The following is a 72,089-nucleotide window of genomic DNA, read 5'->3' as shown; positions in this document are numbered from 1 at the left end:
GCTGCTTTAGCAGGTCAGATATATTAATGTTGTACATGTAGGGAATGTACTGGTTTTCCGTATTACCTTTCATATACGGAACTTCCTTTTGTGCCTACACCATTAGATCATTTATAACTGGAAGTTTAATAAAAAGGTTGCTGAGTTTCTGTTATATCATCCCCTGCTAGAAAATCACTTAAGTATGTGCTTGAAGCAAAGTGTTGGCTTAAGTGGTTTCTTGAACTGAGTCCTAAATCAGGAAAAACATACATTTGCAAAATATATGTATTTTTATAATCTGAAAGCAAAATGCAATTAAATTGTACATGGAATCAGTCAGAATTATGTCCATAACTAAACTTGGTTCACCAATGGAAAGCAAAAGAATCTGGGAGTGAAGCAGTGTTGTGAAAAATTAACAGACCTTCACATACCATTATTTTTAAGACCTTGGTTTTGCTTTTCAGAGTAGTGTCAGAAGCTCCTTATGCTGCTATTATTACTAGATACTGTTTTTCTCTGTTGTGGACAAATGTTTTTATAAGAAGGATCAAAGAATATCACTCACAATTAGAGCAAGCCTGGTAGCACCATAGCAGTTTTTCATGCCTGGATGCAGGAAGTCTAGATTGAGCATCAGTACAAAGGTCTTGCTGCCCCGCTAGTGGAAATTGGGTGCATCTTAACAATGGTTTGCTTGATGGTTTAAAAAAAAAAGACGGGGGACTAAATAAAACTTTACAACTAGAGCCTGTTTAAAATTAGAATTTCTTGTATTTTGAAATTTTGTTTTCATCCTGATTTTGGGATTAAAAGGTCGATTTCCAAACTGCAAATTTTCAGAACTTTGTTTGGTGAAAGGTTTGGATGTGTCAAAATGTTTAGTTGGCTTGGTTCAATATGAATCTGTTTCTCACTGAACTGCCATGAATTCTATTTTGGTTGCCTCATACCTCTATTATCCTCTATGGGCCAAGGTCCCTGGCTAGACTACATCTCCCATGATGCACTACTGTGTTTAAACCAAAGTGGAGTACATAATATGTCATGGGAGTGTAGTCCAGCCTGGGGTCCTTGTCCATAGAGGAAAATTGGAGCATGAGGCAATGTGGAAGCTCAAAACTGCACACAAATTTTCAGGTTAAATTGATTTGGCATTAATATTTGGACTCAGACTGATGAACAGCAATGTTTTGATTTGGATTAAACTGACATAGACAAAAATATTTTGTTTAGATTTTTCCCAGTGGAAAAGTGAAAAATTTAGGCAAAACTGAAACTTTTCCATAGAAAATTTCAGTTTTTCAGAAACTGTATTTTCCACAAATTCCCATCCAGCTCTATTCCTAACCAGGTAAGTAATGGTAGCCACATTAAAGTCTGCAGCACACCCTTTGTGCTCCTGTACAACTTTGTTATGTGATTCCTAGGTACCACAGAGATGGACACGCTAGATATGCCTAGGTACAGTAGCTAGGTCTTATAGGTGAAGTGCTTGGGGAATATTCTCTAGAACACCCTCGAACTGACTAAGAACATATTCCATATCTTCTGCCCTCTCAGATGGAAGAAATGTGGAACAATTGCAACCAGAAAGACTAGAGAGAGAGAGCGAGAGAGAGCGGAAGGGCAATTACAAGAATGTCTTTAGGTCCAGGACATCCAAATTGATATTAGAAATAAAGAAATTTTTTACCTCTCCAAAGAATGTTCCCATGTTTTTGTAAATTATCTTTTCTTTTCCTTTAAGACCATGCAAACTAAGGACTAAATGCTGATGTTTTGGCTCAGGCAATACTCTGTCTTCATTGGCAGTTTTGCCTGGGCAAGGACTTCAGGATTGCCCAAATGATTTATTTGTATGTCCCATGTTTTCAGTTAACACCCCTCTTGCATTTCCAGTTAACATCACTAAAGCCAGCCTGGCATTACTTGCATCTACAGGCAGTGACTTGTCAGTCAGATTGCATGTCCAGCTGTCTTTACTCTCATGCCCTGTCTCGTATTTCTGCCTTGGCCAGTAAGTGCAAAGATGGTTAAATAGCATGCCAAGAGTACAACCTATCAACCCGAGAGTTCAGGTGGGAATTCCACACTGGCAGTGCACACCAGACAGGCATGACATGGAGGCAGGAGAGGCTAGCACAGTATAAATAATGTCAGCACAAGGCAGCCCTTATCAGGGCCTGCAGTTTCTATTGCAGTATAAATAATATAGACATGGGACAGCCTTTGATCAATGGTGCAGTAAGTCTAGATGCATTGGGCCCTTCTACCCTTTCACTGTTAAGAGGTGGATCTTCTAGGATAAGACTTACACTGGTGCCACATGTTGTCACACATTTCTGGATATATGGAAGACTTCAGTCTTCAGAGCTGTCAATCCAGTGCAGTGGATGAGCATTTAATTCACCAACGTTATTTTAAAAAGCCAGTTTATTTTCAAATAGCATCTCAGACCAGTGCTTTAAAGTAAGGTTGTTCTACAAATGGACAGCAGGGGTAAGTAATCATCCTGCCAGAGGCACTTGTCCCAAAGGTACCTGTTTGTAGGCAGCTTTAAATGTATAATTCATAAACAACCTTCTGACCATTGCATTTGTCTTCACTATGGAATCTAATTGCACATTGAGGTTTTAGTATAATGAATTATTTCACATCCCCATTAAACTGATTACTGAAGTGATTGAGACACGACTGGCCTGAATGACAAAGTAGTAATCAACAAGAGTAAACCATGTCTGACAGACAGATCATTTCTGCAAAATTAGTATCATTTATGAAAATGTGTGGACTGAGAAAAACAGCTTTTGTGTCCTGTAAGTGACACGAGCAGATTGCTTACTTAAATATGCATCTTGGACCATTGACATAATAGTAATGGAATTTATAATGGTTTCAAAGTAATCTCTTTAAAGGGGATACTCATGACTCTATAAATCAGGTATTAGCTTACATTTATGCTGCTGTTTGTTTGCCATTGCCAGTTATTTCACAGTGACACTTCTCCTTCCACCTGGTAATTCATGACAAGTTCCCTCTATCCCATAACCCTGCTGTGAGTGACTTGAGCAAATCAAGTTATGTTTGAACATCTGGGTTTCAGCCCAATATTCTGTCTCCAGGACATAACCTTACTTCAATTCAGCCTTGATCTGCTGAATTAATGATGTTAGGGGTTATTGTTTCTCGGATTACAAGGTGTATTTTATCTAGAGAAGTGCAGCATGAGTATTAGCAGTGATGCCAATGTGTCTCCGCCCCGGAGGAGCCACCTGGGGGAGAGGAGGGAGAATGAGATTAGTGGGTAGCTCCATGCCTGCTCATTACTTGGTCTGTGTAGTGAGACTGTCAGCAAAAGGAGCCTTCTAGGGATATATTGAAGAGCATCCAAGATAACAATCTTTAGGCTGATTTTTTTTTTGTGAAAGCTTTTAATGTATGAAGTATAATTATGACGTGCTCAGTGGTTAGTATATTGTGTTCCACTCAGACTGGTGTTTCAAAAGGGCTAATTTCCAAAAGTTGAGGAAAATTATGAGTGAAATTGATTGAGAAGAAATATATAGATAGAAAAATGTAATTGAAAATGGGAGTTTTTTAAGAAGAGTTTTTTTAGAGAGTCAAAAAGCCATGATTCCACAATCAAGAAAGAGGACAACTTTGGCTAAAAGCCTATCTTGGATCAGCAGTGAAATGAAGGCAGCAATTAGAAACAAAGTACTGTATAACAATTTGGATTGGCGGCAGAGGAGCAGAGGGGAAATAAATAGCAATCAATATAAATTAGAAGTTATAAAGTATAGAAATTAATAAGAGAAGCTACCAATGTCCAGAAAAATCCATGCCTGGCAGGACTAAAGTCAGTAGGAGGTTTTTTTTAAAGTATATTGGGAATAAAAGAAATTCTAGCAACAATATAGGCCCATTACTAGAGGGAGTTTCAAAGCCACACACACAGTGCTACTGCAGGATCTAATATGTAAAAATCCCACCTTAACAAACACTACAGTAATTTCTGTGTGAAATGCACCATCATACTTAAAAGCTGGTAATATGACAACTTGTGATGGATTTTGTATATTCAATTTCTTAATGTAATCTGCAATTTAAATATACTGTAGCATCCCATACATAAATGGTTTTATTCTACACTCAGGTGATAGGTCAAACTAAGAATGGTGCCATTGTAATAGGTAATTGCACAGGTAATAGGCCACTCTGCAACAATGAAGAATATTTGGTCAAAACTGGAACCTTTAGGAATTTAGCTTCCTAACTTTTATTTATTTTGTATTGTCATCGTCTTTCTTTCTTTCTTTCTTTCTTTCTTTCTTTCTTTCTTTCTTAAGAAAGTGGTCTTCCCCCTCGCTCGCCCTCCCCCCCCCTTTTCAATTCTAAGCTATTTGTCCATCTTCTCTTTCTGCAAGGATCCCCCTTGAATATTTTCTGTGCTGGAATACACCACTTCTGTGGGGTTTTTTTAAAAAGCTTTTAGTTCACTTCACAGAATTTACTTCCACATTACATTGCAATGTATAACAGTGTTGGGGGTAAGAGGTCTCTTGCTTACAGCTGGAAGGTTTTGCTTAATAGCAGCAACCTTTATATGCAGATATTCTACATTAATGAGAAATTTTCAGTTTTGCTGCCTCGGTTTACATCTCTCCCTTTTCTGTTGTACTGAGGGCCATGTTTAAATTCTGTCCTTGCAGCCTGGGCAATGTTTCAGCATTAGTAGTCCGTGTGAGTGGGGATGATCCCTGGTGGTCTGCATTAAACAGATGTGTAAATGGCCTTAACAGCTTTCTAGGAGACATAGTGGAATCCCAGAAACATATTTTTCTTGATAAAATCCAGCCAGTTTCTTGATGTATTTTGTAAGTATTTGTTAAATAAAGGTATTTTTTTGCTTTTTGTTTTTGGAAGCGTGGGGGAGGAATCCTCAGCTTATATCTGAAACTCTTGTGAAAATACAACATGACCTTGTTAGAACACAATTCACTACTGCATAGACCACCTTGCATTTTTATTACATACCCTTAGCTAAGTTTTAATAGCAGAGCCCTCTACTGACATCTCTTACCACCAGGACTGGTATACTATGAAGCATAATTAATATTGAAACTAAACTGTTTGCCAAAACAAATTAACAAAATCCACAATATCATGCATTTATTCTTGCTTTACTATTGTGCTTTTCACTTACCAATTTGCAACACTTCATACTAGGCAATATCCAGGGCCAGATTAAGGCATATGACCCCAGCTTCTGGAGTCATGTGACTACCTCTGGAGCTCAGCTTTTATGTTCTTAGTGCCCATGGTTGCAAAGGAAAGTTTGAAAATGTGACCTGAATGTAACCAATGCAGCAGCTTCTGCCTGAGTCTACAGAGAGCCTGAAACAACTGTTCTCAGAGGGGTACGCTCAACTTAATCTCAGGTGGGTCTGAACTCCAAAGCATGCTGCTCTGGGGGTGCCAACCCAGCTGAGGACTCTGGGTGTGTCAGGAGAAGATTGCAGTGTGGGCCCAGCCCACCCCTCTGTGTAGATACCCCAGTAGCCAGTGTGTAAGTACTGGGGGTGCTGTTGCCCCTCTGTGGGGGAGAAGGAATCCATATTGCCACCCCTGTTGCTCTTGAGGGGAGGCAGGGATGGATTTAGGGGCAGGCGTTGCTGGGCTTGGGGGGTGCTGAGCTTGGGGTGCTCTTTTTGTTGTTAGTGACAAAAGGGAAAATAGAATATTTGAAGTAAAAGGTTTTAGGTATTCTGTATGTGGATTCATTTTTCACTAACCTCTTAGAATGTTCTGGACCCTTGTAGAATCTCATAGACCCTTCCAAACTTTCTGAGAACCACATTTTTTTTTGAACCTCCTAAAATGTCAGCCAGGCCTTCGCATGTATATAGTGGGTGGGGCGTTGCCAGTCAGTCAGTGAGATTTAAGAACAAACTGAAGTCAGAGCCCAGCTGTGATATTTGTGAACCTTGTTTTATGGTGTATTTGTGAAAGTGTACTTGTGTTTTAAGACTAGAAGGAGGTGGGGTGCTCAAGATGCTCCTCGCTTGGGGCGCCATTTGGCTTAGGGCCAATCCTGAGGGGAGGGGACCCATGCTGCAACTCCTGGTGAGGAGAAGGGTGCCCATGATGCTGCCCCTACCTTTCTGAGCATGCCAGAGGGAGTCCTTCTGTATCTCCCTCTCTATTGGGGTGAGGGTATCGTGTGGATGTGAAGCTACAGAGTTGTGGTGTATTTTATGGCCCTGGATTGCATTAATCTGTATGTGGGTATCTTAGATAAGCGTGAATTAGTATCTACTGTGCCATAAGATATTGTCTATTTGATCATGATGGATAATCATAAACAATTGTGACGCATATGACTGTTTACCTGATGTTTTGGGGTTCAGCTGGGATATGAGGAAAGAGGTAAGGTTGTTGGAGCACCATATCTCTGCATTTCCATAGCTTAATTTTAAATCTTTTTAAGTTGTTCTTAGTTTTAGCTTTAATTTAAAACTATTTGGATTTTAATTTTTTTTTAAAATGGAGAACCTTAAACATTAAGATTTTTTCCTCCATTAATTAATGATTTATATTTAAACCCTAAGTCCATCTTTAAAGTTTTTTTTATTTGTGTCGCTATTCATCTGACTATAGGGGGTTTGTGTTAGTCAGAATTAGGGCCATCAATCCCTGCATACTGAGATGAGAGTAGAGTTTAGGACTATAAATCTGTTTATACAAATTCACTGCATAATTTGCTTTTGAATTGTACATAATAAAAGTAAAATGTATGGTGATCTGGCTATTTATACCATTGGGCTTTTCTTATAATGATGCTACAATACTTCTTTCCCACTCGAGGAGTATGGTATTCAGTAATAAACAAAAACATTTTTAAAAATTATAAACTACAGACTTGATTTGTCAGTCCACTGTGATAGCTTACGCTGATTTAATTCCATTCACTGGCTATGAAACTGTTATAATGGAGTGGAGAATCATGCAGTTAGTAAAACAACCAGCTTCCCCTGGCAATTCCTATGGATTGAAGGAATAAGTTTCGTTGAGTGATGATACCACCTTGCAGTTCTATGTAGTGCTACACTAATGATTAGAACAGTTTTGTTCATCATCTATCTAATTTCCATTTGAGAGTTCATTTTGGATTCACATGCTTGTAATTGAAATTTGATGTTGTTTGTCATATTAAAATATAGATGATATGCAAAATGACACACTGACTGTATTTGATTTGCAAACTGCTTCTTTAAAATGGATGATCTTGAATATTAATGAAGCAGGCTTTCAAACAAATTGCCTTTCTTCCCCGTCCCCTTTTCTAGGTTGATGCAGAGGGTTTGACAGTATGGAAATTATGAAAATAAACAAGTCCATTTCATCAAGCGCCCCATTAATTATTCATTAACAATTTTGAATGGAAGCAGCTCAGCTATTATACATTTTTGTGTCATTCACTATCTATTCTATACAATGTCCTCTGCTTTGATATCTCTAGGTGGTGGTCATACAGTTCAGATCATAACTGATTCAAAAGGCTGTTCCCCTTTAATTGGACCCTTTTCAAATTATCAGATGCTAAACCACACTCATTATCTCTTCTGTTCTGTTTATATGGCTTCTTTTTGAATGATATATCACATGCTGGTTATTCTTTATTAAAGCACCCTGTAACAGGAGGGCTTACAGCAAAGAAAAGTTATGTGCAAATTACTGGCATGAGGTGGTGCCATATTATGTAAAACAGACTAGAATTGTTTATATCATTCTGGGCTGATTTCTGTTCTCAGGCCTGGTCTACACTTAAAAGTTAGGTCAATATAGCTTTGGCGCTCAGGGGTATGAAAAATCCACACCCCAAGCCCTGTAGCTATGCCATCCTAATGCCCCTAAGTAGAGATGCAGGTAGGTCAATGGAAAAATTCTTCTGTCACTCCTGCTCATGTTGCTCAGAGAGGTAGAGTTCCTGCAAAAGACAGAAACTCCTTCGATCACTGTGGGTTCATCTACGCTATGGGGTTATAGTTATGGTGCTATAGTGCCCGTAGAGTAGGAATGGCCTCAGATACCCATGCTCTAAATCGTAATGAAGTCAATTGAAGCTGTCTTCCTGTATCCAAGGATAGCGTTTGGTCCAATCTGTATAATGTTGTCAAAGATTTGGGTCGGAGATGGTTTTCAAACAAACAAAAAACACCCTTACAATATAGTGTGAAAAACCATGCCATAGCTAGAGTGCCATGAATTGGGGGGCTGGTGGTACCAACCAGTAGCTTGCATTCCACCCTGGAAGATGAGCAGCCCTAGAAAAGCTCTTGAATGGATTGTTTTTCTAAACCCACAAGGTTCAAATGGGTTCAGAATTAGGCAAAATGTCCACATCTTCCTAAGCAGAATCTACCTCCTTCTCTGCTAGTTACCACTGTCATTGAGTAGTAACTCCACCAAAGTCACTAGTTTTACTAGGGAGAGACCAGAATTGTGCCCCAAGTGGCTATAAGATGCGCACATGTGGGTTTCCCATGCTTGTCACATGCTTCTGCCATCATTATCTTGATTTCTGTGTGTCATGCAAATAACAGCTTTGTTCAAAAAAGTTCTGAGGTGTTGTGTGGTCAGATGCCTTTGAAAATCAGTAGTGTCTGATTGTGTAGCTGATGTTGAAATATTATTAGCAAACAAATGTCTAGTCAGTAGCAAGTATATGTGATCTCCATTGTGTATATCAGATATAGTGAGGCTATTTCAGCATTAGTCCTGCAGCTTCAAAGAGAACAGATGCCCAATCACAAGGTTGATAATAAAATCAGAAACATCCCATTCTGTGTAATTTATTCAGGTTAGTGTGCCACTTATCCAATTTGCCATACACTGTGGGATATAAATTTTGTGTATATGTTATTTTCTCTTTTTTTATATCCTGATCATTACACAAAAATACTAAAAAGTTCATTAAAGGAATGCTAAGGATGTGATAGAAATCTGACAGGCTTCTGCCCCATCCTTCGACTCTAACACAGGCCATTGAACTTGGGTTTGGCACTCAATTAGTGATGTAGATTCAATGGGTTGCACTGCAGCAATAATTCACCAAATAAACTGCACTATCTAAATCTGCTTGAGGGAGTCTGAATTTCTCCATTCTTGTGAAAAACTTAGGAAAGGTGGCATGGCGAGACAGAGAGAGAGGATGAAATGATGGCTTTTCCTCTGTATTTTCTGTTGAGCTTGACTTCTTCATTCTAGGGCTCAGCCTGAATACAAAGCTATGCAGTGGGTAGCTGTGCCAGGGGCAGGGAAGGGAAAAGATCCTACCACCCAAGCTCTGGAGCAGCCCCTAATATGCATTCTTATCAGAGGGAGAATGACCTGGATAGATTCCCCTGCTCCAGCCCATACATAGTGGCAAACCATGAGCTATTGCGGAGCCAAATATGGCACTGTCCATGAAACGTGTGGTTAATGTCATGGACTCAACACTGATCTCTTCAGCAGCAGGGAGACCCTCAATTGGTCTCCCTTAAAAGTATATTAAATATTCCTAGGTCACATTCACTGTCCCCAGTAGATGTGCAAAATTGTTGCAAAAATAGCCAATTTTCTATATAAATTTTATATCCTGAAGGGACCTGCCTGCTGTTTTCTGTATGAGGAAAAAAATCATGTCCATAAATGTCAGGGAGCTAGAAGCCAATAAAACATGTTTGTTTTCTAACAAAAACAGACCATTCATTTAAAGGCAGACAATTAAAGGACATGTTCAGAATGCATAATTTAGCAAACATGAAGGAATAAAACTTCAAATATTAAAGAACAAAGCCTGCAGTTAAATTAAATATCCAATTAAGCTATCTGCTTGACTGCAAAATATCTTTGACAGACAATTAGTTCTGGGTAAGTCAAACATTTCAGCTATGCAGTCATATAGGGCAATTAAAGAAACTAATTTATATTTGATCTAATGTGAATTAATTGGAAAGTTTTAGGATTAATATGGTAATCTAAGCCATGCCGGCTTCTCTGTAGTCATCCCAGTGCACTGGTAAAAGGTCAAGTGATTTCCTTGATAACTAGATGATCTTTCCTCCCTTTAGGAAGTCTCTATTGAGGTAACACTGATTCTTGATTAATGTTGAAGACATTGACTGCCAATTTCTTACACCATGAAGCCTTTAATAGCAATGCATGAAAGAAGAGTACAAAAGAATGGAAATCTATCCTGTTATCTTTAGATTCACTTACTAAAATGGAGCATAATCTACTTCCTCAACTCAGACTTTCTCTTTGCTGCCACTCTCCAGGAAGCTGGCCTCATGCTAGACTGTAAGCCCTCCTTCTCTCTGCACCATAGGTCTTTAGGTGTAGGTTTCATGATCCCTCCAGAAGGTCCTTCATTGGTTCCAGGGGGTCATGATTGCCTTCCATTTCCTTAAGGCTAGGTCAGAGGGTGTCTCCTAAAACTCTTCTGTTGTAATATGGTAAAGGTTGAGAATCACAAGTGTAGACAAAAAAATCAGACCTCCATTTAAATTTATCGATTTCTGATCCTAGTCATATGGTGGCGAGTAGGAGCATTGATGGTTAACACTGGTTCTTTGAAACATGAAATCCTTTCATGTCAACTTTTGCTACTTTTTATTTTTATTTTGGGTAAATTTTTCAGTAACCAATGTGATTTAGGCTTCTAAGTCACTTCGTTGCTTTTGAGAATTTAACTCTTCATATATGGTATCTTTTTTACTTAAGAAATTGTATGTGATTTGCATGCCTGTGCACTCAAACTTCCACTGACTCTGAAAGTTTTGGATGTACAAGGAATGCAGGACTTGACCCTTTATTTGCACTTTTTCTCATATATGGTATAGGACATGCTACATTTTTCAGAGCATAAATATCAAGGTATTTTGTCTAATCCCCTTGCTCCATATACTTCTCTCTATTCTGCCTATCTAAGTGTCTCTACCACACTTCATCACCATGATGTCTGAATGGCTGAAGGAGAATCCCTACGAAGTTTAAGAAGCACTTTTTCTGTAGGTAAAAATATATTATGTCGTCATTCATTCACCATCTTAGAAAGCAACTCCCCTGCTACTCCCAAAATATTTGACTTACCTTTAATCTTAAAAATGGTTTAACCAATTAAATCCATTTTAGATGGGGAAACCTGTATGTGTGCTAATAACTTGTATGCCAAGTTTTAACTCAATGCAAATTAGAATGGCTGAGTTATATAAAACCCTTGAAAAGCAGGGTTTATAATGGAAATGGCAAGTGGCCATTAACTAGAGTAATGTTACTAGGCATAATAAATTGTTTTGACTTTATGAAATAGTGACACAAGAAAGCACATTTGCCTTTAGGGCATAATTAGCCCATTATGCCACGCACTGAATTTTGTTTTATTACTCTTTCTCCTAAAATAAATTTTATTACAACCATAAGCATGTTAAGCCATAACAAAGTCTGTCCCATGGGCAAGCATTTGCTGTTTTAATATGTTCTTTGTATGTGTAAGACAAGCCATATATTAAATGGCATGTGAAAGGTCCATAAAACCAACCAGTGATTGAAAAATCACTATAAAAACAGTTCAGAAGTTTGCGCAGGTTTCCATGTTAGATCCTTACTAAACCAGCATATGGTGAATGCACGAAACACAACTGTCAGATTATAGATTTTTAAATAGGGAGCTTCAAGCAAATTCAGTGGGATTGGTTTAGGTTTTTTTTTAGTTTTGCAAAAACATTTCTGCAGAGTTTCACGCGTAGTCTTGCTGAGTTAAATAAGCCATCGAATGTTCTGATTCAATGAGATGCTGTGTGCATTGAGCTCCCATTAGAGTCAATGGAAGCTGAATATACTCAGCATCTCTGGTAAGCGTTCAGCACTTGCCAGAGCCACAATTAGAGAACTACTCTGGTAAGGCAACGATGTCTTCGATGTTAGTATGGAGTCTTTCTGGGGTGTAGGGATAAGTGCTGCAACTACAGTTGCAGAGGGTGCTGCCACACCCTCTGGCTTGAAGTGGTTTCCATTATATACAGGATTTACAGTTTGGTTCAATGGCTCTCAGCACTTCCACTATAAAACTGTTCCAGCAACCCAGATGTAGGTATCAAGTTTGGGAGAGACGGTTAGTAATTGCGTTAAACCCTCATCAGTAGGTCAGTGTGAACAAGCTTTTTCCACAAACCTGAGCCTACTTGGAGTGAGCCACATTGCTAAAAAGTGCTGTAACTTCTCTCCTGGGAAATCTGGGCGCTTACTAAACATTACAGGCACTCAAGCACAGGCAGCTGGTAAGAGCAAAAGTAAATCTGGATTTTTAGTGGATTAACATAATACCATAGCAAAATATAGCATATGGGCACAAAGATCCCTCAGAACACCAGCTTTGCCTAGGGAAACCTCTGGGCATCTGACACTCATGCCCTGTCCTTGGCACTCTACGTGGAGAATTTTGCCCTTTTGCTAATAGTGAGTAAAGTGCTAGTTCATATAGACATCTGGTCGCCAAAGAACTTTCTCAGTTTTTCACTCTTTTATTGGGGCTTTTGCCATTGTTTCTTATTATTTATATTCCAGTACTGCCTAGAGCCCCTATTGAGACCCCAATACAAACATAGAACAGAGTGCTTCTTTTTTGTAGGCTAGTGAGCCTACATCTTCCTTTCTTCACTTTTGAGTCATTGAAAGTACCTTTTCATGGATCTGGGAGCTTTTACAATAGTTTAAAATGTACATAATTAGACTCAGCTGAAAATCACAACCAAATGCTGCCCAGGAACAGCTATCCAAGCTAGAAATATTATTGCAGAACAGGAATATTAACGAAGTTCCTGGTTCAGCCAGCCACTTAAGCAGGTGCCCAACCTTAAGCAGGAGATTAGACCCATTGACGTAAAATAAATCCGAAATCTTACCCTCAGGAACCTCTTGCTGAGAAAGCAGCATACCCAGAGTTAGTTCATGACTGCGAGACCAGAGTGATATCCAATTACTTATCTGCATGGAGGTGTGTGTGGTTTTTTTTTATTTTATTTTTTAAAAACCTGTTATTCCCAAAGTAAGAACTTGTTTTGACTTTATGAAATGGAAAAAATTGTTTTATATGCCAGGTCCCACTCTGCAGCACGTCTCCCTCAAACTTTGCTCTCAGGGAGACCTGCATCTGTGTTAATAAAAGATGGGTGGCAATCTTTGTCTTGTTAATATGCACTTTTACTGTCCCCACATGTGCACCCCATGCCAATTTCATGAGAGGGTGGGGGCAGGGAATTGCATTTTTAAAGAACCAGTTTAATCATAATAGTAACTTGGCCAATGAGGTCAGTAAAGGTTACCAAGCAGGAGCTGAAGGCGTGAAGTGGAAAGCAGAGTTAACAATTCAGAATTATTTATAACCAGCATGACTGAACAAATGATGGGGAAATATTACTCCAGACAAGCATACAAGAAAAGGCAGTTATTTGGAATAAGAATGTGCCAAGATGCTGCTGTCTGTATTTGGCTTGAAGTTAATGAACTCTGGCAAACATATCTTCATAGACTTTTAAAGCCAGAAGGGCCATTGTGACCCTAGTCTGACCTTGTGCATAACACAGGCCATAAGACTTTCCTGCTTCAAGTTCAATAGCTGTGGTTCAACATTTGACTTCACTCTGTCATTCTTGCACATTCACAACTCCCATTGGAAATCAACGTTCCCAGAATGCTCTTTATGCATCGCTCATAATAAGACTTGCAAATGACACAATGCTGCATGAAGCAACATTTTAAAAATATATATCTTACTGCACATTTACAGAGTCTAAATAAAAGCTTTTTCAAATGACAACAGTCAGTTGACTCCTTTGCCCCATTAGGTAATTAGTAAAAATATGCTTATCTCCACTAAGTGCAATGGAGTTATTTTGGATTGGCACTTGAAGAAACCAAGAGTAGAATTTGGCTCAGGATAATTATTTTTCAGATTAGGTCCCACAAGAAACAGTGGAGAGGGAAAAACAAATGGGAAAGAGCATCATAATTAAGCTGGTTCTGCTTTCATTTCCAGCAATGTAATGGCTCTGAACAACATTGTTGCAGAAAGGAGTGGCTGATAGCAGAGTTTGCCTCACTACTTGTCAGTTTCTAAATGGCTTTTAGGGACAATGAGGAGTTGAAAATACAAAAGGTGACAACTTATCAAAGGTACTTGGCAATGTCTCTTCAATGAACAGCTGTCTAAACAGAGAGATGATTCCTCCTTCTGGCCGATATTGTTCATTTTGGGGATTAGTTGCATAATTGCAACTGCTCTCATTATATAGCAAAAACAACGAGAATCCTGTAGCACTTAAAAGACCAACAAATTTCTGCAGGCATAAGCTTTCGTGGGCTGCAACCCACTTCGTCAGATGCATGCAGGTGGGTTGCAGAACATGAAAGCTTATGCCTGCAGAAATTTGTTGGTCTTTTAAGTGCTACAGGACTCTCGTTGTTTTTGCTGTATACAGACTAACACGGCTACCCCTCTGGAACTTTTCTCATTATATAAAGGTTTTGTCTGGAAATAATTCCTAAGGGCTAGCCCTTTCTTCAACTGCAATCCATGAATTTTTCTTGTTGACCTTGGTGACCTACATCGCTTTTTCTCATCCAGAACTCATATACCTCATGTCTTCTCCCTTAGGCTTCCTGCCTTCCTACCCCATAAACTATAGGGGTCAAATATGACCGCTCTTTCATCATAAACTTTCCTCCCATATGCCACACATTCTAAATCATGTTAGCTGACCTCAAATGGTCAGTTTCAATCTCTGCAATGACCTTCCTATATCATGGTGACTGGATTGGCATGTAATATCTCAAAGCAGATCTCTCAGGTCAGATGCCTTTTATAATACCAGTTGGTGTCCATCTCATACTTATTAAATAAGAAAATGAAGTAGGTGAGAAGAAAAGAGGCATCAGTGATGTTTGTAGCCTCTTGAGTAGAAAGCAATATACTTCAAGCCAGACAGCTCTCCACTAAGTAATCTCCATAGTTATCAATGACGAAACTACACACAGACAGTTTCTGTACAGCACCATATACAAAAATAACTTATGCTCATTTTTATTGATTATTATTAGTTAGTCACAGTTCTGGTGATTTGTGAATTCATGGTTCATTATGCCTGTTCTTTTAAAAAGGGATAAAATCCTACCAATGTTAAGTGGGAGTCATATATTTAATGGGCATTATTAATATGCTGTAAAATCTTTGTAATCTGCAAATACAACTAAAGGAAGCAAAAAGGGTAGGTTCCAATCTATTTAATGTAAAGGGGAGGATTTTTTTATTGCTGCCATATTTTGCATATATCAGTCCTGCCTAGAGATGATTTACTTAACATATTACCTTTTTTTTAAAGTAGCAGCGGACAAACAGGCCATTATTTGGACCACCTTATAAAATTAATACATTATTCATGCGGAAGTATTGACTTGTGTACTACACTTTGTGTTCTGCCTTAAATTTTGAAAGCCATCATTTATCTTCTTCATACTTTGACATTTTCTAAATCTTGCTGAGTACTGCAGCTCACAGGTTGCCTGCTTTCATTGGAATTAGCTCTGTATTTGACCTTGCCAGCATTCCTGGCTGTTTTTATCAGGAAGATTGTGCTTGAAAGTGGTAATCTGTAATAGTTGTCCTTTGATGATTAAAGTAATGGAAAAATAATGGAAGGTTCAGGGGAATTCATCCAGAGTTTTTCAATTAGAGAGCTACACACATTTTAATTAATTAGCAGAAAGTTTGTCGATTAGGTAGCATTATTCTTTTTAAAGATGTTAGGATTTTTTTCCTCCTCCACTCTGAGAATATTAATTTAAAGCAATATTGCCTTTTATTGGAAATTCATTAGACTAGAGACTATTGTCTGTCGTGTATTTGCCTTCTAATCTCACAGTTTTGGTAAGAATGAGCTAGATTAATTCCCAGCAAGGGACCCTTTTGCAGATCCACCTCCAACAACCTACTTGGGTGGGGGAAGATGTCATCTGCTTCCATGGCACCAGCTTCCTAGTACCCCAGTGAACTACCTTTGAGCTGGGAAGCAGGAGGTGAAGGGTCAGGGCTGGGGGATGAGCACCATCCCCTATGATGTCCCTCCAGAAAAGCTGGTGAAAGGACAGCCTCAATCTGCATTAGCTCTTGCACAGCCCCATCCTCATTACTAAGAACAACACCCCCTTAACTCAGAGTTCAGGATCATTGCAGGCTGAGACACACCCTTGTAGGATGGTTCCAGTAGATCAGTGTTTACAGGGATTGTTTCTTCTAGTGTGGAGACAAAGGGCTTTTGTGTGGAAGCCCCTCATCTCCTTTGGATCCTCCTTCATCAACATGTTGAGGTGGAAGCAATTGTCTATGTCACAGGGGGCCAACCAGAATAGTTCAGGGGATTTTTATAAGGGGATCTTCATGGAATTTTCCTTGCCCAGTGTCATCCCCTCCCAAGGTTATTTCTACAGGCAGCAGCAGCAGAATCTACTCTGTGAAGTTCTTTTTTAATTGTAGAAAACACCCACTTTTCTTCAAAAGTTCGAATGCAATAGGAGATGCCAACTGGGTAGTTTTTAAGATTCTCTCTCTCTATATTTCATATTGCATTTGTTACCTATTGTGTATTGTCCAGAGGGAGTTCATTTGTTTTGTGGTTTGGAGTTGGTGGTATGGGTTTTTTGGGAGAGGGGTGTTGGCTTTTTTGCTAATATATAAGGTGTCTGTAAAATAAAATCTGAATTTAGCTAGTTGCTTGTATGCATCTTGACAATGTTATGCATTACATTGGTTATGTGTACAGCAATAGCTAAAATATATTTAATCCGATGTAAAATATATTAAAAATCTGACCATTGATGCAGCCTATTTACAGCGTTTAAATACTTGTTCTCTATCACATACATGGGTCCTGATCTTTCATTTCTTACATGCTAATGGGAATTTGGGGTTTGCAAGGAGGTTCAAGTCCAGAGTAATGATAACTTAACTGTGTTTTGCAGCTTTTAGTGTAGTTGTGACCTTAGCTAGATAAGTACTACAAATTGTTATTCTATCTAATTACTGTAAAGATGTATATGGCTCCGATTACCACAGTGTCTGACCACCTCACAATCTTTTAATGAATTTATACTCACTCTAACTACTAATATGACTCTTGAATCCAGCCTTAACCACTGGGTCATACTTCCCCACATATAACTCCACATCTGGCCCATCTGAATAAAACTTGTTCTCCACAGTAAAACCTTAACAGTGACTTCACCAATGTTGAGGCGAAGTAACTTCCCAGATGCATGGTATGTGGGACAGTCAGATATGCTGATCTGTTCATATAATTGATACAAAAGCAAATGAGGTCACTGTCAAGGTTTTGTGTTAGGGTGCAAGTTTGATGAAGCTGGTGCACGTATTGCTTTTGAGTGTGTGTTGCAGATGAACTGAAAGCCTTGTGAATCACGGGATGTATTGCTTTTAGTGTTGAAAGCAATATGAAGGGGGAAAGAAATGCATGTCTTTCCCTTTAACTTCTTGTTTCCCTGCTTTTAAGGCTTTGGGTAGGTGGGGTGGGTCATACCACAACCATAACCACCTCTAACTGTAGGTTTTTTTTTATGCTAATAACTATAAAACATATATGGCATTGTAGTTCTTTCCCAAGTTTCACAGCTGGAGGTGGCAGACATCTGGATTTCAGTCAGATAAGACAGAGGTATTACTTTCCTCAGTGATACAATTTTAATGTTCCCCAGGAGATAAAGAGAGAAGAACTCTTTGCTTGCATGGCTAGTTACCTCTGCTTAGCTTCAATCAGTAGGGATACATGACAGGAAAACAAAGGTACAATTGTTGGGGAGGAGAGGGAGGAGAGGAAAGTGAGCAGTAAAATGCTCTTTAATTATTTCAAAATATCTTTAATTATGGCCTCTTCTAATTTCTTCCCTTTGGAAAAATGTAACAGTAAAATTTGCTGTCATAGGTGATGTTTTCCAGTTCCTGTGTTCACAAACATCAGAAGTACCCATTACAGTATGTCTGTATAGTGTGTCCTTCCTTAAGACTTATTGGAGCTTGAAATAGACACTTTTCTCTGTTACATATTTGGAAACAAAAAAGCTGCTTTATAACCATGTTGTTGTTTTAAGAGAAAAAGTGTGTCAGAATGATCTATCGTGGGCAGTTAAGGAAATCCAGCTCCAATTTGTATTCCATATTCTTATCACTAGTACATTTCCTAGAGCCTTATCAGGACCATTTTAAAATATGCAAGCTGTTGTCAGTTACCATGGAAAAGAGGCAAAAAGGTACTGAATAATTCAAAGGGAAGCCCTAGTGGTGGGTCTGACTGCAGTCTTCATCATTTTTCATCACAGTTTAGGACTGACTGACTGGTTGCCTTCTGTCCTAGTCTTCGACGCTGACCTTCCTGTAATGACAGAGAGGTTCCTTTCTAGTTTGACAGTAACCTTTTCAAAATTATCACTTCTATGCCATGCAATATTAATGGAGCGACACTGAATAATAAATGCTTTCCAAGACCGTCTGCTTGTTTAAATGAAACCATTGGATTGCTGAGGAGTGACTACCATATTTTGTCACTGGTGATGTAGAGTCTGGTGCCATGTGTGGTACCAACGCCCAGGTGCAGCATGACGTTTGAAGAACAAAAGGAGCTGGCTTGGTGTAGTTGCTCTGGGTGCTGGGTAGGGTGTTACACGTGGGGAATGAGAAACAAGAGATACTTCATAAATTGACGATCTGTGCATTTGGGGGGAAAAACCCAGAGTATAAAATGAACATGGATTTCAGTGAGTCAGGTATGATCTTTCTTTGGAATCTGCAACTTGGTTGAGTACAATACTGAGTAGATCATCTGTACAAAAGGGAATAAACCTGGGGAATGTATTAGAGATGAACAAATACTATTCTGGAAGCTTGTTACTGCTCTTGAGTGGTCCTGAGTCTTTAGTTCCTCCTGTGCCACTGACACATCAGACAGTCCAGTTCCTCCATTGATTAGTCACTTGCTAGCTGTAGTACTTCAGCGATGCCAATGCATTCAATATTCTCTGTAATTGCCCCTTTTTGTTTGGCTTTCCTCGCTTTCTCTTTCTTCTCTCAGGTACTACTAAATTTTAATGCTTGCTTAACATGTCTCCCATCTTGCATACAATGTACGTGTCCCAGCCATCTGAGCCTTCTTTCGTTGAAGTTGTTTTCTAACATGTCCTGCTCTGTCAACTCCTTTACTCTTGTGTTTGTTGTTTTTGTCTTTCCATGCAGTATCTTCTTCAGCCATCTGTGATGGACAGCCTCTGATCTCTGTTTTGTTTGCCACTGTCTTTGGTAAGTCTCTGCTCCATGCAGTAGCATTGTCAGTATAAGCATATATACCAATATCTGACCTTTAGTTTGGGGGGTGGGAGGAGACCTCTGTTTGACCAGATGTTGTTCATCTTTCCAAAAGAGGTGGTTGCTTTTCCTGATCTTGTAGGAATATTTTTATTGCAGCCACTGTCATCTGCTATCTGGAGAGTGTGAACTCTTCTTCTGCTATGTGCGGGGTCACAGTGGGAGCAATGTTGCATTCTGTTCATTAACCACTTGAGAAATGTCAGGAGCCTCTCCACAGGCTGTTTGCCCTTCATCCCTCGCTTCCTGACAGTGCAGTTCTATTGGGACAACAGGTGTGAGTGAGGGGTTACAAGATTAGGCCTCAAGTCACACAGGCCAACATGTTCAAAAGTGGCCTCCAATTTGAGCTGCTTCGTGTTCTGGGTACCAAATGTGAAACGCCTCACACCTCGTCTTGAGACGTTCTGAACACCCACATCTCCAGCTGAAGTTGATGATTGGAGCTCTCAGACCTCTGACATATCTCAAACTGGGCACCCAAAAATCGAAGTATCAAAAAAATCAATGACCACTTCTGAAAACTTGACTGTAAATATGTCACTTTCTCCATCTGGAAAATGGGGGCAATTGGAGTGGAGTGAGACACTTAGTTCTGTCAGAGGGTTTTGGGCATCTGACTCTCTTTTGTTCCTTTTGAAAATCCAAGCTGGGGCTCAGAGAGGTTAAATTATGCAAGGTGAACTGTGGTTTCTGACTTCCAATGAACTTTAAATGTACATGATATATTGGTGGCAACCGAATTTTACACAATGACTAGCCCGAGCTAGTACTTGTACATTTATATTTGACTTGATTGATTTTACTGTTTCTTTTTTGCCACAAAATTGTTGTGGAAGATCAGGAAAATATTGTCCAAATGACTTCAAGAATGGAATCATTGGTTATATACAACTTCTTTAACTGGTTATAAATCTAACAAAAATATTAGGTACAGTATTTACAGTTAAGTTCCTCTGTTTGTTGCTGACAGATATAGCAAAGTGTCATTAAAAATACCTGCCGCAGGAATCCTGTAGGCATTTCACACAGAGTAATAAGCAATACTTTCTCCTCCTGTGCATCTGGACAAAAGGGCTGCTTTCATAGCTTTGCGTGGGCTTTTATCCATGGTAATACTCAAAATTTGTTTCCTCCGAGGCACCACGTTTGGAAAAAAAGTTCACATATTTCTTTGTATCTCACCTAAAATACAATCCCAAGCCCGCTTGACTACTCTTTTCCAGGCTGCTGTATCTGAAACGAATGTGTATTGATATAGTAACATGTATATTTATTTTAGGGATTGAAAAAAATTTCTCAGAATTTTTTTTGCAAAGGAAATATTTGATTTTCTTATTATGCCTAGGTTTATGAATTGTTTACTCTTGTGTCTGAGCCAGAGCCTCTTATCTTCTGTAAGAAGGAGCAGAAAAGGGGTCAAGGTAAGGAGTGCCAGAACTGACTGGTGTTTGCTGTGATACTTCGTGCTTATAAAACTTCTATATTCAACATAATTAACTCTCACACCTCCACTGTCAGCTACTTACTAAATCTGCTCTACAGGTGGGTAAGCCAAAATACATAAGGCCCAATTCTCTTCTCTTCTTCCTGATTCATACCAGTGTAATTGTATTGAAGTCAATGTAGTTACTCCAGTATGAAAGATAGATGGGGGAATTGGGCCTCTGGGACCTTGTAATAGTCACAAATACTAGGAAAATAAGACCAAGTTAGAATGGCTTCATAAATGCCTTCACAGTGCGCAAGGCTGGGGAGAGTCTGGCTAATAGACCTTAAGCATTTTGCACAGAGCCACACAGCAAGTTGATGGTGGAGGTGAGAATAGAACTCACCTGTTTAATGTTGTGGTGTTAAAAATAGCTGTATGGATCTTCGGTCTCGGGCTAGAAAGCTGGCTCTAAAGCTTGGAGAGGGTGGTGGCTTCAGAGCACTCCGATAATGCTGCCTCACTTCGCTTTCCTAGGATGAAGTTAATTTATTCAGAATTGTAGATTTGTAATTTCTAAACCCCTTTGCCTTTTAATCATCCCACTTAACCTCCAGTGGCTAATGGGTTTATTCAGATATATTTTACTGATAAGATTAAGGGAGGAATTTGTGGTTGTTTTGCTGTAACTTACTCCAAAAAAAAAAAAAAAAAAAAAGGGGGGGAGAGGGAGGGAGTCTCGTGGTATTTTTGTCTGTGAGAAACCTTTGACATTTTATTGCAGTCCAGGATACTGTTTCTCAGTCCTAGATAATTAATGCTTCCTCACGTTTTCCCAAAGATCTGCTTTAAAAAAAAAAAAAAAAAAAAAAAAAAAAAAAAGGTAAGCCTGTTTTTGCTTGTCTGGGGAAAGCAAAACAGGAAAAATGTTCAGAAAGCACCTCAAGCTGAAATTCTTGGGACCTGACAGCTCTTCCATATTGAATGAGAGGCCTTCTTTGAATTATGGTCTTTTTTCTTATGGTTTTAGAAATGCAGTTGTGGATAGTAATTTCTAAACGTTGATCTGCTGTTCCAATAATATCAGTGTTCATATTTCTGTTGGAGTGGGCTAAAAAGAGGTTAAAGAAAATAAGTTAGAATGATTCCCTTCCCTACACAGAGGGGACAGGAAATGCAGCAAGGTTTGCTATGAGAAGTTTACTTACCAGCCTTCCATGGAAGGTGGGATAGCCCCTAAGTTAATGCATTAAGCAGCACTGATTTAGGCCTGCATTTACCTTAGGATTGGTGGGAATTTAATGAATGGACAGTGCTTGTCTCCCAACTGTCCTGTCCCCGGTCCACTTTCTACCAAAGGTTCAAATCTCCATGGGACTCCCATGGGGGGATTTCCAAAGGGACTAGAATGAGGGGGATGAAGTGCCACTTTCCCCCCCTTTTGATGGGTGATCCACCTATATTACCTCATCTCCTGCCACCTGTGCTGGATTCTGTGCAGGCTCCTGAGTGCCTACTAGTGAGCTGGGGGAGGGGGAGTAGAAGGAATGGTTTGGCCCAGACTATTACATGTAGTTGCCTGCAATTTCCCCCAGGATCCCCAACTAGGCAATATGTTCCCATGTGTATTTGATACATAATGCATTTCCTATCAAGCTTATCAGGCTTAAAAATATGAGCCAGCCTAACCGTTTCTGACTTCTTTACAGCACATGCACTCTCTCCCATTATATGCGGAATGCTGTTTTTGCATGACGGTCTAGTAGTTTAGTGTCGTCTTTATCATTTGTGCTAAATTTGGATCTTGAAAATCTAGACAAGTGTTTGAAACATGAATACTGAGTGTAGAATGGATTGTAAAAGGTGAATTTCTGCCTGGAGTCATAGGGTCAGACCCTCCTCTCTTATACCAGTTCAATCCCCGCCCCAGTCAGTGTGGTTTCACCTGTGTACCTGAGAGGAGAATTTGGCCCATGTTTAGTGGGACTAGTATTAGTATGTCATTCATGCTAATCTTATCTATTACTAGAACTAACTCTTTGTTTGCCAGCTGCAAAGGCAAAAGCAGTGGCTTTTAGGAATGTGGATGATCTTAGTATGCATCACAGCTGTCAAACTCTCTGTTGTCTGATGTCCTGCTTCTGACAATGGCATATACCTTTCACTACACATAAAGGACCAAAGTCATGCCTGGCATAACTCCAAGTCACACATAGCACTGAAATCAGTGGAGAAGCACCAAAGACGAATACAACCTAAAGGATCAAATTCTGCTCTTTGTTTGTCTCAATGGAGTCATGTGGGTTTGACTGAGAGCAGAATTCATCCCGAAAGGTGAATTAGGCAAAACAAACATTGAATTGGGCACTGAGGTTTACAACTCAGTGACCCTGTAACTGAGATTGTGAGGAAAACAGGTTTTTTACCCTAAAAAGGAAGTCCCGTGAGTTTAAAGTATGTGGTAGGTTTAGAATATTCCTGAGTTTCATTCTGTTGTCTTCTCTCCCCCCTCTTTTCTCAATGTTTTTATAACTGCTTCTAAGAGTGTTTTTTGTCTTGAATTTTCCAAATCTTTCTTGGTTTCTTTTTGGTTATCTAGGATCTTCACATTAGCTCAGGTTGGTGTTAAGTTTGGGAAGTACCTATTCCGTTTAATGCATTTGGTTGAGACAGGCGCACGTGCGTGCACACACGTACACACACGTGTACACACACACACACACGTACACACACACACACTAAAGATAATGGGCCAGAACCTCAGCTAGTGTAAAATGGCATGACCAATGGAAATCAATAGAGCTATGTCAGTTTACACCAACTGAGGATTTGGCCCAGTCTTTATAGGAGGTACCACTATTTGTATGTAAGTGTGGTCAACAACTAACCTTGGGGTTTGTTTTATGAGAAAATTAAATGATTTTAATTATGTTTGGAGATAATAACTTGACAGTGAAATGATTCTGAGTAGAAATCTACTCCCAACACTCCAGCAGAGCCAACAACAAGGTGTGACGTTGGCCTCTAGGGGAGCCATGCTGGGATAGCTTAAACAGGACAAACTACAAAGAATGGGGCAGGCAAAGCCCTAAATACTGGTGATTTTTCTTCCATAAGATATACTAACCCAGCAACAAACAGGTTCTGATGATCTCACTGGTCATTCAATAGACAAAACACAGTTTCCTTAAAACTGTCCAGCCCTTTGGCTAGCACCCAGACAGCCAAGTCAAATATGATGGGGATTACTGAAAATCTTTATCCATCATACGTAAAAAAGTTCTACCAATCCCAAAGGATCGGACACATTACCAAACAGGTCAATGAATAGCTCAGATCTTACCCAAATACATGCTTAAAGCCAATACTTATTAACTAAACTAACATTTATTTTTTAAAAAAGGAAAGAGAGTAATGGTTAAAAGGTCAGGATACATAGACAGATGAAAATAAAGCTCTTAGGTCCATTTCAAAGTAGAGATGATAACTGAATTGCAAAGTTCTTAAATTGCAAAGTCTCTGAAATTACCCAAACAGCTTGGACATCATCAGTCTTTATTTATAGCTTCTTTGTTAGAAATCCAGTCCAGAGAAATGAAGACTAAATAGTCCATGTGCAGAATTTGTTCAAATTATCCCATGAGAATAAGCAGGGTGATTCCAGGCTGGTGCTGGGATCTCAATCTTGTGATCCAAACTTTCCCTGACAAGCTTGGACAGACTTGAGATAAAAAGGATCAGTCCACTAGAATCTCTTATAGATCCATGCAGGCTGACTGATATTTTCTTGACAGCAGGTGTCTCCTTGAACAATTAATAGATCATTACTTGGGACTCTGAAATATCATCTCCTATGTCCTATGCACACCGGTAACTAGTTACATTAGCACAAGGTAATTGGCCATTTACAACCATTTATAGCTATTTACTACTTAAACTTCAGAGAGAAATACAAACAATGGTATTGTTACATTCAAAGTTCCATTTAAATGTTCATATGTTCCATTTGAACTCTTAAGCCATAGAACAGTGATAGACAGGAAAGCAGTTTATCTTCATTGCTAACCTCTAACAAGAGATACGTAAACAACATCAAACAACTACCAACAATACACTTGCATATCAAAGCTCTAGTTTACTTATAAGGAATGACCCTCACTATCGTATTTTCCTATAATATATCTCGAAAGGTCAGAGTTGGGCCATGCAACTTACAAAGTTGCTTGGCTTTTTCGGGCCTAGCGTCACATAAGGTCATGAAGAAATGAGATAAAGAATGGTCACTGTTGTGGTGATCTTTCAGCTCACTCATGAATAAAACGAAGTTACAGAATACAGAGATATAAGCAAGTGAACACAATTCATGGGATTTTTACGTATACATCAAGCAGTCTCTCTGCTATAAATTTTATAGCACCTTTTGCCATTCTGTGTATTTAATTTGCAGATGAATGAGTTTTGGTTTGTATCAAATGCATCATTTGTGGATAATATTTATGCAAATCATAAGCTATTCTCTGAGTTTATTTTATAGTTAGTTATTTGAAATAATGTCTTCATACAAATTTGATTTTCTACCTTTTGACTTGACACTGTTCTTCTGGGGTAACAGGGTATTGGATGCATTTTGATAAACAATGCTGAAATGACAGATTTAGGCTTTAAATAAAAATGTGTTCCATAAACTGTGAAACAAAGACTCATAATTCACCCTCAGCTACATACATTTCAGTGAAAATGATCTTTCATGTTTTGATCTACACTGTATCATTTTACTGAGTAGCCTCTTGTGCAATATCAATCAAATCCACTGAAGATGCAGGAGAATCTCATTTTAAAATCAGAGAATACAAATCACAGATTCATCTGCCTGGTAGGAAGGAAAATATTCCACAAGCTCCAGTTTCAATCTTCCCTGATTACAACTGAATTATTCCTGTAAAACTCCAGAGAATGAACTTCTGCACTTCCAGGATTTCATTATTTTTTTTATTTACCAATATGTGAGGGGCCTGGATTGGGGTTTTCAAAAGAGTTGAAGGGATTTAGGCACCCACTACCACTGAAAATCAGTCTAACTCCTCACATACTCTGTGTTTTTGGAAATCCCAACCTTGGGGCTCAAGATGATAAAGGGCAAGGAAAGGCATACCTAGATCTGAACAACAAAATTCATGCATTTCAGCTGCCATTAGGTTGATTATTAGAAATGATTTGTAGAGGGATTGTCACATTATGAAAGATGGAGGGGAGAAGGCGCAGGCACTGATACAGGAAGATGCCCCCACAGAGCGCAAGTATATACGGGCCTTCAGCAGTAAACCTCTGTGAGGGCTGCTGAAAGATTGTGTGGGCAGGGACATTCCCCTTGTAGGCCAAAAGGTCATCCTCCATTTTAACTGGCAGGGTCTGGACTGTGGGGAGCAACAGCCGCCTCCACGCCTTGCCTAACAGCAGCAGTTTTGCCTACCCTTGTAATTTTATCACAAGTCATGTGATAGTTGGTGTTTCTATTAATGTTCCAGTTCCTGGAGTCATGTTATTTCATGAAAATCTCAGCTTTCATTCAGGAATTAATTTTCTAGGCCTCATGGCTTCAGAGTTTAAAATTGTGACCCTAGTATGTCCTAAAGACTCAGAAACCAGAAGGCAAATAAAAGAAACCCAACCTTTATTTATGTATTTATTTTTTTTAATCTCACAATTTGGGGGGCTAGAGTCATGATTTTTGAATGCTGGGGGTTGGCAACACTGCAACAGAAGCTATTCCACCTGGTAGTAGTGGCCACAGCAAGTTGTTTGTCCCTCTTACATGGGAATTTTTGATAGTCGTGGACCTGCTTGCCAAACTTATTTATTATTTATTATTTATTATTTATGTTACTGTAGCATCTAGAGACCCTGACTGGGACCCCATTGTACGAAGCACTGTTCACTCCTATGGCCAAAAGGCAATTCTTGGCCCAAAGATCTTACAAGCTAAGTATAAGATGAGTGAACGCAACAGACAGATGGGGAGGAGGAACATGTGCACAAGGCTGTAGTGAGACGATTGATTGGTGTAATAAGCCATACTCACAGCTGTCCAACTGCCCGGCCATTGTCAAATGCACTCTAGGCACAGTGGTAGTGAGTTTACCCACTCCGCTCCCAATCTCCCTCATTGCTGCTGCAGAGAAGACGTTGCTCCATGATGTGTCGGGCATGCAGAATCTTCATACACTGCCTTTCCACCACCAGCCCCTCTTTGAACAGCAGAACTGTGCTGGTTCCCTGGGTATCCAAGGCAGAGAGGATGCAGAGCAGGATTTGGCGTTTTGTTAGTAATTTGCCCTGAAAAAGTTTCATTTTGGGAGGGGTAAGAGCAAGGGAGGAAGGGAACAATATTTCTCTCTGAATAATTTTTTCCCCATCCCACAGCCACAACCCATTGTCTCTTCCTGCTTGGTAGCTGTAGTTATATTGATGTGTGTTGCTATGGAAATAAGACTTTTGCAGTGACAAATTTGATGTTACAACTTTATTCCCAGAAGAAATAGGTCACCGGGCAGAAAACTCTTTGTTAAATGCTAGGGGGGGGCGAGTGAATGAGCAGAAGTTGGAGGGAAATTATAGAACCTAGGATGGCTGAACACTGTGGAGGCTTTGCATAGCTGGTTGGAGTCCTCAGACCTTTTCTCCTTTGGTTCATCAGGTAGGAAAAAAAAAAGAAAAAAGAATGACTTTCCCTAGAAAAGAAAGTCTCTCTTGTGAAGACCCACCTCTGCTACACTGGTCGCAATGAATCTAGCTGATGTTTATTAAGTGAAAAGAAAGCAAAAAAGTATATATTATTTCCCATTCCCTCTCATCTGTCTAATTGTCTATCTGTCTCCTCAGATCACAAATGCCTTGGGGCAGGGAGGCACAGTTTCTTCTGGACTATCTGGAATGTACCAGCACCTAGTAGATGCTGCTATAAGCAGTTGATAATAATTTACTCATAAGCAGATCACAAAGCTGTTAATATTCATGTTGAATTTTGGAATTCATTGGGCAATGTAGTGTGTGTGTGTACCAGTGCTCTCTGCTGGCTGGAATGGGGATCCCAAAAGAGACTACGTTAATTGATTTACTACAGGAGTGTCCAACCTATGGCTCGTGGGCCATCCACGACCCACCCGAGCATTTCACAAGGCCCACAATCTGCTTCAACGCAATATACTAATGGCCAATTCATTAGTGTTTTTTGTCTTCATGTTCACATCATTGTAGTTTACACTAGTGTACATAGGTTGTTTCTATCTAAATACATATGAAACAAGATAAAATATAAATCAACACAGGTGACTTTAAATCTTATTAAAATATGTAGAATTCTGTTTGGCCGACACAAGGTTGTGCTTAAGTTATGTGGCCCTCCTGTGTAATAAGGTGGGCACCACTGATTTACTACATCACTCGCCCTTTACGGTGGCTTTATTTACAGTTACCTGTTAAGGTGAACAAGTAACTTCACCCATGGATGCCGCAGGCATGAATTAAAAGGTTCCTAGTTCATGTGACCTAGAAATCTTTTTGTGCACGCCTGCCACATGGGGGAATTACAGCACAGTACTTTGTTGCACGCTGCTATTGACACGCCTGTGCTCTGAACTGCAGGGCAATGTAGACATGCCCTTACTCACATGTATTACGTTTGAATAGTTCCATTGACTTCATGGCACTTGTGTGAGTAGTCCATGGAATTGCTCCCATGAGTACAGTTACTCAAGGGTGTAAGTGTTTGCAGGGTCAGGTCTTTGGCTTGTTGCATCACATGAGCTCTGTCTGAATCTTCTCATGCAAACCCTGTTTGTATTCCCTGTGTACCCAAAATTCCCACTGAAGTCAATGGGAATCTGGTTGGGCCCGGAATTGAGTCATGCTGGCTGTTGGCAAATGGGATAACGAGGTAGTGGGGAAAGCTAGCAGCAGATTCAGGCAAATGAGAGCAAAAGAAATTAAAAATATAAATTGGCATAACACGACTGTTTGGAAAAAAGAAATGGACAAAAGTAAGCCGTTTGAGTAAGTGAATAGGGCACAAAGCGGGGAGTCAGGAAACCCTGGGCCTGTTCCTGGCTATATCTCTGAGCTACTGTGTGATGCTGGGCAAGTCACTTTACCTCTCTGAGCCTCAGTTTTCCATCTGTAAAATGGGACTAATGATATCTTCCCATCTAACGAGCTTTATAGCATGTAGATGTAAAGTGCTGAGTAAAAGCTAGGCATGATTTCTTTTACAAAAGGAAAAGTTTAAGAAGGAAAGGTACATTTGCCAGCATTCCTCTGTACACCTTTTCTTATATGGGTTACCAGCTCTGTTACTCAACTCTGTTTCCTTATATGGGTTACTAGCTCAGACAGTCTCAACCCCTTCTTACAGCCCTCTAATGCTATGTCCTCTTCATTTTTGCTGGAAATGAAGTTCCTAGGGGTCTCCATACACTGACTTTCTGGCAACCCTTGGCCTTGTAAGCAGAAAATAATTGTGACAAGATCTTGAAAAATGTTGTGCTCAACTTGTATTTATTAAAGTTCATCCATGTTTTATACTGGTCATTTTTAAACCTCTTTCCAAATGGTGTCATTGTTTGCTTTCTGACACCTTCACTATTGCCCTCTACTCCATACACACATTGTCTTTGCAAAATACAAAATCCTGGTCACAGTATGCTGGATTCCCAGAACTTTGAAGGCGAGAGCCTCGTTTTTTGTTTCTGTTGCTGTAGGAAAGTTTAATCTGTAGCTGGTTTTTCCTTTCAACACCCTTCTGTGTTCTGGGCATTGTATCTTGGACAGTCTCTGTTCCCCGCCCTGCATGTGAGGCTGACAGGGAAAGAGGCAATGCCATTATACCACTTTGTTAGGGTGCCTTTCTCTAAACTATTCCTAGTCCCACTTGTGCCCTCTCTCTGCATGCTCTCCTAATAGACTGTTACTGGGGGATGCTCAGAGGCTTTTCAGTAGTACTTGGAAGATGTTCCCCTACATAACAAGCATTTCTTTCCTCCTCTTATTATTTCTGCTCTCACCTAAGATTGCTTTCCTATGTTTCCTCGAGTCTAAAGAGGACAAGAAAATATCTCACTTATTTATTATTTGTATTACATTAGCACTCTAGGAACCTCAGTCATAGACCAGACCCCATTGTGCTAGGTGCTGTACAAACAGAGAACCAAAAGATGGTCCGTGACCCAAGGTGATGTTGTCATTGATCCTTTCCTAGTCCTCTCATCCCTATTAGCACTGCTTCCTGCCAGTCCCTTCTCCTGGCTTTGTTTCTATTCTTCTTTTCCTTCTGTGACATATATATCTTTAGTCCTGCTAGGGTTTTTGGGTTTAGATTCCAGCTTTTCTGCTCCATATCTCATCTGGCTGTTCTCCCCAATTGATGCTGCTGTAGGTCATGGAACTTGATAAGCTACATAAATACAGAGTCTGTCTCCTCACTTACACCAATGTTACACTAGTCTTCAGTGAGTGGAGCTTGACATCGACCTAAATGGCTTTGCTCCTGATTTACTCTACTGCAAGTCAGAGGAGAAAAAGGCCCAAAGTTTTCAGCACTGGTGATACTAGCGCTTCACTCAAAGTGCTCCAGCTGTTACTCTTGGCTTAGCTGGTTGGCCTTTTGTGTAGGTAGAATGGCTGTGGACTCCAGAGAGAATAGATGGGATGACAGACTCCCTGTGGTAGGAGAGTATGATGCTCTTGCTATTTCCACATCTGATTCATACTTGTTGTCTTTATAGATGAAACTAGGTTGCTACTCTATTTTTTTTCCCTTCTGTTTTTGGCTGATTTTCATTTTCTGGTTTTGTTGCCTTTTCCCTGTGGTTTTTGGCCCTTTTGAGGAGTAAAAACCTTTCCATTCCCACCAAGTTGCTCTGTTTCAACATTGTTTTCTCTGACTTAGACTGTAAGATCTTTGAGCCATGGGCTGTTCTCTGTGGTTGGCGAGAAGAGTGCTATAAAATATTAAAAATAATACTGTTAGGTGATAGCATTATTTTAACATTCAGCTAGTGATCTGGAAACCAATTACATTTGTTTGTGAGCAAAAATTCCACTTATCAGGTGTCAGAAACTTAAACATGATCACTCTTCTGGTTTGTGTTTGCCTACAACATTGTTTAGGTGTCAGATACCATGACAATGGAGTTAGTATAAAAAAACCCATTGTTAGGCTTATCAGAGTCAACATGGTCTGATAGATAAGTCAGTGCACGAGGATTAGGATATTTGGGTTCTATTCCTAGCTCTGTGGCTGACCTGTTGTGTCACCTTTGGCCAGTCGCTTCTCTTCTCTGTGCTTTTATTTCCATGCTTGTCTATTAGACTGAAAGGGATTTGAGGCAAGGACTGTCTCTTGCTATCTGTTTGCACAGTGCTTAGCACAAGGAACCTCTGAACTCAGGTAAAACCTTGAGGCATGCCTGCAATCCAAATAACTAATAAAAGAACAGAACTGTCAGTCAGGGACTAGTTTCTGTTTAACAACATCAGAAAATGGGGAATGATTATAAACAAAGTACACTTGACTCTGTCAAACTGGAATTTTCTATGTTTACATAAATTCATACGTGCACACACAAATTCTCTCCCTTTCAGGTATGGTTGTGCATGCAAGTGCCATGAAATGTGCTAATGGTTTGAATCTTTTCTGCCATCTGTGTTTTGTATAAGAAATTTGGGATTTCAGAATTAACATGGAAATCCAGCTTTAAAGATGCTGGAAGGGGAACATCTGTGAAAATCACAAGAACAACTTTCACATCTGTCCCTCTAGTAGAAAATTGCTGATGTTTTCTTTTTATGTCAGATAAATCTTTGAGTGCTGCGCTGTTTACATATTTAAAGGCAGGTTTGAAATGGAAGAAGTGGCTAATTAATTTAGTTCTAGCTCTTAGCATTTTCATTCTTTTTTCATTGTAATTGAACATTTTATATGCTGAAAGGGCGAGTTTTTTTACCATAGCTCAAACTCTGACCTTTAATAGGTGTATGATTAGGGGACAGGAAAATGGAAGAAAAATCATTTTGAAAGGTGTAGTATGAGATGACATCAATGATACTGATGACCAAAGGGCCTGACTTTACGCTGATGTAATTCTATGTGTTACATTGTTGTTGCTTTTGACTGTAAGTGTGACCAGAATCAGGCCCACAGTGCACATCTTGAGTCATTTGAAAATAATAAACCTCAGAATGTCGTGATTATGAGGCTGACCACCTCAGGGAGGGGGCGGTTTGGGAAGATGCTTTTCAAAAGTTTTTAGAGTCATTGCTCCATCCTGTATGTCTTAGTCTGTTTTCTCCAGCCTAATTGCAAAACTCCCAAGTGATCGTGCTTTTACCACTTTCCTTGAAAAGCCTGTTCCACAGTTTAATGAATCTCCGCTATCTGGATGTCTTCCTGCTATTCAGCCTAAATTTCCCCTTTCTTAGTTTCACCACATTATTCCTAGTTATACTCCTACCTAACCTGTTCTTTCCTAAAGTGCCTATTACCTTGGTATCTTCATACCATGTATCCCTCTAAATAATTCCTTTCATGTCATAGAGTTCAAATCCTCCAGATACATGTAGCTATGTTCCCCTCCAATTTAGCTGCTGTTTGGCTAAACTACCATGTACAGATACAGCTTTTTCAGTCTTTGCATTTAATGTAATTTCTCTAGCCCATTTAATAGTTGCTTTATTTCTCTCATTCACTCTCATTTGTCAACATACTTGCATGCAGTGGTGGTGTAGTTGTTGGTCCCAGATATTAGAGAGACAAGGTGGGTAATGTCTTTTATTGGACCAACTTCTGAACACCAACAGAAGTAACTTGATAGTGAAATGATGCTGAAGAAAAATCTACTCCTCAGACTCTAGCAGAGCCAAGAACAAAGTGATGTAAGCTTTTAAGCTTACACAGAGCTCTTCCTCAGGCCCAACAAAAGATATTCCCTCACCCACTATGTCTCTCTAGCATACTTTCAATAATGTGGTTCCCAGAAATGGACACAATCGGCCCATTGCCTGGCCATGGTACAGGTGATTGTGGTGAGAGGCTCCTGGATCCTCCTGTCCCCACCACTCAACCCCAGAGCATCAACACAAAGCCCAAACAGGTCTGTATCAATTACTTCCTCTTTTTTGCCATGACAGACAACTAGCCTCATGCTCTGTTAGCAATGGGACTTCTTTTTTTTTTTGTTACTTTTAAATTAACATTTACTGAAGAGCTACCAGGTCAATGAAACCAAATGACATACACAGATTACATGCTCTCCCACTTCTCTGTATTAGAAATTTGTATGAACATTTGGGTACGAACAGTATTTCAGTTACACTATCACATTCTGTAGAAGCAAATAAAAACACTGGTGGAATCATGGAGATGTCCTGTCATACCTGGTATACAGAGGGATCACTTTTATAGTGAAGCAGGAATGGCTACAATTATTAAGTCCAAGATGTGGAAAGCAGACAAAGGGATTTCAGAATATGACTTTGTGCTATTTTAGCCAGGACAGTGGGCTATATCTCTGGGGTAAGCCATAGAGCCCACATGGGGAAACCAGTGAGTGCAGCCCTGCAAGCACAGACAATGCACAGACAATGGACAATGCACAGACAATGGGACTTGCACAGGTGCAGGGGTGCACTCTAACAGCTCAGAGAGGCAGTTTAGGGAAAGATAGTTAAGCAGATAAGAAATTTTACTGGGCCTTCAGAAGACTGGTGTTCTATTCAAGACCCTCTGCTGCTGACTTGCTATGACCATGGGCAAGTCACATTACCTCTCTGTGTTTATTGCTTCTTGTCTAACTATAAAGTTGCCATGCTTCAACAAAAAATCTTCAAAAACAGACTTCAGCAAGAAACTGCAGAGCTGGAACTCATATGCAAACTTGACACAATCAGGCTGGGTCTGAATAGGGACTTAGAATGGTTATCTCATTACAGAAGTAATTGTCACTGTTCACACATTTTCACCTTCTAATCAACAGTTGTGAATAGGCCTCATCTACCCTAACTGAATTGATTTTGTTAGCTCTTGCCCTCCCCATTGTTATGTTTCTCACCCTTGGATGTGTATATATACCTCTTATCTGTGGTTTCCACTTCATGCATCTGACGAAGTCGGTTGCAGCCCACGAAAGCTTATGCCTGCAGAAATTTGTTAGTCTTTAAGGTGCTATAGGACTCTCATTTTTGCTGTATACAGACTAACACGGCTACCCCTCTGGATCTATTTAGATTGTAAACTCTGAGGCAGAGATTGCTTTTTCCTGTATGTACTGTGCTTTGCATAGTGGGGCCTCAATCTCAGTGTAGGGCACCGAGTGATACTGTTGTATAAATAAGAGAGATGGCTGTAAAGAACAAGCAAACAGAGACTGAGAGTGAGTTTAGGAGTCTGCCTGGTCTTCTCTAACTAGACTGAGAATTGGTGTGTATATATATGAATTGTGTACATTGCTTTGTTGAACAGTTTGGCTCAGGTTTCAGCCTCTTTCATACCTTCCTCTAACTCACAGATAGGCAGTGGTAATTGTCTGTTTTATAAAGGATCTGGAGTAAGGAAGAGTAGAGAATGGGGGAAATGTCTTCCTCTGCTGTAGAAGAGGGAAACAATGTTGTGTAACAACAGCTACTGTGAAAGAACTGATTTTTTTCTAAGCCTGAATATGAGCCATTTTATATCCACTGGTTTTGAAATATTGAAGTCTACCCATTTTCATTAACTGCTAGCTCCACTGCACATGGGAATCATTTGCTTTTTTTGAAGTAGCTCATTATTTAGGTAAGTTTGAGAAGAGAAGAGCTAGAAACTACTAAATTAGAACTCCTAAAAATGGCTTAAATCTGATATGTGACAATGAGCCCGACCAACTGGAGTGTTGCTGCTGACTTCATTTGGAGCCAGGGGAAGGTCAGTGTTGGTAAGAACAAATTGCATTCAGGATGGCTATTTGTTTAGTTAGTTTCAACTGAAAGGGACTGGAAATGGCCAAAATGCAGCATGTGTCATTGAAAATTGAGGTGTGTATTGAAATATTGCCAGCCCCATAACTATAATGAGTCTGTGAAATGATGGTATAAAGTAAATACCTATTTGTCCTAATGATGCAGATGCTAACTGCAGCTGGAAGGCTGAACTTCGGTATAGAAAATAGCTAATATGGGAAACAGACATTGACAGATTCACATAATGACCCAAACCAACATCATTTCTGCTTGAGCAGACAATTCTGATTTAAAGGTAAATCTGCCTGTGGAATGCTTTTCACCAGCTGTCAATCAAGAGAGACAAAAGACTCCAGAGAACTTGCTTCAGTACATTAGATATCACCTTTTCATTAGTCTGTTCTGTATTTCTTGTGCTCTCAGAATCCCTCTGTGATATCTGTTGTGAGGGTTTGAGAAAACTTTTAAATCTCACTAAAAGAAGGTATACAGAAGAGACAGAACAACAGCGTTGCCTGAAAACAACATTTGGCAGCATTTGCTTCTAATTTTAGGCCCTGGGAGGAAGATAATTGCCTCAATGATTGCGTATTAACGTGTAGAGCGACATGCTGTCACAGTGCCAATCTAAAATTTATCTGGAGATCCGTCTAGTATGTGTCTTGCTGGCATTTATTTACTGTAGTTTATTTATACAAGAAATAGCTTGCTGAGTTGTGACATAATGTATCACTTACATGAGAATCTGACAACACCTCATAACATGTAGGCAACAGATTTCACAAACAAAAGCTGCACATTAAAGGATTTATTTTGATAAGGCTACTTGGTGAGCACTGAATTGCCCATCCGCTCCTGTGGCTGGTGCCCATGGGGTTCCATAAGGAAACTCTATTCTGCCTCAGGGTGATGTTGTTTGCAATCATGTCCTTCAGTATTATATGGATGCCGATGCTGCACGTTTATTTTTGGTCTCTGCAGGCGCTGCGGGGGTGGCTGACAAATTAACCAGATGCTTGTCCAATATCCACTGCTGGAAATCTACACCTTTTTTAAATTAAAAAACTGACAAGTTTTAGTTATTTGCCCCAGGCAGTTGCAGAAATCTTATCCCATTTTCCCACTTCCCTCTCAGATCTGAATTAAGAACACCCACTCTCCCCCAGCTTTTTTTAGTGATCATTTATCTTAGGCTACAAAATCGCCTCTTCCCCATATTAGGATCCAGGTTCAGGACAAAGTATGGAATTGTTTTTACGTGTCTCTGTCATCTAATATTTCCTACTGCTCAGAGATTGCACCAAGTTTTTATAACCATGAAAAAGAAAACAACATTTAGTAATATTATTTGTTTCTTGTAGCACCCATAATGTGCTAGGCATTGAACAGACACAAAGGAATGACTAGTCCCTGTTTCAAAACACTATTCAAGTTAGGGAAAAGAGGCACACTAAACCAGTAGGGTAGCCAGGTGGTGATTGGACAAGTGTTAAAATGTGAATAATGCTACGTGATTTTCATAGATTTCTTTTCCCCCAAGGCTTGAAGAGATCGTTATGAGCCTCCAGTTTGATGTAAGCCTTAAATATCACCCTATGATTCCTGCATCTTGTAGTTTAACTAGAATGCATCTCTTGGAAAGTCACCCATCTTCATCATGAAGGATTTAGCACATTGCTTAAGAATCTGTCCAATGTTTAGTTACCCTTGCAGTTAAAATTTGCATTTTATTTCCATTTTGAATTTTGCTGACTTCAATTTCCAACTTTAGTTGGTTTTGTTTGTTTGTTTGTTTTTAAAAAGAAGTATAAAGACCATTCCCAGTTACCCTACAACTTTCATACTGTCAGCTGACTGGTCTCTTGTAGACTTCATGGCAAAAGTGGGCCTTTGGGAGGGATTTGTCCAAGGAGAGGATAGTGATCTTGCAGAATTACTAAGAAAATGTAGCTCATGGGAAAGGAGGTATGAATTTGAATGCCTCCCTTTGGATTTTATTCTTCCATGGAAGGAATCAAATCTAGTTATTGAAATAAACATTGATTAAAGACTTAAAAATAGAAATTAATTTTCAGCATAGAAATAAATGTGGTACCATTATGGAAGGCACACAAGTATCTATGAACTGCAATGTGGAGTATGTACGAAGGAGAACATTATCTGATGCTGTACTCCTATGGGAGCTTGGACTGGATAAGAGCCGTGTTCAAGGTGGGCCACCAGTCAGGATTGAGTACTTCTCCAATCCATCTGTTTCTCCATGACTATCCTGTCTGATTATTCTGACTTCCAGTTTCTTTCTCAAATTGATCACATCCTGTTTTGACGCCTCTAAACTCCACTACTAAACCAGCATGAAATTCTTCTGTGCTTAAAAACAGTCCCTAGCTACCAGCAGAGTACAGTGTCGCATTGATATGCTTCTGCTGACAGTAAAGACATCATATGGCCTTATCTTCTCTTTCAATACTGTGATATCAAGTTCCAGTGAGTCTCCTCTTTTTCCCAGGCACAGTTTTGCAGATGAAAGTTCTTTTATTTTGCCTCCCTTGCATGTAGAAATTCTTGCTCTTTTGTGTGAGATCTCATGGTATCACATCTACAGAAGTCTCTGTTTAAAAAGTCAATGTTTGCCAGTGGATGCCAATGCAATTTACTAAACTTATTTCCTCTTGTACACATAGGTGGGGAAATGTGGCCTTTCAGACTCCACTGTGGCAAATGCTGCCTCTTTAATAACAACCACTTAAAACCAGACTCCTGAAGAGGCAATTATTCTACCTACTGTTTACTTCAGAACAGTAACTTCTTCCAATAAGGTTTCTCTTCTGTTCTTCTTTTAATCTTTGGCACTGCAGGCAGACAGTTATCAACAGTAAATAAGCTGAAGGCCATAACACTGAAGCCATCTCAGCTATCGTTACTAAGGCTAAGATCTACTGCATGTTGCACACACAAAATGATCTGAGGCAGGAAAAATGGCTATTGTTCCTTACCAGTATTCAGAGCTACTTATTTAGCAATGTGTGAATGGCCTTTCTGAATTCTTTCCTCTGGTCTTCTGTGAATCTCCCTCAAGTTCATGAGGAGAGAGGAATGCTTTAGGGAACAAAAGCTTCAAAATTATATGGATTAGTTTTAAAGCTGTTCTATTCCCTGGAAAATCCCCACAGTTCTTGGCTATTTTCTAACATTAATATAATTGTGTTTCATTCTTACCTAAAATGCATTTTCTAGTCTTTGCTTTTTAGCTGTCAATATTTTATTCTATTTATTTTCATTAGAGGGTGTACAGGGATGCATGTGTTTAAGGGAGCTTTGTGAATGTAAGTGATTAATTGATTCAGATAAGAGATGCTGTTGTGCACTTTAAACCCTACTGCTTTCGACAGACAAACACTTAATTGTTCTAAATAACCAAACCAGCTAAGTTACAAAATATACAAGTTTATAATTGCAGGGAGTGCACAATGCAGTGCTCTCAGGTTAGAAATCAATGAATTAACCTTGAGGTAACCTTTATGCTGAGACAACACACATTATAGTGAAGACATTTGTGTCATTCTAATTAAGATTGTGTCAGCACTTTTTAAAAATCTTTTTTTCTTCCATCAGAAGAACATTTCTCGTACAGTATCCTTTTTGCTCATTTTGTCTCAGGACATGGAAGAACTGTATTTCAGACAGGATTCTGATACCATAAGGATAACCTGGTCTGAAATTCAGGGCCAGATTCAATCTCAGAGGGAATTTTTGTAAAAATTTTAAACCAACCAAAAAAATCCATGTGATTTCGGTTTTAAAGCTACAGAGTTGCATTATGGAGGAAAGTCAACCCTGAACAAAGGGCCAGAACAAGGTTATCTACCACCTGTGACCTGTGTCATGAACTTAAATGGAACATAGACCCACTACATGAGTGCATTTCACCTCTAATATGTAAGTTTACTGGTTAAATTTTTTGCTTCTGTAAATAGAAAAACAATTTTTTTTTACTGAAGGAAATCCAGCTGGGCTTTAGTCCATAATGCAACATAGGGCCTTTTACTCTATCCTTCCAATGAAACAGTTACATTCTTAATATTATAAAATGCCTTAAAAGGAATTCGTTGCCAGGGGATTCTGTGAAGATCAAAACTATAACTGGGTTCCAAAAAAGAATTAGATAAGTTCATAAGGGATAGGTCCATCAATGGCTATTAGCCAATATAATGTTATACTCAGTACAGATTATTTTTAATTGTGTTTTAAGAAAGGTTATTAGCGGAAAAAACACCAGCTTGGTCCAATCCCAAATTTGCTCCTTGTTCGCAACAAAAAAGTCACATCACATTTTTAGCGTACAGGGAAGTGCCAATCTAGTCAGTCAAAGGTCCAGAACAATTCTAATTCCTCCCTATGCATTGTACCAAAACAGGTTGTGATCAATCACATTAGAAGCTCTGCTCAGGGTAATACAAATTTTACCTGCCAGCTGTTTTATGTATAAGATCATGCCAAGCAAATTACTGAATACTAATCAAGAGGTCCATGTAGAATAATCTGGGAGGAAATTTATGTGCCATTAATAATGCAGATTCATAGAGTTTAGGTACTAGAATCCTGTCTGAAATCCAGTCCTTCTAATGCCCTGAGATGAAACGGCCAAAAAGAATACTGTATGGGAAATGTGTAGCATCCTGTTTCAGTATTGTTGTAACCAAAATTATTTGGTCCAGCTTTATGGGCATATTCCTGCAATGTACAGCAAGAGAAGTGAAGGAGGGAGAAGTCAATACATAGAGAAACTCTAATAATCTTAGTTAACTCCATGTTCACTGTTTCAGTACCTGAATTTATTATTGCAGTAATTTAAATACTGCTCTGAGTTTCTTCTTTGAAGGAGAAGGATATGAGCTATGGCTTGTGATTAGTCAGAAAAATCTAACAGATTAACAGCAGCTCCATCATCAAATCAGTTCCAACATTTACTGGATATAAATATTGTCTATCCAGCAGGTGATCAGACATTCTTCCTCCAAGTTTTCAGTATAAGGAATTGTTATTAGTTAGCTTCACTAAATATGTTTTGATCTGGCTCAAAATGGGCCTCTAAATAATACTTGCAAAATGTGCATGTGTACCTGTTTTCATGCCCAAACTGGGTAGTTAGAGGATCAGTTAGTTGGTTTGTGCATGCAAATACACAATATTTTGCAAACACAAAATGGGTGCTGTGCAATCGGATTTTCAGGAATAATTTCAATGGGTAATTTTGAAAATTTGGCCCTGAAAACATTATATGGCAGTTTCTTACTGCAGTTCAGCCAACCCTATCTCTTAGAACACAGTTAGTTTTTCTATTACTAGATCTGTCTAGAGCAGAGACTATAATGTGGACAAAAATCTGCTAGGAAGTAGACTGAGAGCAGCAAAGTAGAGTTGGTTAGAAAGGAGAACTTTTACCATGTGGAAAAATTGTGAGTTTTCACTGAAAAGATTAATAATTAAAATATCTTGATTTTTTCCAATGCTGTTACAGTGCCTCATGGAAGTTGTAATTCAGGTGCTACATGCTTCTTTTCTCCTTTCTAGGGTAGGCTAGGCTAGGATCCCTCATTGGACTACATCTCCCAAAATGCACCATGGTCTTCCTTTTTGATAAGATGAGGCCATACTCCTCGGCAGTTACGTGTCTGTGGTACCTTTTCGGAGATGAAATCTGACTGGCAGTTCAGCCCATAGAAGAGAAAGGGAGCATGAGACATTGGAAACAAAACTCCCATGAGGTACTGTGGCAGCATTTCAGAATTGAAATATATCAGTTTTGGCCAAAATATTTTGGTTTTGTTTCATCAAGTTTTTTTGACAAAGTTTCTGTTGAAAGCAGATATTTTTTTTGCAAAAAAAAAAAAAAAAAAAGGTTTAGCTGAAAACCTAATTTTTTGTTTCAAACAAAAAAATCAACAACAAAAACCAACAGTTTTGACAGATTTTTTTACCAGTCCTACAATAAGATCATTTTCCTTTATAGTCCATATGAGAAAATCCAATTTCAATTCTGCCTTGAAAAGCAAATGCATTATTAACCGCCATGCAATGCCAACTCCCACCCTAAATCCTGTAGAACCTCAATTCTGTACTGTATTTTTAACAGCAATACAAATGGGGGGCTTACATATTGCATGCTTTGTGGATTGATTCTAGGGGCAAATACTGAATACTACAAGCAGGTGATGTGATGCCGTGTTCTTGTATTTCCATACACGAGGAAACATCTGTAGTTAAATTTAATCATGTTCTATCTTTGCATGTAACTGTATATTCCAATTTCTCTTACAGACATACAACCTTTGACTTTTCGTTTACTACACCAGATGTAGAGATGTGCAAAAAGTTGTATGCTAAAGGAAACTGGACAAAACTATCATTTGTGCTCTTATCACGGTAAGGAAAAAAGTCACATCTACATCTAGCATAAGCAAAATAGCTTTTGCAAACAAAACAATGCTTTCCACTACATGGTATCGTACTAAGTTAGAGCGGAGAGAGCTGAAGGTCAAAGCCTGATGTCAATTTGTGGTGATACTTGATTTCACTCTGTCTGAACGTTACCCAAAGGAATTGCCAGTTTCCATTGTCACACAAACACTTCGGCAGGGGAGACAGATTTCACACTTTCAAAGCATGAGAGAGAGGAATCAGAAGGCAAATGCGCTTCACATTTGTCAGAGATACTGTAGGTGATTATTGCCTGTGTTTGTAAGTTCACAGTTTCACATACAGAGCTTTAGGCTTTAAAGGACTTCTCAGATTAAAAGCAATTTTCTGTTAGTGCTATGGGAAAAGTGCATGGTAGGGCTGGGTAAATAGCTTGGTGTTCAGGGTTTTTCATATTTGGAGGGCTTATGTAGATGATATTCAAGATACTTGGACATGGGAAAAAATATATTGGAAATAATAGGGGTAGATGTGGAGAGTCAAGACAGTGGTGTGAGGGTGCCCCTTAATCCTTTTATATGGGAGGCTATAATTTAAAGGCCTGCTCTTGCTCCCACTGAAGTCAATCGAAGTTTTGTCATTGACTTCAGTGGCAGCAGGCTCTGGACCTCAATGCTGATGACCATCGTTTATGGATGCACAAAATGGTCTAGACCCTCAGCTGTTGTAAATCATAATAGCTCCATTGAAATCAACAGAGCTGCACCAATTTACATCAGGTCAGGATCAGACCCATTGATATTTCTCTATTACATTTTTAAAAGAACACGCTGCTGAGCTCTTAAATGTGTGTCGACAATACTCCAAGAAAGGCAATGACATAAACATTCTAGTTAAATAAGAATATTTATATGCTACTTCTGTAGCACACACTGTATTTCTTTTGTATGGGTCTTTGTTCCATCTGGCTAAATCTGCATCTTTCATCCATCTGCTTAAAATTGAAATGTGTAGAATTGTTTCATGAAAAAGTTAAACAGTTTCTGCAGTTGGCTGTCTCTTTAATTCTCCACCTTGCATTGGAGGAAGACAGTAATTTGCAACTGTGCTAGCATTGGGACCCCATATCAGTCAGCGTGCGCTCACTTGTGTTTGTTACTTTGTTGAGTAGTAGTGGTTACCTAGTCAAGGTTATAACTGTTGTGGCAGTCTAGCTGTTAACTTTTGGATATCATTTGAAGCTTATGATCTAATGTTTGATGTACAAAGGCCCTCAGTACCTCTAATAAACCATTTTTACTTTATGGTTATTACATCTTCCAGGTGCCTTTTTTGAGTCATTTTGGCCATTTTAAAGCATTTTCAGTAGTTATTCCAGGTATCGTGTACGATTAATTTATATTATATGACAATTACGAATCCTGCTCCATCACCAGAGGGAGAATTTCAAAAAGACATCTCCACACAGAGTAAATGTATTCCATATAGTCAGTGTCTCAGGTATTTCTGATCCTCTTTCTCTTGTGTTGTGTCAAAAAGCATCCTAACCTATTAGTACAATTTTCCAGTTAATACTATATGATATGTAGCCTGCCCTTTCAAAAGGAGAATCCTGGCAGAGCAAGCTATTGAGACCAGAGGAGAGAAACCGCTGATTTAATTTGGTATGGCATTTGTTATGTTCCTAGTGAACTTGCCTCAATGGCAGTGTGAGAAATGAGGCAAGTCCAACTGTCTTATGCACCCTAGTTCCTCTTTGTCATAGAAAAATAAATAACTTTAATGTAAATAATTTTGGCTCTATAACAATGATGGTCATATAGGCCATAAAATGCTCTTTACAGATTGTCCAATATTTAGCTGAAAGGCCAACACATAAATTAAGTCACATTCATCCCTCGTGTGACTCCACTGACTTCGGAGGAGTTATACCAGGGATGAATTTGGCCTATTGCTTATTTAGTGCTTCCTATGTACTGTTCACAGATCTGAACTGTTTATGGTAGGAAGAATTATCAGAAGATGCAGACCTATCTTTCAGTAAGTGACCATTCATCATTAACCTAGTGATAATCCACACTCAAGAGATCTGTTTATGAAGCTAGAATATCCCTCTGAAAGGACATAATTTTTTAGATTGGGCAAATCTCGCTTACATTACCCATGACTCATGAGATCAGCTCATTTTCTGTGTTGAAGATCATAAACTATCCTATCTGACTGATTTCCATTAAGCTTTCTGTGCCTCATCAGCTTTTACTTTTAAATTTCTCCAGGCATCTGTATAATTCAGGAATTTCTCTTACAGGGAGGAGGGTAAAGATTCCTTTTACAAAATGCATTTCTTCAGTTCTATTGAAGTCTATTTATATTTTACCTATTCAAAGATACAAAAAAAATAGTGACAATACACATTATCTGTCTACATTAATTTATCTAAAATATCTGTACACGCATACTTTGCTGGATATACTTTGAAAAGGCAGCCTGGCTTTCACTTGCATGTGGAAAATTTGCTCCTGCATTTTTACATCTACTGTTGAATTTCAAGGGTAAATCTAGGTACATACACCTCTAATTATCTGTTTTCCAATGTTGTGATTTGCTCCTGCAATTTATTTTGTGGGTGCACAGTTGTAGGTGTCTGTTTTATAGGTGAAAATTGCATCTGTAGAAACGACCTCAACCCTTTTGAAAAATTTGCACCTGTGTGTGTGTGTATGATGGAAAATTTACATCTATGTATGTGTATTCAGATGAAAAATGTCTTTCAAATGGAAAAAGTGGCATTGCCTGTTTCTGAGTCACTGATAATTTTCTTCCAAGTTATTTTGAATGCTTATGGATTAGTATCCCAAAAGATAAGGTACAAAATGGGGTATTAGTTGGTGTCTGCAAGAGACCACCAAATCACGGTCCTTATACATCTATCTATAATGTGTGGGAAGGAAAGCTGAGTGATCATAGGGACTTCTGTTTGAGTGACACATGCTGGAGGTCTAAAGCTGCCAGCATAAAAACATCCTTGGAATTTCTAAATATTATAATTGACAATCCTAACTCAAAAAGTGTTGCATCTATCACAGAGGAATTCTATACTAGACCTTGTCTTCTCAGATACTGAGGAACTGATCACAGAACTAAAAGCTAATGGTAGGTACAAGTGATCATGACTTGATCACATTTATAATGGGAAAACAGAATAAAGTCCAGACAAGTGATTTTATATACATACATATATAGGGCCAATTTCACAAAGCTGAAAACAATTATGAGACAAAGCAGCTGGAAGGGAGAAGTTAGGTGGAGTGAGTTGTCTCTCTCTCTCTCTCCCCCCATACCCTCTCCCCCCCCCCCCCTTTTTTTTTTTTTTTTTTTTTTTTTTTTTTTTTTTTTAATTTTTGGGATCAGCCTGCTTTTCTCTGTTCTTCTGTGTTAGGGGCCTGAATTCTAAGAAAGAGAGTAGTGTTACGCTGCAACGTTTCAGCAGGAGTATTTGTATTTTTTTTTAATTTAACTTCTGTGTGTATGTTGTGATCATAACTCTTATGGTGCAGTTTTTCATGACCATTTTCCAGTTGAGGCGCTAGAAAGGGAGATGGATTGACTAGATCGACCTGAACGGGATTCCAGTTAAACTCCTATTAAAATGATTTTGTGGAATACTGCAGGTCTTAAAAGTAAATCCCGGGGTTTGGATTTTAGGAATGATATGTCTGTTTCATTTAGTTTTCCTCCAAGAAACTTGCCTTTCTAAGGATACGTCTTTTTATCAACCAGCCTTAGATCACAAAGAGAAGAACTACAAGTGGTCTGGCCCTTCTCATTTCTACTATTAAATGTTATAATTAGTAAGTTAGCACCAGGCAACCCTATTTTTAGGCCTATAGTAGTATTGTCCCAGATGAATCTATTCTTCTATTCCCAAATGTTTATTTGCTTCCTTTGGGCTCCCCTTTTTCTAATTTGTGGGCTGAGCCTGAATCTCTTATTGAGTTGCTTACAGAAAAGTTTCCATTAGCAATCTTGATTCTTTTGGAAGATTTTAATGCCCAGCTGAGTTCTGGGGATAAGGACATTTTTATTTTTTTTCTCTCATTCAGTATATGGGATGTTACCTTCATTTTCTCCTAGAAAGTCTAAGGTCATAGTGAGATATATCCTGGGCTGTAAATTTTCTAAATTTTAAATAGAGTTTCTAGAGATTGTCAATGGTAGAGCATCTGGCAGTCAATTCACACTCATCTTTTAGAGGGGGCAGCATGAGTGAGTATATAGCAGTTTTGCTTTTAAGCTAGTCTTATTTTTCTAGCTTTACAGTGACTTTTGAATCAGACAGGGAACAGAAACCTGAGCAGGTGAATTTCAGCCCTTCAGCCACCTTCTCATAGAAGTATTCTGGAAGATTGTTGTGCCCCTGATTTTGAAGATGTATATTCGAAGTGAATCAAGTGGAATCCATTAGCTTAAGTTTAAAATCAGAGAAATTTCCATCCAGTGATCCGTGGGTTATGAAGAACCAATTTTTGGACCTTAATGATCCATCACAAGGCCACACATTTATTGAGATTGTTAAAAAATTACTGGATTATCTGACCACTAAAAAAGGATATTTTCATCTTTTAAAAGAATCATTTAAAAGAAACAGCTTCAGATTATGCCAACGGCTGTTAGAAGAAATGGTTATTCTGATTAAGAAACTAGTTATCTTTAGAAAGGAAAATAAAAAATTGCTTAAGAAAAAGCTGGATCATCAAGCAGTCCTTTGGAAGGAATTTGAACTCACTGCCATAAAGAAAAATTCATCTCTATTTTGGGTGTCGGTGGCAATTGGCTATGATAATATCAATATAATATCGAAGCAGTCATTCCTGAACATGTTTGAGAGAGACATTTGCATTTTAGAATGACGCTTCTTCTATAACCCTTCAATATTGTCTGTCTCGTTAGATCTCACATATTGTCTCTTTCCAGAATGGCCCCTAGTCTGCACCAGGAAAGCTAGAATTTTGATAAACCAAAAACATGGTATCAAAGCTTGTGGGGAGGATTTTATCCCAGCAAAATTTTATAAAGACAATATTGAATGCTGGGCTATTCAGTTACCAGAACTGACTAATATTAACAGTAGAGGGATTTTTCCCACTGATTGGTCCATTGATATTATTGTTCCATTTTATATAAAAAGGTGACAGAAATGATCCTGGAAACTGTTGCATAGATCACATAGATGTCAGTCATATAGATGTGGTTTTTAAAATCTGTACTGGATGTCTTCTGGGGAGATTTAGTGGATTGAGTGGAGAGTTGTAATTTTATTTACCAAGGAAAAAGACTGTTTCAGGAATGGCTGCTCCACTATTGTTAATTGTTTTGTCCTTTGTCTTTTGGTTTATAAACATTGGTCTCTCAACGGGGGAAAATTTTGTGCAGCCTTTGTTGATTTGAAACTAGCATTTGATTTCCTTGTCAGAGGTGGTCTTTGTTGTTCCAGTCTTCTCTGGGTTGAAGTGTATACTAAAGGATTTTGGCTCTTTTTGCCAACAGGGTGTTTAGCTATATATTATTAGAAAACTAAATAGATTTCCTTTGGCCTCAGACCAATGTTGACTACTATGTTGAGTAGGTTAGATTTTTCACCTATGTGGATATTTGTTTTACATATAAAGATCAATGAAATAAAGATACAGAGGAGGTAGAGGGAGGGAGCTTCAAGATCTATGTAACTGGCACTTTGTTTCACTCATGTCCTGAGGGGGAGGGGAGAGAGTGTCTATTTAATTGCATTAGCCTTTAGAGTTTTCAGGTCTAAAGTCTGGTCTCAAATATTATGATGTGGAAATCTGAGGCTGGAAAGACTTTAAAGATTGTGCAAAACAAATTTTTAAGGAAGATCTTCTGGCTCCCAAACTACAGCCCAGCTGTTTAAAGGAAAGGTGGGGAAATGTGTATTTCAACTAATGCTCATTGCCTATATATCAATTATTGGTTGCATATTCAGCATATGAATTTATAGCACCTTCTGAGATTGTTAAGCTGTTCCATCAGACAAAGCATAAACCTTAAAGTTTCCCTGGCTTTTGAAAGTACATTGTTCTCTTTATTCCTTAGGCTTCTTGGAACTTTACCTGGCTAGGACAGTAGGCAAAAACATAAAATCCATAATTAAGCTTCCAGTCAAAAATATTTGCAAACAACTGGATAGGCAGCTGTTCATGAGACAGATAAATCCTCTTGGCTTCCTCATCAAAAGATTGTTAATAGTTTTGAGAAATATCTGGATTTTTTTATAAACACTAATATGTGAAGGAGGGTTTTCGCGGCTCTCCATTTTCAAGCTATGCAGTTGGCCTATCTGGAAAGGAAATATGCTGCATAGATCAACATAATTATTTTGTCCATGCAGGGCTGGCCTGGTTGAAAATTTAGCATGTTGTTTACTTTTTTTGCAGCCTGTACTGTCACCTGAAAAACAAATGGTAAGCCCTGCTCTTGTCTCAGGTGCCTTTTAACACATCAGCTCACACACTAGGATGTTTGCTATGCAGCGAAAGTGTTTCAGTTACATGGACGGTTGCCCTATTTGTCTAGTTGGCTGTAAAAACAAGGAAAATGTATGTGAGGGAGAGGTTCCTTATGACTTAAATGAAATAATGTATTCATAGCCTTGTTGGTTTATTTTTCGTATTGTTTTATGGCTTGTGATTATAAAAGTTTAATCTTGGGAGAAGGTTTGATTTTGTTTTTATTTTTTTGTATTGTAAAAATCTGTTTATTTTACCAAGCGGTGCTGATTTTAGAATTTGTATTTTGTTCTGAGCTATGTCCTAAAGCTAAAATGCTATATTAATAACTTGTCCTCAAACTATGTCTAAAACTCCCTTCTCTCAATTGCTCATATTTCACTTCCTTGGTACTTGTGGATATCCTCATCCAACTATTTCTCTAGTCATTCTTACAGTTTCTCAGCAAGAGTGGGTAAACAAGACTTGAATTTCTCAGATATAAAAACAAACAGAAAAGGCCTTTTTATAAAATTAACATTTTTTTCAAGAATCCTTTCATTTTAAAGAAGCAAGGGGATCAAGGGGAAAAGGGGCATCATAAATCAAGGTCTGCCTTTTGCAAGTCACGTTTATTCTATTCTTTCTCATGTTTTAATATTTTTTTAATCTAGCAGGACCAATGTGCAAAGCATTTTCAATCCTCTCTCACCCCTGATCCATTGCTTATATCGTCAGTAAAAGCTTCGAAAATGTTATTTCACTGCTATACATTATTCCAGCATCAGGGTGGAGATGTTTTTAATTACAATTGTGGCAGGATTTCCATTACAGACTCATACTTTCAGCAGAAGGAGCAGTCACTGCCTAGCAGGGTGGGAAATAAATGATGCTTGCTCCAATGTGGCCATTGATTACCACTCTGCTACATAGCGGGCCCCCATTCACTCTCAAGAGAGCTGCCCCTGGGGGTAGTAAAGATGGATTCATTATTGACGAGGTTAGGCAATATGGAGTTTAAAAGAAAATAGGAAAGTAGCACACTCAGAGCCTGATCTGTAGCCCAGTGAAGTCAATAGGAAGAGTCATTGACTTCAGTCATGGATTGACTCAGACTGTACTTAGGGACTCACTAAACTATAAGATCACCCAGTTTGTGGTACAACCCGCCCTAAATTTATAAGCACCTGCTTTTGGTCCTTACTCTTTATTTTCTATCCAAATTGCTCCATCGTGTCTTTAATACACTGCCCTGCTCTAGGGCTGTGCACAGCAATAGAAGCTTCTGAAGCTTCTCTTGGTTTGGCATATTCTCCCCTCTGCAGCTACCTGCACTGCTGAGCTGCTGCACAGGGAGAAAGGGTAGTCATTGCACTCAACTCAGCAAGGTGCATGATGCGACTAGTCCCTGCCTGGTGGCAATGGAGGGATCTGGGGGAGTCCCCTTGAGTGCAGCATGGCTTCCCCTGCATGCAGAATGGATGTATGTGCTTGCTACTGCTGTGTGGTCACTGATCACTGACGTGGGTTGTTCCATTGAAGTCAATGGGACTGCTTGCATGAGTAACATAGACTTCTGTGTGTAAAGGTCTGCAGGAGTGAACCCTTTAAGAAAATGTTGCTGATGCACTAGGGATAGATCTTATCAGAACTCTGCCCAGAGAAGTTAAGCCCTTTAAAGGCACAGTCCCCAGTACCATAGATATGGCCCCTTGTTTCTATTCTTGCATGTGATGAGACTCTGTAGTTCTCATAGCTCTCCACAGTGTCTAGTTTAGAAGGAATTGAACACAGGCCTTTTAAATAAACTATTGGCTGCTGGCCTATATCATCGTGTTCCACATTTATTTCTATCACTGCAAATCTGTCTGACCTTCCATTGGCAGTACGAGACCAGCAGGGTCACATGAGCTTTGGACATCAAGGATTCCTGAAGCAGACACAGGAGATGAAAAACTGTGACATTCATGAGGAGTTAGAATGTGAACTTGAATGTCTTGTAAAGCAAATGGAATTAAAGGGGAACAAACATCCAAACTGAAAACAACATCCAGCCCACATAAGGAAGGAATTCTTATTCAACATGTAGGCACAGTCCTTTTTGGGTGAGATGTTTCTTATACTTTCTGGCAAGTGATTGCCCTGCAAATTAGTACATAAGCTGACAAGTGATTTTTTTTTTAAATGAATCCTTCACTGTACAGATGGCTCGTGAAAATAAATGCCAATGGTACTAAATCCTGAAGACTGAATGATATTTACAGGCTTATAATTTACATTTTGGGGTGGTAATTGGATTTTTCTTAATTAAGGAAAGTGGGTGGATGGTTTTGTCACTTAAAGTCCTTACCAATTAAAAGGATCAATAACATTCTGTATGGCGTCTGGGAGACATACTGTGCATAGCATAGGCATTTGAACTAGGAATAAGTGCATAGAATAATTGTTTATTTATCTGAGGCTTTGTTACTAGACAGTATAACTTTCGTGCACTACATAATCAGGCAATGTCTTGTTTTTATTGGTGTTAAGCTACCAAATACCTCACTGCAGCCTAGTTGCTTTTATTAAATTAGCCCCTGTGCAGAAGACCAGCCTAAAACCCATGCACATTTTAGTCCTATTTAAACCCTATTTTGAGGGTTTAGATGAGATTAAGCTGTCTGTAATCCTTGTACTGGCTCTCCTGCACAGGGAGTGAATTTCACCTTATTAGACAAGTCTTCTGTCCTTAAAATGATAATAAAATACAATAAAGGACCCACATGAGCAATGGTGTGACAACTTAAGTAACTCTGTGTTTTGGGTTTTTTAAAAACAATTTTTCTTAATTTTCAAGGTTCTGCAGTTCAAAATCCTGGAGAAGGAAACAGTTTTCACATTTTTTGAACAGTTAATTTTTAAGTCAAGAAATGAGATTCTCACAGAGTAGAAACTGAGGGAGATGGCCACAGGCTGTTGTTTGAGGACCCGTTCTCAAGCTCTGGCTAGGACATGTAGTGGTGGGACTGCAGCATGTAACCCTACAGAGATTGAGGGCAGTGCTATATGGAGCCATGGACTGGTTGCTGTAACATAGACAGTCCCCCAGTGAGGGGAGACTGGGGGATGCTAGCATGCGGCGGGGGAGGGGGAGGAATGAAGGGCATGGGGGCACATAGAGCCCCTACCATGAGAGGGGGAGAGAGATGGGAATGGGGTGTGTGTGCACAGAGCCCTGCTGTGGGGGGAGAAAATGGAGGAGGGAGAATGGGGGCTGGGAAAAAACCCATGATGGGGGTGGGGTTGCTGGCATGGAAGCACATAGAGCCTGCCTTGGGGGTGGAGAGTGGGGGACCCAGGGCTGGGAGGTCACAGAACCTCTGGTGGGGGTGGAGATTGGGAGGAGTTGCAAGGAATTCCCTGAAACTGGAGGATGAGAGGGTGAGCTCATGAGGTGGAGCAGAGGAAAGCCAGGGATTCCAGTGTGTGCAATAAACTCAGCTGACTGTCTGGAATGTGCAACCACTTAACTATTTCGAAGAGACAATGCACTCATGATGCTCAAAACCTTGTGGGTGCTGAACCCTTGTTTCAAGAAAGGGTGAATTCTCAGAGCTGTGATATGTATCCCATTTAAAGTACAGACAATTGGCGGTGAAGAAAAATGGCCATATTAGAGCAATTTTGAGAACCTGTGTGTCCAATATTTCCTTCTCTCAAATACAATTTTTTAATTTACTTTTTTGGTATAACTTAAAAAATGGAATTTTTTTTTTAAATGAGCATAAAATAAGATGTTTATATTTAAATCCAATGACAAAAACCATCCATTATTATTATTAGCAACAATTTAGGATTAAGCACCTTTCATCCTGAAGGATCAGAAAGCACTTTACAGATGATATGTAGTAATGACTTGCTCAGCCACTGAAATGCACTCACCTCTATGCTGGCATGCAAAAACCAATCTACAGGAGTAATGCTGTGTAACAGTTTTTTTTATTTAAGAAAGGAAGCAAAACAATTTTGCTTCTGAAACTACAGGGGAAATTTTAGGTGTGGGAATGTGCTATCGTCAAGTAGATATCTGGGTTGTTTGTTTTTATTTATATTACAGTAATACCCAACATATGGTGGCTGTTGTGCAGATCCAAAGAGGAGCACAAATCCTAGCCTGAAAGAGTTTGTGGTCCAAAAATAAACAAAACTTGAACCACAGAATATGGCTGGGGGAGAAGGATGTAAGATACAGGCCTTGTGTCTGGATGATGACAGGCACACAGCTTGTGATCTTGCTTTTGTGTTTTAAGGATATGTGTGTCCTTTTTGCAGGCAGCCTTGCAGCTGTGAATTTTTCAGACTGATTTCAATGGAGCTAGGAGAGCTTGGCAAATAGATTTGCCAGCAGGGGGGCGTGAGAGGAGGGCAGCATGGAAGCTGTGGAGACGCCCACAGATAATGAGTTCTCATTCAGAACAGAAAAAGTAAGGGGAATGTGAACCAGCTAAAGCCATACAGCAGGGCATCAGAAGGTAGTGGGTTAGCACCTCTTCTCTTGCAAAGTGTCATAGGCTCTTTCATAACCCTCACTCTCCATTCCTCTGTAAAATGGAACATCTCTCGGTGCAATGCTCCGTAGTCGAATGCTGGATCAACAGTGCAAGGCTGACTGAGAGAATAGTACCAGCTACTAAAATATCCACTCTTCTTCCTGCAGCACCTTGGAAGTCTTTTGTGCAAACAGTGACCAGGGCTTTCCCAGCCCAAGAGACAGAAGTGACAGGGCTACATTTGAATCCCCTAAGAAACTGTATGGTCTTCTGCAAATCTTGCAAGAATCAATTGCATAGTAGAGAATAGTTTCCCTTAAAACAAGCTTGGCATACCTTCTGCTGGTTTGTCACAGCTGTGGTTGCTCTCTGCCTATCTTTTGAGAGGCAATCACACACACCAAGAGGAATCTTTGAATTCGATCACTTGCAAGAACTGGATCAAAGCTGAGATTCTATGCTGTGCAGCATGGAGCCCTAGTGAGTTGTGCCAAATGGATGGGGCACTCCACTAATTGGATAATTCTGCTTCAGGGTCTTCCCAGTGGCCATCAGCTGACAGATCGACTTCCTCTGATATAGATGAATATGAAAGGTTTGCCATCCTCAGACCCTGTCAGCTGAGAAACTTGGCCCTGCTGCTGGCCTGAAGTAGCTTTATGCAGCAGTGTGCTAAAAGGAGGAATACAGTACTTCATTAGGGGGTCAGATCTGTAGCACACTGGCCAGCCTGAGCAGCTGGGCTGGGCTCTGTGGGGAAAAGAATCCTCACTCCCAGCCTCTGAAAAAGTTGGGAAGCTGCTTCAGTTCAATGACTGGAGAATTTGTGCAGCCCGTCCAACTTTTCACCTCCCATCACACATAGGCTGCTCCCTGCTATTCAGGGATCTGCCATGGAGCCAGATGCTGTGCGCAGCTTGAGTCTCAAACTGATTCTGCTGCCAGGAGCACCTCTGTGGCTGTGGAGGGAGCCCTCAGTGTGACTTACAGCTGTAGAGCGAGTTGCTGTAAGCCTTACTGCTGCAGTAGCCCTTAATCACAGGAATAATTCCATGGATGTCCGTGGGACTGCTCATGGGAGTAAGGGCTGTGGGTGGGCTACATTGCACAACTCGCACTCACACAAATAATTGCCCTGATTTCAGGAGGACTATTTTGGGTGAGTCAGTGTTAACCCATGGGCTTTGTGAGATAGGGCTACGGGTTTTGGTTCTAAAGTCATACCAGCATTATGTGATACCTGCCGTCTGACTCTTTATAGCTCCTCATGCTTTTTGGTGTGGTTTGACCCATTCACACAGATAAAGTGAAAACTTCTGCAATCCGCAGACCAAATTTTGCTCTCAATACACCCGTACTGCCACTGACTAGTGTGGTACAGATGAAATTGTGGACTCACCAGTTGCCTCTGAGTATTTAACAAGAAATGTTACATGAGTGAGATTTTGTAGAATCTTAGAAATGTGCCTCGTCTGTGCGGTTACAAGGCTATGGACAAAGATGGATGCTGAAATAAAAAGGGGGTACAGGGTCATTCTACATGTAAAGAAAATTCTGGGAAATGCTGCTCAAGTATCTGGGCTAAAATGCAGGCTGGAAATGGTTAAGATGATGATCATAGACTCGTTATCCATGAGAAGATGAGTAAAAAAATCAGGGAATATTTAGGTACTTGTGGAGACTCATTAAAAGCATAGAGCACTGATCACAGACAATTCCAATTACCTAGAGCAGTGATTCTCAACCTTTTTACCACTGTGGCTACATATGCAGCTCCCTATGTGTTATGTGGGCTGCATCGACACAATATGTATACCACCTGTATGGCCCTGAGGATGTCACATGGGCCGCAGCTGTGTGCTGATTGGTCCACTAGTGGGCTGTGAGTTGAGAATCACTGACCTAAAGTTTTGGCTGGAATAGAAACTGTTTAATGTCTGAGGAAGGATACATGTGTCTGCCTGTGATAGTGTAAGATTGCTTGTATAAACTGTAAAAGAAAAACAATAAAAAAAATCCCTCAGAGGGTATTTTGGACTTTGTCCCAGGAAATGAAGCAGGTCCTGTATGATAAATAAGATAGAAGCTGGTGAGTTTATAAAGTTGAGTGATCATAATACTATTGGATTTGAAATATTCATGAGGCTGCAATATGTACAAAGAGAAGCAGCACAAAAACATTAGGTTTTGAAAAGGCAGCATTCAAGGGAGTGTGTTATGAATTGAAGAAATTGATGGGAATGCAACTACTGTCCCAAAAATGTGTTGTGAAAGAATGGAGGAAATATTTTAGGAACAGATAAGAAAGATGCAATCTACATTCTTTCCAATAAAATGTAAATGTCAAACACATTGTCAATCATCTCAAACCAACATTTAGCAAAGGAATAGTAGACAGCAAGAAGGATTAAAAAGAAGAATCAGCCTGGGTAAATTGTATAAAAAAGGAAATAACATCGAAAGGAAAATAATACATAAAGGAACCTAAGTGAGACTTGAAATCACATAATGAACCTCAGCTAACTGCATTGCAGTTAGGCACTGAACATGACATTCTTCCTCCCTCCTAAATATTATAATGGGAGAGAGGCAGATTGTAAATGAGAGAAGTTGAGGTACAAGAAAAGGTTGCTCATCCCTACTATCACGTCTGTCTTCTTTTGTTTTTCTTACTCCTGTTTTATTTGCATCTTCTCCACCTCCTCCCTCGTTCTCAGTCTCCAGAATCAAATCTTGTTTTTTTTGTAAATGAATGTGTACTTCTTGCTTCCAACATCTCCAACAATAATTTACTTCCTTTACATGAAATAATTCTGCCCCGTTTCTTTAACTCCTAGTTTCTCTTTCAGTTTATGCTGCCTAGTTGTTGCCCTTTCCAGTACTCTCCTACATTACTGGTCACAGATTGTGACTCTCACTATTTGCCAAGGAATAAGTGGAAGGAAGAACCCTCAACTCCCTTCCACCCTGACATGAACCTTGGGTCTGAGTGCATAGGAATAAGCAAGACTACTTACCACTTATTTCCTCCATAGAGCAGGTGGGGGGTGGAGGGTAGGTGGAACTGTGGCTCCACTGCTATGCTTGCTTCTCAGAGTAACTGAGCCAGTGCAGGGAGCAGCAATTTACTGCACGCCTATACTAGCAGTTAATGATTGCATCCTAGAAGCAATAGGGAAGCAGGGGAAGAACTGTGATGCACAGGTTACTGGAAAGCGCAATGCCTTCCAGTTTATGCATCCACCTTGTACAGTGGCTGTGCCTAATGGCACAGTCTAGCTCATCATCTTTAAAGGTCTCTGGCTGTAGATGCCATCTGCGGTGGATGTCACTATGGTCTGTAAGCGCTAGGCTGGTCTCGTTTTCTGTGCGTTGCACCCTGTGATGGGGAGTACAAACCCGGCACCAAGCAGGAAAGGGTTAAGTAGTTCCACCCCACCCCACCTGCAAGGCATGGTAGACCTGGAGGAAGGGCCAGAAAAGGAGAAGCCCAGCGGGGTCAGAGGCAGCCCTGGGAGGAGGAAATTCTCTAAAGCCCCAGCTCTAGTGGAGGAGCCTATTCACATGACTACAGACTGTGTAAGGTCCCTGAGAGGGAGTGGGTTGGGCTCCAAACAATTACCCCAAAGTACTTTCTGCTAGCTTGCCTGAGGACACTGAGCTGGCCAGAGGCTCCCTGAAGAAAGGGAGACCCGCAGCATGTTTGGGACTGTGTGTTTATTTCCCCATAGGTTTTTTTTTCTTTCATTTCTCTTCTGTGGAGCCCTGGAAGGGTATGTTTCAGTGGAACCCAGCTGGAGGGATGAGTTTCCTTCCACAGTCCACTGCACTTCTGGCTGCAAGGGTGAGTGAGTCCATGTCGCTCCCCAAAGCAGTGCTATGGAGGGATTAAGTTCAGAACACACTCTTAAAGTTCTAGGCATCTTGCTGCCCCTCTCTCTCTGGTCCACCAAAGAAAACAGGAATGCTGGAAGTCTCTAACCTCCACATTCTCACTCACTGGCCATTCAGTTATTCTTTTAGGTTGTAAATCCCTAGTGTATGCAAGGAAAGAAAAAGAATCCAAAATGCATTTATAGCTCATCAGGAAAAATGCACACCCTGCCATCCCTTCTCTAGGAGCTCCATGGTCAAGGAATCGTAGGAAAAAACAACTGTCTACGGCTGTCTCGCACAAATGCCAGAGCAGCCCTTCAGCACAGATGTGGTCTTTTCCTGATAATCCTACCTGTTGATTTGTATTTATTTTTAATTTTTTTGCCCCATACTGCAACCGCTGAGGCAATGACACCCTTTCTGTGCTACGATGCCCAGTATTGCCCTCTGCAGATCTGATCCAAGCTCATGGGAGACAGAATACTGACTTCAGTGGACTTTGAATCAGGCCCCATACATAAGGCACCAAATTGAAATCAGTGGAGTTACACCAAGGATGAATTTGGTTGAAGGGCTACATATGCTAACAGAATCACCTCAGCCAATACAGCCTACCATAGGAACTTGTTTATGTGCTCTAGGTTTCAATTACTTTCCTACAGTAACTGTCAACTTCTTTTCTCTTCAGCATGCTGAATGATGCCTTGTTCTATTTAGCAAATATCCACAAGCTTGATTCTTAGTTCTGATTGCCAATTATTGTATGTTTGTCTGCAACCAACTAAATGTTGCATCTGATGGTCCAATTACATAAATGATCCAGATTTTTATCTTTGAACCTCATTTTTTCCCTTACGATTCACTCTATACAGGGAAGAATAATTATGTACTTTTTATGCAAAACTAACAATTTCTCGTTGTTTTACAGTTGTTTTAAAGATTGACTACAGTGTAATCTGCTCTGCTCTGATTTTACTCAAGTGGTGTTCTAGGATGTGCTCATGATTTAATGTCTAATTAGGAAGACTGACAGATTTGGAACAATAAATTAACTCAAGATTTTACTCTTACATTATAACTACATTTTTAAACAAATAATGCTGTGGCAGACAATACGAAAAGTTTGTAATTGCAAACTGATCTTTTAGATTCTGGTAAGGAAATCCTATATCTTCTACAAGACTGCAGTGCATTGCAATATATGGGACTCCTGAATATAACAGATGGACTTGACTGACTAAGATGCACCATCATTGTGTTGGAGACTACGTTTTAGTACATACCAGCCAATAAACAGGGGGAGTGAATAGTTTGAGTCATAAAAAGTCTCCTTGAAATAAATCAATTATGTTAAATTTAAGGATACATTCTCTGAAACTCAGAGGCCAGATTCTGCTCTTGGTTAAAGCAGTGCAAATCCAGAATAACTTCATTGTCTTCAGTGGAGTTAATCTGGATTCACTCCAGTGTAAAACAGAGAGCCAAATTTGGCCTCTTCTTTTCTTGGGATGCTCTTGGAATTAAAATTTTCAGATGTCAAATCTACATTTTCCGACCAAACGCATTAAAAACAAAGGGCAAAGTTCTCTTCTCTGATTTGCATTCTGGCACTCGGTTGCATATTCTACGTCTGTTCTGCACACAGAACACACAGTAGAAGTCTTCAGTGCAGATGAGACCATGTTTTTACCACTTTCACTGTGTGTTCTGTGTGCAGAACAGACGTAGAATATGCAACCGAGTGCCAGAATCCAAGGTTTTTTTTTTGTTTTTTTTTTTGCGGATGAGCCATATGTGTTGCTTTCCCCACACTCCGCAGCCCCAATATTTATTTTATGTGCCTCTGCTGCCAGTGAGGTTATGGCAGATTGACAGTCTTGGAGACTGATGTCCTCTGACCATGCTGCTGTGCCAGCAATCCCAGTGGCAGTTGCCCCCTGTGACCTACCAATGTGCCTTAACCAAACACAGAGAGATCCCACCTGAGGGGGCTGGAGTCTCTGGGCCTCATTATCTGTTCTACACCTTGTGTGGATAGTTTCACCATGTAATGTAGATGTGAACTGCTGCCATTCTGATTAGATAACATTTTACACCCTCTTTACACTGGTGACAATAGCCACACAACAAAACAGAGCCTTCTATATTTACTCCTGAAGTAACGTATTTCACATAGGTCTCTACACAGCCTCCAGATGGTAACAGCTTTCACTTACCAGGGACCTCATCCAAAGCCCACTGAAGTCAATGGGAGTCTACCAAAACAGAACCACATTGCTGATGTGTAAAATTAAGAAGGTCATAAAGGAATTTTTAAACTAAGAGCTGAGAGAAAGCTGACAGGTGCAGAAGAGCACACGGTTTGAACAGAGAGATCCCTTAAGAGGGTATTTATTAAAGGGCATATGCTATATCCTAATAGAGAGAATAGGATAGACGTTGATAAAGTACAGGTAGGGACTGCAGAGAAACAGCCAAATGAAAAAAGAGTCCGATTCAATTGCAACACATGAAGTCGGACAACTAAATGTTGACAAATGTATAAGTGCTTTTTATGCAAATGGTAGAAGTCTAAATACTAAGATGGGTGAACTTGAGTGCCTGGTATTATATGAGGATATTGAAATAATAGACATCACAGATACTTGGTGGAATGATGATAATCAATGGGACACAATAATACCAGTCCATGAAATATCGGAATGACACAGTAAGTCGTGGTGGTGGGGGAGTGGCACTATATGTGAAAGAAAGCACAGAATCAAATATAGTAGAAATCTTCATTTAAACTGTACCATAGAATCTCTATGGATAGAAATTCCATGCTTGAATAATAGAAGTATAGCAGTAGGACTATACTACTGATCAGCAGATCAGGATGGTCACAGTGATTGTGAAATGCTTAGGGAGTTTAGAGAGGCTATAAGAACAGAAAACCCAGTAATAAGGGGGGATTTCAACTATACCTATATTGACTGGGTATATGTCACCTCAGGATGGGATGAAGAGATAAAATTTTTAGATGCCATTAATGACGACTGCTTCTTGAAGAAGTTAGTCCAGGAACCCCCAAGGGGAGAAGCAATTCTTGATTTAGTCCTAAATGGAGCACAGGATCTGATCACAGATATTGACAAGAATGATATAGCTGAACCCATGGGGGGCAGGTGAAGCTTCCCCTAGGGGAGGCTGGCTCCCGGTGCTGCCTCTTCTGCCCATGTCCCTGCCCACACTCCACTCTGGTTCTGCCCCAGGCCATGTCCCCTCCCCCACTTGGGCCCCCCTTCAGTGGTGGAGGGATGCGGTGAGTGGGGGGTTTCTCATAGGGGTGTGGGGGGGGGTTTCTCACGGGCAGGGGGTGAAGCATGGAGGGAGGAGAGGAGGGCTTCAGTGAGCGCTAGGTGGGGGGACCTTGTGGGGGTGGGCGGGATGAGGAGGGATGCATGCAGCAAGTGGCAGGATCCTCCAGAGAGGGAGAGTGGAGTGGAGGAGAGAGGAGCAGCCAGGCAGTGGAGGGTGGTGGAGGCCTTGGAGAAGGGACGGAGCAGGAAGGGGAAGAGGCGGGGCCACCATTCACACATACCTCCCAAAACAACTAGTAAGAAAGCCAAAAAAATGCCACCATGGCTAAACAGTGGATTAAAAGAGGTGGTTGGGGCAAAAAGGCATCCTTTAAAAATTGGAAGTTAAATCTTACTGAGGAAAATAGAAAGGAACATAAGCTCTGGAAAGTCAAGTGTAAAAGTATAATTAGGTAGGCTTAGAAAGAACTTGAAGAGCAACTAGCAAAAGATACAAAAACTAACAACAAAATATTTTAAAGTATATCAGAAGCAGGACACCTGCCAAACAATCAGTGGGGCCACAGGATGATCAAGGACTAAAGGAGTACTCAGGAAAGACAAGGCCATGGTGCAGAAGCTAAATGAATTCTTTGCATCGGTCTTCACTGCGAGGATGTGAGGGAGATTACCACAACTGAGCCATTCAATGTAGGTTACAAATCTGAGGAACTGTCCCAGACTGAGGTGTCTATAGAGGAGGTTTTGTAACAAACTGATAAATTAAAGATTAATAAGTCACCACCAGATGATATTCACTCAAGAGTGCTGAAGGAACTCAAATATGAAATTACAGAACTACTAGCTGTGGTATCTAACCTATCGCTTAAATCAGCCTCTGTACCAGATGACAGGAGGGTAGCTAATGTAATGCTGATTTTTAAAAAAAGGCTCCTGAGGTGATGCTGGCAATTATAGGCCAGTAAGCCTAACTTCAGCACCACTGGTGTTCCAGCTCTTTCATTCAACAGCTCCCTTTGAAGGAGAAATATCCCTCAGCACACAGTCTTCAACTCTTATCGGGCTGACATGAGGAAAAGCTCCACAGATTACTGATGGTCCATGACCGCAGCATGAGATCAACTATCCTAGAGTAACCATAGTGCATCATCTGTGCTGTGCGCCTGTGCCCTGTGGAAATCCATGCAATAAAATATTATTTACAAATTAAAAATAAATTTTAAAAACTATGACATTTACTACTTGATTTCTTCAGAGGTTAGAGTCCATGTGGCAGACTCATGGCATGCTGTTGAGAACATCATGGGGATGGAGGGAAAGCGACCCTATTTCTGGAATCCAGGAGACAGTGCATTTTCACTGTTTCTCCTCTACAATAAATGGTTCTCTCTCAGTACTTCTCCATGCTCACTGAGCACCTTCTAAGTATTTACAAACTGAATAAATAATAGCTGAGTAGGACAGGCATCCCGTGCCTAGGAAATGGCCAATTTAAAATGGAGCCACTATCTATTCATAGAGTATCGTCCCTTTTTTGATACAGCAAGTCACCATGCTCACTTAATTAAAAGATTCATACCTCCATAATCACCACAAGAAGTGAGTCAGCAATGATGATAATATCCTAATAATATCCTCCTTTTTGCTTCTCAGTGTTTGTCTTCATTAGATTGTAACCTCTTGAGGGCAGGAACTGTTTGTTTTGTACAGTGCTGAGCACATTGTTGGTACTTAAGCTAAGAAATCGTAAGTAGGACTAGTGAAGCTGAGCAATAATTATGACTGATGGAAAAATATTTACAAGATACTATTTACTATTTACTATTTACAATATTTTATAGATACTATACCAGAGAAGAAGGGATATTGTAAGTAGAACCCAGGTTTTTTTCCCTCTATTGATGTGCACACAGGCACCAATAGAAGCTCTTTTAATTGAAATTGTTCTGAAATTGGATATCTCCAATATAATATTCTTCAGACTGAGGCTCTCCTTTTCAACTCATTTATACTTCTAGCAATGATATCTACAAATTTGGTGTCTGGAGGGGTGTTGCGAGGATAGGAAGATTTGATTTGTTTTCTCTGGGACAGTATGATAATTTCTTGGCTGCCTAGATTATGGAAACACAAAAAGCAATAACTCATTTATATGAGAACGGAATTCCGAGGGTTGTTGTCATGGAAACCGATGGAAGCACTTCCTTTTTCAAGAATAAATTGAATAGCTATGCTAAAAAAGATTGAACACCCAACTCATTTACATAATCTTATTGAATGGCACTGATAAAGCAACCTGTTAAGTACCCAGTCCCACAAACTTTCATGCATGCTGAGAGTCCCATTGACCCAAAGATGGCTACAATGTTCATCTCCTCCCTCTAAGTGTTGAAAGCTGAGTGAGGGAGTGTTGGGAGGATAGTGAATTGCTGGAGTGGGAGAGTCAGTCAGCAGTTAAGGTGCCTGTTTGAGGAGTCACCTAGCATGGAATTGCTGGTTTAGTTAGAATGGAATGGGGTTTTTATATTTGTATTTTACGTTATGTCAGAGGGCCTACGGCCTGACCCAAAACCAGTGAAGTCAATGGAAAGATATTGACTCTGGTGGGCTTTCGATCAGCTGTTCTGTCTAAATTGAAATGGCAATTACAAGGCCAATTTGTTATATGTACTCAGTGGTGAAAATGGCAAATGGTTACACAGGTATCACTGAGGGCACAGTGTGGAGACTGGGGTTGTGTCGGTGTAACTGAGAATGTAAATTGGCCTGTAGACCAGGGGCTCTAGGAAAAAAAACCCTGTTTTTGGCTTCTAAACTGAGCATATTTATTCTGAAAATCATTGTAACACAATAAAACATGAACCCCAAAACCCCACTATTCTGAGTCACCTTTCAAAGCAGCACGTACTTTGAAACAGAGAATATTCCATTTAAATGGAAATAGAAATGCCATTTGCTTTTTACCTTTTTCACGTTTTTGCATTTGGAATATATACTGCAGTTCTAAGAATTCAGCTAATTCCAAATCATCTGAGCATTTAGACTGCTACTCTAAAGGGTTTGATTCTGTTGAGAAGGAAATTTCTTATAGATATTAATCTTGATTTTTTTATTTTTATTTTTTTGCAAGAGGGCAGGAAGTTGAAGGAGCAGAGTACGAAGGATTGTGTTTGGCTGTGATATATTTTTCCTAGTTTTGGAAACTTCTGGGTGATCATTATTACTATTAAGCATTTAGTGTCTAATCCACATTGAAGTTAATGGAAAGACGCCTTCATGGCTTAGTGGGTTTTGGATCAGGATCTAACATATATTAGATATACCATACATTTACATGGCACTTCAGAAAATATGGATTAATTACAGTCCCTGCCCCATGTTGCTAATATAGAAATTACTGTAAAAAATGTATCAGTGAACATCTTGAAATAAACCATGGTAAGGTTCTTCTTATCTAATGTAAAACACATGTGACAAGATTTCTAATATGAAAAAGCTCTAAAGCACAAATACAAAATAAAATAAACTTTAGGGGTAGAATTCAGATGGCTATGCTGAAAATATTACACATAATAAGAGCGAGGAAACTGCAAGTATATATTATTCCTCCTTCCAGATTATTAATATTGTACCTATCTGAATAACATTTAATCTGGCCTTGCCTTGCCTTAATGTCCGTTTGCTATTCTTTTCACATAAATAAGTGTGAGAAGGGCAAGAATTATCTTTGTAAACTCTTATGTAGATTGATTTTGGCTTCTACAGGAATTTCACATTTGAGCAGCGTGACAGCAAGTACGTTTTGTCAGTATTGCAACATATAAGTGCTTGTAAATTGCATCCAATAACAGGCAGTGTTATCCAAGACCATTATCTGAGCAGCTGTAGTAAGTTTGTTGGTGTTTGTGTGTTTTGTTGTTAATCTCAGTCATGATGTATCTTGTCTGTTATATGTTTTAGTGGAGAATCACACACTGTGTCAGGTGCAATGGTGAGCTTTCAAATACCTTCATGTTGTCTTCGGTCCATCAGATTACATAATTTTCTATGTTATGCTGTGATATGACATACATAAGCACAATCCAGTGCAAAGTGATAGATCATTCCAGGGTGTATTTTTAAAATCTAAAAGTGTTTTAATTGAGTGATTAAATGAATATTGAAAAAAAAATTCCTTTTCTTTTTAAAGTTTCTGTTTAAAGTTTGGAGCCTAAATTCCTTGCTAGGTATTCCCCTAAACTATCCACAGCATGGATTAGAAAACCTCCAACCATGAATGGTGAACCTTTAAAATCCATTTAAAATGCATCTGATCCTACAAATACTAAGGCATGTAAATCCCCGTTCAGCTTAGGGGGCAGTTCATCGTACTCTGTAGCAACAGAGTACCATGGCACCAGGGAAAGTTCCCTGCTGCTTCTCTTGTGTGGTAGGTTTTTCTTTTTCCTGCTTTGTATTGTGCGTTTTTGTCAAATTAAACAGTTAATAAACAATTTGAACACAGGTGCGTGCACGCACACACACTCCTCACCATCACTACAGAAACCAGCTCTCTGATTCACTGATTCCTTCCTCATCGCTCATGCCATGTGCTCTCAGGCCCTGCTCCTGCTCTCCTGGAGGCGAATGGAAAGACTCCCACTGACTATGGGAGTTGCATCAAGCCCTCACATCATGTGTTCTAATGCAGGGAGGTTGTGTTTAATTGACATGATAAAGCTAACAAAGCAGTTGGCTGTCTTCCTTCAGTCCTTCCTGCCTTTACACGTGGCAGAGGTACAGCACCTAGATATTAGATTATAATAAAACAATCTCCATTGCTTCAGAAATTTGAACAGCTGCACATGAAAGGATAAAAATGTTTTGCCAAATTAATCTCATATGATTTACTGCCTACGCCTAATCTGTTCAAAAGCAGCTTTGAATATTCTAATACTTTTTTGGAAATCACTGACTAGGATGACAGCAGCTGAGAAGAAGCTGTCAGAGCTTTATGATGGCTGCCTGTGCAACATGCACCTACTTGCATGCCTGGAGCAGTTGCAATCAGACCAAACCAAAAAATGATGAAAATTCATTGTTGTTTGCTGCAGAAATAAAAAGTACTACCTGGTTTCCTGGTAACTTGAGAAAGATATGGCATCTGCAACCTGTTAAGCAAATTTATGGTTTACATTTCGGGATTTAATACTGTCAAGAAAGGTGAGCCAGAAGCCCTGCTGGGTAAACCTTTAAGCGTTTTGCTAACAGACAGCAGTCATAGCTCATCAACAAATAGGAATACTAGACAGTTTTCCCTGAGGATGTAGACTAGCCAAACAAAACTAAGTACTCCACAGTGTTCTATTGAAGAACTCCATTAGCCTAACTCTTTTAATGCAGCTCCGAAACCTCAGTCTTAGATGCCAAGGTGACAGACCCCTTAGACATACAATGGAGAGATGAGTCCAGATAGTAATGGCTTTTGTGCAAAAATCCATAGAGTTTGATGGGGGAATAATTCTCGTTCTATGTAAATTTTGAACCAACCTATAGATTTCCATGACAAATTCTCCTGAAGTGGTGCATCTCTGTATCACCCCCTACTCAGGGCTATGTCCACTAAATGGCACAATCCAGCCCTTATCAAACATGTTTTATTACATTTTGCATTCTAGGAAATAAATCCAAAGTTTTACAAAAGGTTTTCAAAAGTTTGCCAAGACAAACTTGTGTCCCTAGGAATTTAGAGAGGTTATGTGCAAAAATGTGGTTGTTACCCTTGCTCTTCTAATGGCAAAATTGTCATGTATAATAGTAAATGTTAGTTGTATGTATTAAAAATAGTGTATCTGTGATAATACTCCTGACATTTTTTTCACTTCAATACCTAATAACAAATTAACTGTAAACACAACAGTGCAAAATCTGAAAAGCAGCATGACATTACAGTCCCAGCTCTTTTTAAGGTATTAGTGTTAACATCCTTTGATGTGACTTGCGGCACAGATACCTAAATGCTAATTATAACGGGGCACGCTTTGTTCCCATCCTCTGATGCCCCAGAAATCTCTCAGACTCTGGCCAGTAAGTGGCAACTTCATCTGATGTATTTATATTCCTGTCACCAACACCAGTATGGTCTTGTACAGCAAAGTATTTACAATGCTCCCTTTAGCCCTCTCCCATACGGCTGAAGGGGAATAGTAGTCTCCCTTTCTTCAGATCTCAGAGCATACTGGGCTCAGCTTGCCCAAGTCCTCCCCCTCTCACGTCTTTCCTGTCTCTTTTTTTATACCCTCAGTTAATGGCTATCAGCCTTCCCTGCCTGATCAGCTGACTAGTTGTATATCCCCAGTTAGCCTTTGCCAGGAGAACGGGTCAGTGCTTAAATGATCAGCATGCTGGCTCACCTGTTAGCTCCCAGCATTCTGTCACACACCTCCCTCATCAAACACTGAGGTTCCTTTTCCCTTATGCCTGCCCTTCTTTAGGGGAGGCATCAGCTACTTTTTTCCTTTGCTTGCCCACTGGGTGGTTATCCCACCTCCATCCACTGATGTTACACTTTGTGAATGGGTGGGGGATATTCACGTAATTCTGGTTCAGCCCACTGGCTTTCACAGCAGGGACAATTCAAAGATCTAGTCTGATCCCCCTTGTCCTTGTTCTTTAGGGGCAGGGCATGCACTATCTTTTCAGATTTTTTCCCTATGGCTTCTCATTCTCCTAGTTCTACCAGCATCGCTTAGGGTTCCTCTTCTCGAAGCCCTGGTAGCAAATATTGTGTAGACAGCCCAACCTCCTCCAATATTTTCGGGCTTCCTTTCTTCCCTCATGCCTGCTTGCCCGGTTCTTCCTTTTCTCTACTTTCTCCTCAGGAATGTTCATTTCCCTCTTTTACCTCCTTGCCTTGTATACTGTTGTCTAAGGCTCTCCAGCTTCCTTACTTTGAGCCCTTTCTCTGACTTCACTGGTGACTCACTTTCCTTCTGCTCTGGACCCCGGATGTCTACTTTCTTACTAATACCAACCCATTTCCATCTGAACTTTCCTGGACCTCCAGGGGTATCTCAACCATTGGGCAGAGTTTTCTCTCACCACGGATACACTCCAGACTCAGCCTTTCCCTTGGTAGGATCCAGTCTGGCTTCACCACATCTCTCCTAGCCAGCGAACACCTAGGTGCAGTGTCTACTAGGCTGCTCATCCATCTCCTCCCCACCTTCACTGAGATGGTTGCTGTTTTTCAATGCCACCCCGTGAGGTCCCAGTCTAGCCACAAAATTCAGTCAGCCCTCAGTCCATATGGGGCAGTCTGTTCTTAGATGTCCCTGTCTGTCATGCTGGTAAAAGGTAATTTCCTGACTCCCTGAAGGAGTTCCTCTGCTCTCCTCCCTTTTCTTCTCAGCAGGCTAATTCTCTGAACTTCTGTCCTAGCTCAGATCTGTTAAATGGGTGCACCCACTGTTGGGGAAAATCTGCTTCTCAAACGCCTTCGGGAGTTTGACCGCCACCTCCAGAGTGGTGAGTTGATGCCTCCTAACCCAGACACGGGTGTTCTCAAGGAAGCCTTGTAGAAATTGCTCCAGAATTATGGAGTGCATAATTTCACCCATGCGCTGCATATCCAGCTTTCAACCCCCAAAAAAGGAAATTTTGCAAAAATTATGTTAAACTTGTAAGGAGTGATGGAATTCAAATAAATATTTGCTAAATTCTCTGTCTAATTTTGCAGCCAAATTTTTGTGAACTCCCCAGTGGACACCACTCTAACTATGGTAAAATAAAGCAGTGGAAAATTAAGACAAAAAGAAGGAATATTTTTATCATCTCTGGCAGCTTCCTATCTGATACTATGAGTTGTCTGCATTTAGAATTACTGACATAAATTCTCAGTTCTGTCACACAACTTAGTACTATTAATAGCATGGAGTGGTTACTGGGAAGGGTAAACTCGTTAGCAACATACCACGAATGCATAAGGAAAGTGAACATAAAAATGTGACGAACTGATATTCCATAGCTCTTAAGATGAAAATGTTTCCTTTATCTTAATGCTCTTTTTGTATTGTTCACACTGCACTACAGTCTGATCCAAAGTTCACTGAAATCCACAGGAGTCTTTCAATGGGCTTTGGATCAGGCCCATATAAAGGGACTCCTGGAGATTCAGACATCCCCAGACTTGGAAGAAAATCTGTTCCCAATCCAAATGTGAACTCCATGACCAGATGTCAGCTCTATTGTAAACTGAAAGAAATTTTAGGTGTTGCCATACTGACCCTGACCCTGCTGTCTTCACTCAGTCAAAACTCCCATCAGTAGGAGTCTCCCCTGAGTGAGAGCTGCAGGATAACACCCAGGGAACCCAGTTCTGCAAAGACTAACATACATGCTTAAGTTGACACACTGTGAGTGGTGTCATTATAGTTTAATGGGACTGCCTTCCATGCAAAAATTATCTGCTTAAGTCTTTGCAGGATAATTTCTAGGAAGCACCTAATTTGTTTGGCTAATATGTCAGATCCCTGCAATGTCATATCAGCAGAAATGAAGGACCTGTAAAAGATGGGAAGAATGGTGGGTTTTGTTTTATTTGGGTTTTTAGTTAAGGGCCTGGTCTGGGCACTTGTGAGATCTGAGTTCAATTCCTGATTCTACCGTAGATGTCCTTTGTGACCATGGAGAAGTCACTGAATTTCTCTGTACTGCAGCTCCCCATCTGTAAAACAGAGAAGATAATTCCTTTTCTCCACCCTTTGTCTAATTTCTCTGTTTAGATTGTAAACTCTTTCGGGCAGGAACTGCCTCTCACTATCTGTTTGTACAGCGCCTAGCACAACGAGGCCCCAGTTTCAGCTCAAGCTTCTAGGCCCTCAGATAATACAAATAATAACAATAAGCTCTTATTTAAGGGGAATGATTACAATTATTTATTGGGTTAAATCAACATAATTCAGATCAGTGTTCACTCTGGCCTGTGATACAATGGCAAAACAGTAGCATCAGCTTACAGTTAGTCTGTATTTGTCTCTCTCAGACACTATATCTGTTAAACTTTACACTCTTTGTTTGATAAGAAGAAACTAATAATAGAAAACAAAATTGACTTGGCATTATTATTCCCTTTCTTCAATATTTATAGTGATTAATTTGCTCTTTCTATTTATATTCAGCTTGAGGTTCAGGAGAAACAGAAAATATTTTATCAGTATCGATTTCTTACATTGGCCAAATGTTCATTTAACCTTTTGCGCTCATGAACACCATGGAGACAGGGATACAGGAAATAGACCTCTCCTACAACAGAGGGTCCTTTGCACATTCCCAGCTCTGCTTTATGTTTATAGGATTTTATAGTTGGTTTTTGTGTTACTATTATGCACTGTCAGTTTGCAGAATGAGCCTGTAAACCTGAAAAAGTCATTGTTAGTCACACTGTGGCTAATAATTTGTCACAGCATTTATGGTCCTTTTCACCTTGCTTTTACAGCTTTGGGGGCACTGGTCCCAGTCTTCAGGAAGTGTAAATCATCACAGCTCCCTTTAAATCAGCGGAGTCACACTAATTTGCACCAACTAAGGATCTGCCCATTGTTGTCAATGGTAGCTGAATGGGTATAAGGAAAAGAGAACCCATTTACATTTTGGAGACATTAGAGATGTATATGGTGTGTAAGAATATATTTTGTTTAAAATTTGACTTCAGAAATTAGGAGCTGCTGTATAGTTGATGGCGTCTGTTGCAATATTCATAAATGCAGTTTATTTTCCTGCAAGCATGCCGGTAGTTTTTCTCATTAGTAATTCATAAACCAACCTTTTAATTGTTTATTACAATTGAAAGATATTTGGTCCAGTGGATATGGCCTTGGGACTGGAAGTTGAGGGTTTTGATCCTATTTCTGCCTCCAACCTGTGTGTCCCTGAGAAAGTCACTTAACCCCTCTGCAACTTGGTCTGCATCTGGAGGTGATTAGATTTGCTGGCTACCTACCTGTTTGTGCAAGGTGTGAGGAAATGGGAGGAATATCGTCTGAAGACTGATGTTGTGGCATTTTAATTTAGGCTGCAGCATTGATAAAAAACAGTTTGCTAAAGACCAAAAAGGGGGAAAAAAGTTAAAATAAAACTATAAAAATGAAAACAATAAATCCTCCAAGGTAATCGAGAGCTGTACTCATTTTTCAGGTATTTCTAGCCATGCCTGGTAAGTCGTTCTTCTTTTAATAAATCTCTTTTTGTGGCATTTGAGGTTATTTATCACAGACTTCTTTAGTGTTATAATACAGAAGGGCAATCATTTAGAAACTATTCTGTGAGCAGTAATGGCTACTATATACAAGAGCTTCTGATTTGACTTGTTCCGCGCAGGTGTAGCCGGATTCTCAGTTGATGTAAGTCTACAGAATTGAATTTGAAATCAGCCGAGCAGGACTGTGCTGGTTTACACCAGTGGAAGACCTGGTCCTAATCTGCAAGGATAGGGTGTGGATTCCAAATTGCAATCTTTATTTGTAATTCTAATAATCTCTCTCTCTGTAAAGGCTGTGAAACTTGTGCTGGATTTATCACACTTAAGTGTCAGGGCGGGGCTTTACCACATATTTCTCCCCTCTTAACCCTCCTCCCCTGTGTACTTTAACTTTGTTGTATCATACAAGAATTAGAAAAGGGTGGGGGAATGGACTCATAATGGGATATGGGGCATTTACTTTGAGATCAGCCATTTGAATCCAATGCAGCTTACCATCTGCTGGCTTTTTGGCAGTCTAATTGCCAGTGGACAAGAGTTTATATTACGAAAACTATCACCACATTGAAAGCTCATGTTCCTCCAAAGTGCACAGCAAAATAACTCAAGCAGATTCTTAGACTTAAACATCAACAAATTCAAGCCTGAATGCTGTTGAATGCTAGTGAGGCTGGGCCTCATTAATTTTTAATCAACCTTTAGCCACCATGGCTAATGGCTAAAGCTAAAGACCATGACCCCACATTAGAGAGTAATAGGCAGTCTTAGGGAATGTCTACACTACAAACTTTATTCAACATACAGCCACCGCAATAATTACTGTGGTTTTTCATGTCCACTCTACCCTCCTTCTGTCCGTGGTGCACATCCTCACCAGCGGCCATTGTAGTGACTTAAGAGGGGCAGTGTGAAGGCTGAGTCCAGGTTCTCAGCTACCAGCTCCCGGGCTCACAGCTGGAGCCCCTACCTGCCCTGGCGTGACAGCCCAAGATGTGAGTCTGGCGCGGGGTTCGCAGCAGGGAGGCTGCCGGTCTTTCTTGGCAATTTCACAGTTCAGGCTGTGAGCCCTGTGCTGCTGCAAATCAGAGCTGTGAAACTGGGAAGAATGACAGCCAACTGCAGAAGTAACACAGTGTGTACACGGACGCTGTGTCGCCCTAACTACGCCTACATAAGCCCTATGCCTTTCACAGAGGTGGACTTACATCACAGGGCTTACATTGAAGTAGGGCACTTACATTGGCTGAGGAAGTGTTGTGTGTAGACTGACATAATTAGGTCAGCATAAGCTGACATATCAACGTCTAACCCTGTAATGTAGACTAGGCCATAGTCATGGACTGAGTAAGGCCAAAGGTCTGTACTATCTTCTCAGCCTGTATTGATGTCCCTCTAGGTCATTTGTCAGGCTGGTTTGTAGAAGCTTGCATTTGCTGCTGCCAATACTATCCCTTTATTGTAGTTATTTTATAGGAATTATTTCATTCTCTGGGACTGTCAGCCTAGCAGTCATTTAGTGGGAGCCTGAAATAAGATTGTTCTGTATTAAATTTTGTTGAATAAGGCTCCTGCCTGCAAGAATCCAATAAGCATCTACCTTACTTGGCATTTTCTTTACCTTTCCTGTAATCTGTCAACAGGAGGTTGATTACAGAAGTGTGCATCTTCCTAGATTCTGTCCTGGTATGTGAAACTGGGGGCTCCCATGGATGTCAGTGCGCAAAACATCTGATGATCTAATTGATTCCAAAAGTCAGAATATTGTTAGAATTAAATGCAAATTGTCCCATCCTTGCAGCCTCAGAAGTGGGGCCAATTGGGATAAGAAAATCCTGGAGTGCTTTTGTCCCCCTCTTTCCCTCTCCTCATGGGTGCTCAGCCTCCTGGTAGACTTGGGGATTTGGGGTGGTATGCCAAAGGAGGCTCCCTTGTCAGTTGGCAGGATTGAAGCGTGCAGCAGAATCCCATTAGAACATAACATAAGAACAACCATAGTGGGCCAGACCAATGGTCCATCTAGTCTAGTATCCTGTCTTCCAACAGTGGCCAGTGCTGGATGCTTCAGAGGTAATGAACATTGGCCCCCATGCAACAGAGGGATGGCTGTCTCCCCTTCTTTGGGCACTATTTCTTGTCTGATAGCAATCTCTCTCCCCAACCCTGCCATCTCCCTGGGACTAGAATAGGCCTGGTTTCTGGGACTTATTCTGGGAAATCATGCTACTCACCTTTATGGAGCTAGGAAGGAAAGTTTCCCTCTGCTGGATTAGCCTAAAGGCGATGGGGGTTTTCACCTTCCTTTCGGCATCCCAGGAACCTGGTAAGCAGGTTAGTTTGGAAAGGCTTCA

At 39.9% G+C, this 72,089-nt stretch overlaps 1 long non-coding RNA gene across 1 annotated transcript; it reads left to right on the top strand.

The window, feature by feature from the left end:
• Positions 1–19,325: 19,325 nt before the first annotated feature.
• On the top strand, positions 19,326–50,018 carry LOC137155302 (uncharacterized). The gene is made up of 4 exons (XR_010920406.1): positions 19,326–19,390; positions 20,805–20,880; positions 41,193–41,297; positions 49,681–50,018. It is a non-coding gene; the product is annotated as an uncharacterized lncRNA (long non-coding RNA).
• Positions 50,019–72,089: the final 22,071 nt, after the last annotated feature.

Source organism: Emydura macquarii, unplaced genomic scaffold (assembly GCF_026122565.2).
Source record: "Emydura macquarii macquarii isolate MOO-44397 ecotype Brisbane River unplaced genomic scaffold, CSIRO-AGI_Emac_v2 contig_1348, whole genome shotgun sequence".
NCBI lineage: Eukaryota > Metazoa > Chordata > Testudines > Chelidae > Emydura > Emydura macquarii.
The sequence above is the reverse complement of the archived record's forward strand: the minus strand, read 5'-3'. Positions and strand labels throughout refer to the sequence as shown.